Source organism: Thalia democratica, chromosome 4 (genome assembly GCF_965202585.1).
Source record: "Thalia democratica chromosome 4, ktThaDemo2.hap1.1, whole genome shotgun sequence".
Classification (NCBI taxonomy): Eukaryota; Metazoa; Chordata; class Thaliacea; order Salpida; family Salpidae; genus Thalia; species Thalia democratica.
The window spans coordinates 18,134,490-18,206,578 of NC_139168.1; the positions used below are offsets into that span (position 1 = coordinate 18,134,490).

The window sequence follows — 72,089 nt, forward strand, 5'->3', positions numbered from 1 at the left end:
TTTTGTTTTTGAAAAAATGATAAACTTATGTTTGAATAAATAGTAATTTGAAACTTAATCAAGTCATTTAAAAATTCATTATAACATTCAAATATACAACATAAATTACAAAAATTAAACTAAAAAGAAAACTTTTTGATAAAAATCTTTAAGTATTTTAAGACTTTAATTACAATTTATTTTTTATTTCTAGGATATTTTAATTTTTTATGGTAGACAACCATCAGATTTACTTCACCCTCTATTTTGCTTCTTAACATTAAATTGAACACTTTGTAAATTTAAAAATTTGTATTATCAGTGTAATTAAGAATTTGGAAATGTTTCATAGACAACTTACTAAGCTTAATATTTTGCTGAAAGTCTTATTTGTCTTATTTTCGTTAAACAATATAAAAAGTTAATATATGTTTAAATTAACATTTAAATAATTAATTTTCTACCTAAAATAATGAAAAATATATATAACTAACTGAAATTTACTGAATATACTGAATATAGTTTTTAATACTAATGATTTTTTTTATAAAAGTTATGAGCATGAGCATTTTTTAAATATTTCCAAATTTAATTTATTTGAAGAGCAGTGTTCCTTTAAAACCTTTTATAACGTTTTAACTTGTCACAGTTTAAATTTATTATTTTAAGCCTTACAACTTGTAGTTACAAGCATTGTTACTACAGTTTATAAACTTTGATAAATTATTTTTCAAAATGTTTAGTACAACGAGATTCCCCTTTACGTTTACGTGACGCCCCTCAAGGCCGTTCTGCTATAAAAATCAAAATTTAGGTTAAAAGAGGTTTATGCTAAGCTAACAGCTATTGTGGAAAATAGCTCATTTTTTAACTAATTTTCCGCGTTTCAGCTACATTTGGCTTCTATGGCTCTTATCATCTTAAAAGCAAGGAAAAGTATCATTAGCTATTTGTTGTTTCAATTTATTCACAAATTCAAAAAAGTATTTAAAATATCTTGAAAAGTATTTGAAAACTAGTTCTAACAAGTTATTTAAATCTTTATCTAATTCGTGTTGCGGAGATCTTACAATAGAGATTATAGGGGCAAAGGTATATCAACTTTAAGTTAATTTGATTGACCATATTAAAGAGGTCTGATAAAAATTACTGGTGTCTTTAAATTATAATTTTCAAGTGATAATTATTTTTTTTCAACAAGTCTTTGACAGGTTCTAGTTCTTTAAATTTAGTCTCATTAATTATTATTTTTAACATTTTAGAAACATAATTATCCTTGTTCAGATTATTCCATTTAAATAATTGTTTTGTTTTTTGCTTGATTAACTAGTACCTGATTTTTTATGAAGTTGTAAAAGTATTAAATATTCTTTATTTTGTTACATTTGTATCACACTAACGAAAACTAGTTTAATATGTTTGTTTTGAATAAAAAAGACTTTGTTTATTTTTTATTTACAAACTGTAAGTTACATGTTTACTATACTTGTGCAAAGTCAACTATATTATATAAATCTGCTAAGTTTTCGTATTTAAACTTTTATTGTCACATAAAAAGATTAAATGTAATTAGGTCGCTATACTGTTTTGTTATTTTTGTTTCAACATTAATTGTATTTGTGTTAGTTTTAATACTAAACTACATACTAATACTAAAATCTACATATTCATAGTAGAAAAATATTATAAGAAACCTGAGTTAATAGTAGATGTGATTAATATTTTGTTAAATTAGTATCATATTGTTTCTTAAGACACCTTTTATTTTGATTTCTCTCAACAAATGTAATTTTTTAAAGTAATTAATTACTTCTAGTAACAAGTTTCGTTTCACTTTGGTTTTTTATACATCCTTCACCAAATGCTTCGGTTCACTCTGCTATTTATATATGTAGTATTTGTTTTAGCCAAAATTTAAGAAGGTGCAATACTGTTTTTCTGCATATTCAAAAGCTCTTAATATTTTTGAACCAAAGCATTTGGTGAAACAAATGTGATGTCAAAAACTAAAAAGAAACAAATTTTTTTGTAGTAGTAATTGATTACTATAAAAATGTTTAGTGCAATTACGAAAGACGTCAAAAAATAAATGGTGTTCCAAAAAACGATATGATAATATTTTAACAAAGAGTAAATAACATCTACTATCAACGCAGGTTTCTTATAATATTTTTTTACTGTGAATATGCTTGAATCAATATTTTTTATCAATTAAGAGTAAACTAAATAGTAGTTAATATCAACTCAATAGAATTTTACTATGTGTATAATATAGCCCTTAGCAAGGTAAAGGCTTTTATATAGTAGATTTATAGATAAAGATATATACCTTGCTAAGTGCTCAATCTTGTAAACAGCATTTATATAAGAAAATAAAATTATGATAAACTGCTATGAGTTTAGAACTAAAAAAAGATTTGATCCAAATTTTTTAATTTAGAGAATGAAAATACATAAAGCAATAAAAAAATAACTTTTTATTATACTAAATGTATAATACTTTATAAAACTAAACTATAATGTCAAAACAATATCTTACTTAAGGCTAATTAAAAACTTTAATATAAATAATTATTGTTTACTTAAATAAACACGTTTGATATTTTAAGAAAAAATTAAACTAATTTTGATAAATTTACATGCAGTTTTTATAATATATATCAAGATGTTTTACTCTTAGACAGGTGCTCTCAATAATCGTAATTTCTAATATCGGAAAATAGGTTAAAATGCACTTCACATTTATATCAACATGCAATTGAAATGACATTACATCAGTTATATCTTTCTGACTAGCTGACTTCACACATTTAAATTTCAAAATCAAAAAATCTAAAAGTAAAAACAGCAATGAACTTGCTTTCTATCTTAGACAAAATACGTTTTTACAGACAAACTTTGCATATTTTGTCTAATAATGATGTCATAAAGTATCAAAAGCAGTTGAAATATCTTTAATTTATGCCTATATTATAAAATTTCATTTAAGTTATAATTTATCAGTCTAAGGCTAACAAATTTAAATTAATTTAAAATAAGTGATTTTGTTACTGTAAAAGTCGAAAAAAAGAAAAATATATGATTTTTAGGGTTTAAATTAATTTTTTGAAGTGCAATTGTTTTTTATTGCAAATTATTTTCTTTTCAGAATCTAATTTATTTTTTCAAAACCCTAAACACATCCATATTATATCTCCTCATAAGTCTAGCAAACATCACCCAAGTACTACCTACCCCTAAAACGAGTTTTTGTAAGTTTGTAACTTACAAAATTCGTTTTTTTAGTTTGCTTGATTTATTTGTATTTTAAAATACTTTAGATTTTTTTTTTAAGTGTAAGATAACTTAAAACGTTTTAGTCTCGGTTTGTCATAACCTAGTATTAAATAGAAATTTTTTACTTATAGAATACAAAATACACATTTCGCATTTTTGATGCAAAATTAAAACAGAGTCTTTTAGAGTTTTGTTGGTTAGTGCTATGTTGCAGTTATATTTGTTTAATACTTTTGAGTAAATAAATAACATTCAAAAACATAGACTTGTTTGTTTATGTATATATTTTTTTATGTTTTTTTTTTTGCAAATTGGATTTTTCGGATTATACTCGATTTTATATTACTATGTGTTGATATATTTATATTTATTAACCTTTTGTCCTTGTAGGAAAAACTATACCTGATGTCAGTACTTTGATTTCATCTTTTGAAGCAAACAAAATTACGTTTAATGAAGATGTAGATAAAGAGGTCTACAGCAGCATCGAGAAAAAAATTAATTTTCACAATGCCATAGCTGTTAATCAGTTATCTCAGGTGTTTAAGTTCTCAATAATACGAAAAGCTCCAATTTTATTTATCGAACGTTTCTTCCCTATCATTAAAGAGTCTAAAAAGTTTTTAGATTTAGACTATGAACATGTGGCAAAAATATTGTCAAGTAGTTACTTGAACATTGATTCAGAGTTAGAATTTTTTAGCGCAGTAGTTTCCTGGTTAGGTTATAGTAAAGAACGCAACGCATCTTATTTAGGAAAAGCGTCTATTAGGAAAAGTATCTTATTTTATAGAAAATGTTGCTTTCATAAATTAAGTGATTGATGAAAAAAGTAAAGAGTTACAGACGAAAAGTTTAACAACTGTTAGTAGGTTTTGTAATCAGGAAAAATTTAATATAATTGTTTGTGGGGGTAGAAAAAAAGAAAAAGTTGTTCGTGATGTGTATAGTGTTAAAGCAAACAATCAAAATGACGTTATAAGTTTACCACAACTTCAAGAAGGCAGAAAGATGAAATTTTTGTATTTGGTGGCTAAGATGATCATTTTGAAAGCATAATGTCGATTGAAAAATACTCTGTTAATAATAACGCTTCGAAAGTTATAGGGTATATGCCCGATGAATATGATAGTTTTTGTGCCTGTTCTTTTATGGGAAACGCATATGCTTTAGGAGGATACACTCAAGGGAGACCAGTTGACTCTTGTTTTAAATTTAAAGCAGCAGATTGTAGCATGAATGAAATAGCTGAAATGAACGTAGCAAGAGACTGTTCAGCTTGTGCAGTATTTGAAGGAAAGATTGTTGTTTCCGGTGGAGATAACTATGATCGACTTAATACTGTAAAAGCTTATGATCATGTAGCTAATGAATGGAGAAGCATGCCTAACATGATTGAAGCGAGGGTTCAACATAAATCAGTAGCTATAAAAAACAAATTGTATATGTTTGGAGGTTTTACGAAACGTGTGAATTTTATGATTCGATTAGTAAAGTATTTGTTTTACTTAAATCGCCTGACGATTACTCTCACACTACTTATTTTACCCAGCTGCCGTATTTTCTAACGGTAACAAACTTGCTGTATACAAAAGTAGAAAGAATACTCGTTTGATTTATGATGTAGAAAATGACATTTGGTCAGAAGAACCTTGTGAAATAAGTACAAATCTATCAAATTTTAGCTGTGTCAAAGTACCTCAATATTGAAAATAGTAGCAATATAACATTTTGTTGAACTATTGATACTTTAATTTTTTAAATACACCACATAATGGTTTATATCCAATTCAAATTACATACGTGTAAAAGACATGTTTTTGTTTTCGCAATAAAAAAAGTTTTTATTAGTAAAGTTGTTGTGGGTTACTTATTTAATTTATAATTTGAGGAACAAACATAAATTATCAAATTTATTTAATTCTGAATCTGAATACACTACTTAACAATATAATTGTGCTTTAAGATATTTGTAGATCATCAAATACTTAAAAACTTTAAGTAAAGGTGTACTGTCCATGTATCAAATACAAATTAAGAAGAAACTTAACTGACAATTGTCTATTTTCTTAAAGTATATGTAAAGTATATATAGGTATATTAAACAATACAGTGTTAACGTATAATTATTCTAAGATTAGAAAAATTTCGATTTATTAAACGAAACTTAGTTAGTTATTGCAATGGTAATACACGTTTTATATTTTTTGTTTCAGGATCAGATTATTATCTATATTTGATTTTTTAGATGTTTTATTTAAAACTAAATTCAATAACTAAAAGTTATTAAATAATTAATTTGTTAATTTTTAAATTTAGTGTTTTTAATCTTATTAAAGAAGTTAAAACCACTAACAACAAGCGATTAAATACAACTTAACTTAAAAAGGCTGATATTTTATGCTCTTAGAACTTTAAAGTTAAATCTACACATAACTCGAATGTTTAATGATTTCCTTTTTTTTTATAATAACTACTATGTAAAGCATCTTTTAATTTTTTAGTTAAAGTTCTATTTTTATTTTTCTTGTATTTCGCAGAAAAAATGTCATAGTCGATTACTAGTAAAGGTTAGCAGATTTAAAAAATAAAAATTCCAAGTTACGTATAAATATTAATAACAACTTTACTTTAAGTTTTTTAGAATATCCTTGTTACGTTTTATCTTATAAGGTTGGTTGGTAATATTGCTTCTTGGAGGCGGATCAGGGAACAAACGTAAAAAATTGAAAACTTATTAAATAACTAAATATTAAAGCTGCAATTTTTTATAGAAGGGAAGTGATTAATTTTTTTTATTTTTAATTTAAAAGAATGTTACAATCATAAAAACTGTTTTCAGAAACTATTTTCTTTTAGCAGTTTGATTTTCGGAAAACCTTCCAGAAAAGCTTTATTTACTTTAATAACAAACAAGCAATTATTAAGTATTTAGTATTAAAATTATTTATTTTTAACAGTCAAATCCTAATTCATACAAACTGTGAAAATTTATGATTAAGCTTTTTATACAACTCAAGACTTATTGGAATTAAATTTTAAGTAATACAGTTAAACCTTAAAAAAATTATTTATTTATATAACCACGAAGATGTTTAAATTTTTTATTTAATATATCATCAAACATATTTTTTGGTTTTTAACAAATTAATTCAATATTTCCGTTAATAAAAGTTGATTTAAATATCTAAACTAAAATTTTTAAACACACCATACTAAACTTGACTTAAGGTTTTTAATGTACTGAATTATTAATATATACTTTTTTCTTGACGATTCTAGTAATATTAATGAATTTGACTAATTTAGGTAAAAATTAAATTTTCATAAAATCAATTGTTTTATTTTTTTATCTTTAAACATATATGCTTTTAAACTTTAACATCAATTTACAATTAAGTTGTTTTAAATGTTGATTATTTGCTTTATTATCACGGTTGAACAGATAAAAGTTAAAAAAATATATACATTTGTATTCAGTACATCAAGTTGTTGGGTAAAGATAGGTCAAGTCACCATATTTATCTAAACTGAGGACTGCTAACAAATAAATGCTAGGATATTTATAATAATAGGCTTTGTTTAGTTGTAGGAAATTATAGTACATTTAGAACAAAGTTTTTGTTAGGTTTTAAAATATTCAATTAATACATTAGTTAGTAATAAAGCAGATTCCCTTATACTTAGTAACATAATATTATCTTTAGTTTTTTTTCGAGATCAAATCACTATACTTTACTAAAACGTAAATATCTGTTTTCAGTTTTTTGATCAGAATATAACTGAAATTAAAACATTTTATTGTCAAAATACTTAGTAAGGGTTAACTATTTTTTTGGCAACACGCTAATCACCACAGTGAAAATTATGTAACGCTGGAGTTAACGTTTGTAAGAACTATATTGTTACTATGTCAACTAAACTTTAAATACTTTTTAACATGGTTTAAAGCAGAAAAATCTTTATATATTTTTTGTCAGTTTTATTTGCCTTATATCTATGAAAAATGATCAGAGAAACATAATTAAGATTTATCAGTTTAAATTTCATTAAGAATTCAAAACTTTTTATCTTCCGATTTCTCATTAGTCTGCTTACTAAGCTTGTCATTTTCCCTTCTACTCGTGCACTATTGTTTACAAAAATTACTAAAATTTATGGTATAAAACAAAAAATTTTATCAAATTATCTTACACTTTTTAGTTAGCATAAGAATTCTGGCAATAATACTTCCCATTTCACTAACATAGATAACAGCTGTATAATTATTCAGCTAACCTCAACATTGACAGCTATAATGCAGTATAATGTATATAATAGAGTTGTCATATTGCTAATGTTACATAACAATTGAACTCTAAATCCTTCATAAATGTTTTTTAACCCTAAATGTAATGCTTGTGTCATTATATAACAACTTGTTTGCTGAGTTTTGGCAACAGTGGTGTAGAGTAGCAATCAAAAGAAACAATTCGTTAAATTTCTGACAATCATAGCAGATAGACTTTATTAAGAAAGTTTTTCTGCATCATATTTGAAAAATAAGTGCAAAAAAGTAAAAGTTTGTTCAGTTTTCTTTTTGTTTCATTCAAATTTGCCCACCGCATTACCATAGATTAAACCTGAACATAGTTTTACTATTTCAATAGTAAATCATAATTTACCATTTCAAAATTTCAGTATAATTTGTTTTATTTTTTATTTTAATACTCAAAGAATTATATCTACAAAACATAGAAAATATAATAAAAAATGTGCTAAACATAAAAAAATAAATTTTGTTTGAAAATATGTTTTAATATTTTTTTTACATTTTTCTAGTTAGATATTTAACTTTTTTGTAATTCCAAATGTTGTTATTCAGAAAATTCTCAAAATGTTATTTACAAACAACGAAAAATATATTTATAAAAAACTGTTTTTTTGTTCAAGTTTTACTAATTATTAAAATAAATGAAGTTTTTTATTAAATTTTAATTTTACTAAATAAGTTAAAGAAATAAATACAAAATGACCGTAGTCAAAGAAATAAAAGTAAATATCCTGTGAAATATTTTTTTTAAATTTCATGATTTTATGAAAATAGAAAAGTTTAGTTTTTAATAATAATAATAAGAAAAAAATAACTTAAAACTTAAATCAGTTAGGACTACCTAATGTTTTGAAATTATAACAAAAAGTTTGTGTAGATCAGAGGTTTCCCAAAATAGGCCAAGTTGCCCCTTTGGGGGCCATGAGCATTTAAGGAGCCAAAGGAGGGTCATGAGCTTTTAATTTGTAACTTACACTACATATTCTGGAATTTTTAATGAAGAGCAAAAAAACGTCTCAGGTGCTTTTAATGGTAGTTTTATGAGTAATATTTTTGAAGGGTGTAAAATTTTGTAAAAATGTTTAGATAACCCTGGTGAACAGTTAGAAGATGTTATGGTAGTATAACATAATTTTTATTTTAATTAAAAAAAGAGTGTAAATTTATTTGAAGTTTAAAAGCTTTTAATAAAATTGATTCCTTATAACCATTTTTTTTTAAACAATAGTCTTTTAACAAGTAAGTTTGTAATGGATGTCACTCTCTAAAATTTTTTAGTTAAAGTTATAATTATTTCTAGACTGGTTTGCTGGAGCTCATGTAATACCCAAATATTTAGAAAAAAATGAGAAAAAAAAAGAAAATGTTTGATTCATTCAGAATCTAACATTTTGCAAAATAATGCATTTTAAAAAGTTTAACCCACACAGAGATTACAGGATCTAAGTATTAGATTAAAAAAACACAACAGGGTTGTCACATACTTAAAATACCTAGGCTACTCAAAACAACTCAGATTGCTTTGAGCCTTTTAAAAAACCTAGGCTAGATAAGGTCTGATTAAATAAACTCTCATTTGGCAAATTACTGGCTAGCAGTGATATTTTTTATAACCTAAACCTTTGCATAACTTTAAAATCGATCTTAAAAGCTGTTTCAGAAAATAATTATATTTTTTCTTCGTATGTTTCTAAAATTTGAATGAAAATCAATAGCTTTAATTTTATTATTCGTTTAATTTTTTCATTTTGGTCAACATTTTTCTATATTCAACAATATAATATTTTTTTTTTCAATCTTAAAAAAAACTCAGGCTAGCATTGTGTTACCTAAGCTACTTGTTTTTTCTACTCAGTCTGTTTTTTTGTCAGATATAAAAGGCGAAGTTGTCACATATGAGCTAAAGTTAATTGAAAAAGATTTTAAAAACTTAAAAAAAATTTAACTACAGTTTCTTATAACTTATAAACACATAATTGTTGTTTTCACAAGAAAGTAGACTAGTTGTTTTTAAAATTTACTCCTATTTAACTATTGATTTAAACTAAAAATGTTGTTTATTTTAAATTTAATACATTTAGAATTTTTTTTATTTTTATTTAAAAAATTATTTTTTTTTTTAAGCACACTTACTTAATGATATTAACAAAATTTTGGGTTTGTTAACTAAGAAAATTTTCTATAATGCTTTCGTGTTGTAGTATAAATTTATTTAAATATTAATAAAATACATTATGTAATGCAGGGTTTCCCAAACTCATTTACTAAATCGCCCCCTTTTCAGTAATTTGAAAAAAAATCGCCCCCCACAATTTTAAAAAGTAGTTTTTCTTTTGAGTACAAACTTTTGAGCTAAAAAAAGTTGTGTTCGAAATGTAATTTAGCCTAATACTTCTTATGCACGCACTTTTGTGTTCAAAGTAGTTTACAAGGCTTGAGAAAATAATTTACAGTTATTTTCTTAGAAGCCCAGTAAAGTGTATTAAAATACTTAATTATTAAAAAGCCTTGTGTAATCTGTAAACAATCTTGTTTAAATATGAACTGTTGGTGGACAACTTTTGTAGTCAGCAATTCATATTGACTAAAATTTCTTTTCTAGTTTCAACTCGTTAAAAAAAGGTAAATGCGGGCTGCATGATTTAAAATAATAACAAATAAGAAAATTAGAAACTCGAGCAAAATTGTAATAAAATGATTTAGTATTATTGTGATCTAGAAAATACTATTGTGAACTAAAAGCGAAATGAAAGCGTATTTCAAAATGTTAAGTATCAAAAATTTAAATTTTATTTATTTTGCACAAGTAGTTTTCAATTTACTTAGCGGGTCGAAATTCAACTGGATCTGCCACTCGATCTGAGCCGTACGTTACCCATCTGAAATTTTAACTGAAACCTGACATTATAATAATATCACATATAACAAATTTCGGACATTTAGAAGTTAATACTAAGTAACTTATTTAAGCCGCACAAAATACTTAAATTATTTTATAAATAGGCATATTTTAAAATAACTATACCAGAGATTAAAAAACTATAAAATAATGAACTGAACAGTTTATTTTACACATAATAAAATAAAAATTAAAAAATAAGTTCTGATCTAGTTTGAGGAAGTTTGACCGACTGGTTGATTATCTTACATGAAAAGTGGTTTCATCAACAGCTTCAATTAATGCAGTAAATTTATTAATTTCAATGCTAAGATATATTGTAAGCAAGTTAGTTGTAAAATTAAAAATTTAATTTCAAACTTTTTAAACTATTTGTTTTGTAGTACAACACCATGTAATAGTATTTGACTTGGAATAATCTTTAGGGAACTAAACCTTAATTCTAACAATTTTTTTTCTTTACTAAAATTCAAAAATAAAAAATCCAATGTTTTACAGTTAATTCTGAGAACAGAAAGTAATCAATTAAAAAAAACTTTTAACTAGGTTAATTTTTTTTTTTTGTAACTGTAGCAGTCTTTCTGATGGCTTATTTAGTTATGTTTAAATTTTTTTTTCTAGCTATTAGCCTCTAATAATTTAACAGAGAAAAACAGTGAAAAACTAAAAGCTAGTGTTGAAGTATTAAAATAAACTAAGTATGTTCTAATTGCTAATATATGTTGAATTAAGATAATACAAAAACAGTTGTATTAATAGTTTAAACTCCTTATATAATAATAATTTTTTTAACAATAATAAATAAAGTTAGAAAATAAAATTGAGTTTAAGAAACTTTTAAATGAAAACGTAGAAGTCATTTGAAATAGAGACCTCAAATTTATACTCTTTTAAAACCGAAAAATTCTTTATAGACATAAAAACTTTAATGGTTACCAGAATTTTACAATCAGATAATAGTTATATAGTGATATAAGTTATATACAGATTAAACAAGTAATAACAAAAACCTGTCTTTTAAACAAATATTTTAATCACTATGCTATAAAAACTTTTAGTGTAATGTAAAACGACGAATATGAACTACAAAATTAACAAGGACAAAATAAAACTATTAACAACTTTAAAACATAAACCATTTAATAAATATAGTAGACTTCCGCTTGAGTTCGCACTTTGAAAAAAATCAAAAAGTGCAAACTCAGAAAATTATTACAATTTTTTTTTTACAAAATGACAAATTTCAATATGTTATATGCAATAATGTTAAGATTAAACATGAAATCCACTTCAATATAAAACAAACTTTCATTAAAAAATAAGATCTATACAAGCTATTAAATATTATATATATTTTGTTTTATTTAGTTAGTAATAGACTTTACTTAAGTTAAGTTTAAGAAAATATAAATTTGCACTTTTTGTTGGGTAAAAAAGACGAACTCAAGAGGAAGTCTACCATAATTAATATTTATTAGGCATTATGCAAACCTGTTGTAGAATAAAAAGCTTAATAAAGTTATTATTTTAAAAAGACTACTTAAATACAATACAAACCGGGCTAAATAAGAAATATTTCAAAAGATCAAATAAAATTAAAAAACTTTCAAAAAATTATGTCTGCTACTAAAGTCTAATATTATGTGAAGGATAAGGTTCATGACTGCTTGCAAGTTTTTCAATCTGATTCTTAATCAGTAAAATAGAGCCTTAAGTCACCTCTTTTATTAATATCTAGGTTAGATCTTTTGCTCAAGATGCTGATAACTGAACTGTAAGCTTTCTCAACAACATAGCTAGAAGGAAAAGCTATAAACAACAGTCTAAATTCCTCTCAAATGATTGGATACTTTTGCCTTAGATTTTGTTGAGTCCAAAAGCTTTCATATCGTTCTTTGGAAGAACTTACTTTAAGTTCAAGGTCAGTTTGTAAGTCGTTTACTTCAAAAGTATCTGCCTCGAAGGGATCCATATTTTTATCTATATGATAGCTTTTTTGTGTAAAATCTAAATTTTACTACTTAATATGTTAAAATTGTTAAAAATTCCAGATTTTTTCTAAGTTATTTTTTTGCCTAAATTGTCAAATTTCAGAATTTTCTAGGTTTCTAGGTAAATTGGCAACTCTGTATAGTTTTATTTCTTAGTCTAACTTAGTGACTTTTCAAAAAAAAAAAAAACTGGAAATATCATGAGGTGATAGTTAATAATAAATAACATAGATTTTTACAAACCATTTATGATCCCAAATAACATATATGTCAGGTTATAAAATAGTGAGAGGGATTTAAATCGTCTATGATCTATGTAATTGTTAAATAAGGAAATATTTACTTGAAAGTAGGAGTCATAAGCACTTGATTTTTTTTTTATCTGTTACATAAATAAAAGAAACTTTTTTGTTTAAGTTTCACCTCAGGGTCAAATAATTAATAGCAAGCTAAAATTAGTAAAATAGCAAGAAAAAAAGTAAAAATCTTATGACAGCCCAAAATTTTAAAATCGCCCCCTTTTTGCCCCCTTACTAGTTATCGCCCACCCTTTCGCCCCCTTACTAATTATCGCCCCCCAAATTACTAAAATCGCCCCCAGGGGGGCGATATCGCCCACTTTGGGAAACCCTGATGTAATGTATTAAAACTAGTTAAAATGTTAAAGCTTAAATTTATGAAACATATCGTAACTGACATTACAATTTGTTTTTAAATATACTATTCTACTAATTTACTACTTACAGTTACCTCTTGGTTATTTACGCACATTGTGTCCACAGAAAAAATGCATAAAGATACGAAAGGTACCAAATATACTTACTATAGTAGCTGTTTTTTGATTTTGCTTTTAGTTGAAAACAAATTGGGGACTTTCCCACTTAAAACAACTTGTTTACTTTTTTTATAAATATGAAAAAAAAAAAAAAGATGAAAATATACGAATATTAAAATAAAGAATTTAAATTTATAAAAATAACAATACTTGTGAAAAATTTTACTAGTTTTAATAATAAGTAAATTTCAATTTTTCTTTGTTTATATGTTATTTGATACTTAATATTTATGTTCTATTCTATAAAATAATTTGTGCAATATTTAAAAAGTTAAAGTTTTAGTTTTATGAATTTTTTAGAATTCTACAGACTGGTAAAGATGCGAGAGGTTACTGTATTTAATTTTGTGTTTGTTAATATGTATTGTTTTTTAAAACGTTCAAAAATATTAATAAACTTGATTAGTTTTAAGTAGAAAAAATTTGTTTAAAAAAAATAATCTCAGGGTTGACACTTGGTCAGGAAAAGTCAGGAAAAATTTTTTAAAAATGACAAAAGCCAGGAAAAGTCAGGAAAAAATGGGAGGTTTTTAAAAAAAGTCAGGAAAAGTCAGGAAATTTGATAACATTTAAAAAAAAATCAGATTTTGTCAGTTTAAATTTACAAAATTTCTTGTTTTTCAAACCCTTCAAATGGTAAAAATTAATTAAAAGTCCTTTAAAGTCAGAAAAAGATTGCAAAATTTTCCTATAAATTTTCAAAAATATTTAATTCTATTTCCAATGCCTTCATCCGGTATGAATTAGTAAAATATCCTTTACAAAACTGCAAAAATTTTCTATTAACATGTTGAACAAGTACCCTACTTGAACAAGCAGATTTTGTAAGCTTTTTAGTATTGATGATCTGTAGCAAGGACACTTCCATAGTGAAACTGTGATATATACACAAAAGTTTATCTAGCATAACTTTAGAATCAAACTGTTCTTTGTTTAAGTAAATAATTGAGTACTTTATAACTAAGCAGTTAGTTTAGTATTTTATGTAACAAGTTAATGTGTATACTTTACCTCTTTATAATTTTTTCAAAGTTGTTTAAATTTATAAAATAAGTTATAAGAGAGGTATATGCCAAGATTAAATTTACCTATTATTTTATTTTTTGTAGAGTAACTTAAGTTTTAAAGTAAATAACAGTATATTTATTTGATACAAATTTTATACTAAATGATAAGAGGAAATATTTTATAAACGAAAGTAAAAATAAATGAGTGCCAAAAAAAAGTAATTGAAGCCCACAAGTTGTGGCTTGATTTAGAGAAAAAATTTTCTTCAACAAGTGTAGGTGCAGCAGATGAGAGCGATTTAATTAATATGAAGCAAATGATTTTAACTGCAAATAAAATGAAGCTGAATGCAGTTCAGATGAAGGAAACTATTTAATTTTAATAGATAAAGAGGTTGAAGTGCTAATAAAAAAACGGAGAAAATAAGTTTTATTACATCATTTAAAAAAACAATATTTGATTAAGTTCTTTATTGTATTAATGTTTTAACTGTAAAAGTTCGTTTTTGTTTTAAGGTCTGAGTTGTGAAAGTTCCTTATTGATTTAAGGTTTTAATTGTAAAAGTTCCTTATATGTCGTGATGTTTATTTAAATACATTTATGCTAGGAAACTCTAAAAAAATGTGTTCTTTATTGTTTTAAGGTTTCAACTGTAAAAATTTGCTATTGTTTTAAAATTTTAGTTGTAAAAGTTCGTTATTTATTCAAAGTTTTAATTGTAAAAGTTCTTAATATGCTGTTTGTTTATCTAGATACATTTATGCTAGAAAATGCTAAAAAATTGTGTCTTTTTTCAGACAAGCTGTGTTTATAAGGTAATAATACAAGTACTTTGCTGATAGAGCTGTTTAATACAAACATCAATCATACACAGATGGTTTTAGTGATGTACTGTAAGTTTGATGATGGAATTCAGCAAAAAAAAAACTTTAACCTGTAACAAAATTAGATTGAAAGCTTTATTTAGTTTCAAGTGTTAGAATATGTATTTTAGAATAAGTTTAATTTAAGAGTTTGATTTAGAAAAGTCAGGAAAATTTTGATAACAAGTCAGGAAAAGTCAGGAAATTTTTCTCAGCTTGATCAGTGGCAACCACGTAATCTACTTTTTTTTTTTTTCTTTTAGTATATGTTCTTTTGACTATAGAATTAGTTAATATTACAGTTGTTTTAAATGTTGAACATTTGCTTAAATACTACGGTTGAACAATTAAATCTCAATAAATATATCTATTTGTATTCAGTACAGCAAGTTGTTAGATAAAGATAGTCAAGCAACCATGTTTCTTAAAACTAAGAATTGCAATTTAGTAAAAATAAATGCTATGTTTTTATGTTTTTTTATTTACTTATCATATTTATTTTCAGCATTCATTTTAGTTGTAGAAAATAAAAGTTCAATATTAAGATTTTTTTGAAATAATGAACTCAGATATAAGTAAATAATAAGGCATATTCCCACATGCTTAGAAACACAATATTGTTTTTATTAGTTTTAAAGATCTAATAGCTATACTAAATAAGAGTTTAACATCTTTTATCTTTTTTTTTGACTAAATTATAACTGTACTTGAAAGATTTTATGTTTCAAGTATTAAGTATATGTTAACTAAAAATGTATTTTGCTTTACATTTTTAAAATATATTATACCACCAGACTTGTATCTTGTTAAATTTAAATTTCAGTTTTTATATATAATTTTTTCAGTTACATTTTTTTTTTAATAAATATAAGTACTGATAGACAAAATAAAATACAAGAAAAAAAGTTAGTTGTTAAGAATTTAAGTGTTTTTACTATGGGACAAAACATTCTTTAAACATAATTTTTAAGCTCTGAAAAGTGTGCAGTTATCAGAATTTAAATAAATTGAAAATCTGTTGTACATACTTTTATATAGATTTCTGTTACATACATCATAAGTTGTTTTATATAATTTTCTTTAGTTTTGTTGTAATTCATAAATTTAAATAACTATTGAAACAAAAAATCTAAAAACTTACGAGGTTTTACTTACTATGGGTTGTCATAAAAACTTAAAATACTGTAATAACTGTAATTTAAGAAACATTAAAAAACTATTTTAAACAAAAATAATTTAATAAAAATTTTGAAATTTAAGTAAAAATCACTAAAAAACCTGTAAAAACCTGAAAATTTAAACAGTCTAAGTGTTAAAATTTTAATTTGACAGAAAAAATTCATCATATAGATGCAAAAAAAAATTCAATATTAAAAACTTTTATTATCAAAAAAGACATTTAAAGTAGTATAAAAGTATCTTACTAGTAGAACTTAGCACATTTTTTTTTCCTTAAACTTAATTTTAAACTAAAAATAGACTAAAAAATACTGCAACCCCCCTCACTCTATCTACATAGGTATTTTAAGTATTTGGAATAGTCTGACCAACGCAGTCTAGTTTAAACTTAAAAGCCTTTTTTTTATCATCTTTTAGTCTAGTTTAAATACTTTGTTTTTTAAATTTATGATACTTTTTATGATTATATGTATTTTTTTTTAATCTGATTTTAATACGTCTATTTGTATTCATTGTGTATTTAAAAAATTTTAAGCTCTAATAGAAATTTTTATTTTCAGTTTTTCCTAATTCTAAGGTTTTTTAAGCTTTTGCATACTCATGTAAGCTTGATGTACCCTGGTTAGTTTTTAGTCACCAATTCTGGCTTTTTTGCTTCAAAGTGTGGCAACCCTTGAAGTATTCTAATATTTATTTTTACAGTAAAAACAAGTATTAAAGTTTGTATAAAATTTTTGAATGATTCAAGTCTCAGGATATCTAATGTTTAATTTCTTTTTTAGTAAGTTTAGTTTGATAAGTTTTCTTAAGCTTTATATTGGTTATCCTAAAATTAACTTTTTTAATTTTAGTTTTACTTTTCAAATAAGATATTCAAAAATAGTAGGAATTATATTTATAACTTGTTGGTACATAAAATATTTATTTATTGTAAATTATAGAATTAAATTACACTTGTATAACATACTTCTATCTGTAAATGTATAGTAAAATTTTTTCACAAAAGTTAATATTAAGATTAATGAAATAAGTTAATGTTCAACCCAACTTAATTTTTCTAAAAAGAATGAAATGTTTTCAATAACTATTAGTATTTTCAATTATATGTAAATTGTAGATTTAAGTAAAAAATAAAACACAATATTCTAAAAATTAACAAGTTTCCAACTCACTTAAACTATTCTGTTTATTCTATATTTGTTAAAGACTCTGATCAACTCAGGCTAGTTTACATTAAATAAGGCTTGTTATATTTTTTAGCAACTCTCAGGCTAGTTTAAATGTTTTTCTCAATTTAGGATTCTTTTTATGATTTTATATAATTTTTTCAAATGCAATTTCATCTAGTTTTTTTTGTTGTTTTTGTATTTCATCAATTTAAACATTATTTTTTAACCCATGCATATTTATGTTAGCTTGATGTATCTTTGGTCACCAATCCTGCCTTTTTGCTTCAAAAAGTGGCAAACCTTGAAGTATGCTTATTCTTATTTAAGCATATATTAAACACTGTCCTATATTAAACCTTTAATAAATATTTTAAACAACTTTTTTAGTTCAAGCTGATTAAGGTTTCATTAAAGTTTTTTTGTCATTACTAGTCTAGCTTAATAAATTATCGTATATTTTTTACAGACTTTTCTAATTTTTTTTCTGTAAAAGTATGTTTTTTATTCCAAATTTAAGTTATTTAGATTTTACAAACTTTTTTGTTACCTTGATTACATAATGTTTATAACAAATTTTTGAGCTTTTACTTTACTATCACTTTTATTTGCACAAATTCAGGATCACTCAGGTTAGTTTGTAATTAGGGCTAATAGTTATTCACTTAGATATTTTGTTTTATAAAAATGTGGCAACCCTATTAATATTTTTTAATCCATATTTATTCATAATATTTATTTTGAAATAAGTTTACTTGTTTGAAAATATTAAAAAGAGAAAGTAGCAAAACATTTATTTATTAAAGCTTCAGCTCGTAGAAGTTTATGTAAGGATAAGCCAAGTTTCTTTAATTTTATCACAGAAGCTGGTGTAATTATAAAGTGGTTTATTTGTTCCTAGAACTAGCAGAGTACTAAACTAAAAATTCTTTTAAAGAAACAATTAAAAAAATATTTTCAACAGTTTAGTTTCCATAAGTCTTAATTTGTTTGCAAACCACTGGTTTCAAATGGAGAAAACTTGTTTGTATAAAAATGTATCTTATGATGTTTAAATACTTAAATATATAATGATATAATTAGTAAGGTTTTGAAAGACCAAGTAAAATTAAAAAAAAAATCTCAAAGTCGAAACTAGATAATGTTTGAATGCAAAAAAAGAAATTGTAGTCTAATTTTTTACTTCTATGTGTTGTGTTAAGTAATCATAGGTAATGGTCAATGCATAATTTAAAGCGCTTCATAACATACTTATAGTAGTAGAATGCAGGGTTGCCACTCGGTCAGGAAATCAGGAAAAGTCAGGAAAAATTTTAAAAAATCACAAAAGTCAGGAAAAGTCAGGAAAAAATGGGGGGTTTTGAAAAAAAGTCAGGAAAAGTCAGGAAATTTGATAAAATTTAAAAATAAAGTCAGATTTTGTCAGTTTAAATTTACAAAATTCCTTGTTTTCCAAAGCCTTCAAATGGTAAAAATCAATTAAAAGACCTTTAAAGTCAGAAAAAAATTCCAAAATTTTCCTATAAATTTACAAAAATATTTAATTTTATTTCCAATGCCTTCATCTGGTATAAATTAGAAAAATATCCTTTATAAAATTGCAATAATTTTCTATTAATATATTAAACAAGTACCCTACTTGAACAAGCAGATTTTGTAAGATTTTTAGTATTGATGGTCTTTAGCAAGGACACTTCCATAGTAAAACTGTGGTATATACACAAAAATTTATCTAGCATAATTTTAGAATCAAAGTGTTTTTTGTTTAAGTAAATAATTGAGTTCTTTATAACTAAGCAGTTAGTTTAGTATTTTATGTAACAAGTTAATGTGTATACTTTACATCTTTATATTTTTGAAAAATATATAGATGACAAAGTTCCTTATATGTCGTTAGTTTATCTAGATACATTCATGCTAGTAAATGCTAAAAATTTGTGTCTTTGTTCAGACAAGCTGTGTTTTTAAGGTAATAATACAAGTATTTTGCTGATAGAGCTGTTTATTACAGACATCAATCATACACAGATGGTTTAAGTGATGTACTGGAAGTTTGATAATAGAATTCAGCAAAAAACTGTTGTTTTTAACCTGTATTTAAATTAGATTGAAAGCTTTATATAGTTTCAAGTGTTAGATTATGTATTTTAGATTAAGTTTAATTTAAGAGTTTGAATTAGAAAAGTCAGGAAAATTTTGGTAAAAAGTCAGGAAAAAGTCAGGAAAAGTCAGGAAATTTTTCTCAGCTAGATGAGTGGCAACCATGAGAATGTATAAATGACATATAAACATATATTTTATTCTAAGAATTGTTTATCTTTTTAATTTTACTAATTTGAAAATTCTTTTTAGATTTATAATTTTAATTACGATGTTTTATTTATGTGACTCGCTACAGTTATTTGATAAAATTCGTACCTAGTGTAAATCTTAAAAAAAAGCAGTTTAAAAGTTTTAAAGTACTTCAAACAAAAAGGCTTTTTTTAAATCTGTTAAACTGTAAACATTTCATATATACATTTCAGAAGTAATATAATAAGTTATGAATATAGATAAGTTAAACAACACTAAAGTTTTTACGGGTAAAAATTACTCTAATAGCCCTATAGGAAAGAAAAAAAAATATGAAACTACTCATTCGGAACAGAGCAACATTAAATTATTTTGCACAAATAAGCAGCTGTGTGATTTTAGTGAGCTGTGTAAAAACAATTGTGTGAAGTCTAAAGAACAATTGGAAACCTCAAAAGGAGCTGCTCAATCAGGTTAGATTTTAAAATCAACCACTTTTAAAAGTTTTAAAAAATAGTTTGAAATATAGCTGGTATTATGTTATATAAGTTGTGTCTACCCATTAAAAAAAAAATGTTCATGATAAAAAAAACTTTGTTTAAATTTTTTAATACCTGATCTTGTCCGTCAAAAACTTTATTTAATTTGTAAATACAACACTAGCTTGTTTTTTTTTTGTTTTAATTATAAAGTTAATAGCATAGTTATTTGGCCACAGGTTATCGGTTAGACTCAATAAAAATAAGTCGTAAATTTTAAGAGGTTATCGAACGTTTAATCAGTATTTACGCTACCTGTCTAACATATGACCTTAGTTTCTAAATGTCTTATAAAATGATCTTTAGCAATTTTTACTTGAATCTTTATCTATTTAATTTTAATTTTAGTTATAATAAAACTTTTGTGAACAAATTAACGTAATAATATAAATATTATATTTTTTGTTTACAGCTGAGTTAGTAGTATAATACAGAACTATACAAATAATTTTTTAGTTTTATAAATAGTTAAGTCTATTGAAATCGATGTCATAAACATGCTAATTAACTTAATATTAACAAAAAATAGACAAAAGGGAAGTCTTCATTTGTTTTAGCTCAGAATTTAGATAAAAATCAACTCCGAAATGATTATGAAATTTTGTAAAATACTATGAGATTCCTATAAAAAAAGGTTTTGAAATAATCATTATAATATTTTGCTATTCAAGTCTCTAAAAAAAAAAGTTTTTTTTTCTAATTTATGTTACTGAATAAAACTATAATAATAAACAAAAAAAAATATATATATTGTAATTTAACGTTTTTGACCAGTAATATGTTTTGTATTTAAAAGTTCTTTAATTATACCATTATCACATTGTAGGAAATATGACACAAGTTTTAATATCATCTTCAAAAGAATCGAAAATCTTGTTAAACGAAGACTTAGAAAAAGGAATTTGCAAACGCAGCGAAGATAAATTTAATATCGAAAATGTGGTAGTTGTTTATTATTTTTCACGACTCTTTAACTTATCCACTATATCTGAGAATTCCTTTCAATTTATTGAACGGTGTTTTCCAATGATTGTTGATGATACGTCATTTTTAGAGTTAGATTTTAAAAATATGTCAAAGGTATTGTCAAGTAGTGAACTAAATATTGATTCAGAATTGGAAGTTTTTAATGCAGTTGTTTCCTGGCTAGGTCACAAAATAGAACGTAGTAAATATTCAAAAGATCTTTTCTTGAAAATTCGTCTATCATTGTTATCTATTCCTGCTTTGAATTATGTTTCAGAGAAGACTTCTAGTTTTGATGATTTTAATTACATAAACAGTTTAATTTTAGAAATAACTAGAGGACCTCACTTAACAAGCTTAAATACTGTTGTTAGGCATTGTAAACAGGATATATTTAATATATTTGTATGTGGGGGTGAGAAAGAAGATATTGTTGTTCGTGATGTGTATAGTGTTACAGCAAACAATCAAAATAGTGTTACCACTTTACCACAACTTAAAGAAGGCAGAGAATGGTCAGAAGTAGTTTGCATAAAGGGTGAAATGTTTGTATTTGGTGGCCAAGGTAATCATTATGAATGCATAACTTCTATTGAAAAATACTCAAGTACAAATAACACTTGGGAAATTATAGGTAATATGCCTTACGAACGTATTGCTTTTTGTGCGTGTTCTTTTATGGGTAACGGTTATGTTTTAGGGGGACGTTTTCAAGGGAGAATAGTTAACAGTTGTTTAATGTTCAATCCAGCAACTTGTAGATTTAAAGAAGTCTCTGGAATGAAATGTGCAAGAAGCGGTTCACATTGTACCGTGTTTGAAGGGAAAATTGTTGTTACTGGTGGTGGAAATAATAACAGAAGTAAACTAAACACAGTTGAGGCGTATGACCATGTAGCTGATACATGGACAAACATGCCTAACATGTTGAGAGAAAGAATTGTTCACTCAGTCAGTTGCAGTGAAAAACAAACTGTTTGTAGTTGGAGGTTTTAATAAAAACTGTGAAGTTTATGATTCAACTTGTAAAAAGTTTGCTTTACTCAGATCCATTCCAGCCGACTATCTACGCTATTTGTTCTTACCACAGGCCGTAATTTCTATTGGAAACAAAATTATACTATTTAAATTTGGAAGAAGCATTTGTTTGTCTTATAATGTAGAAAAAGACATATGGTTAGAAGAACAATGTGAAGTAACTAAAAATCTTTCAAGATTTTGTTGTGTCAAAGTGCCTCAATACTAATAGACAGCAATAATGCATTAATTTAAACTATTTTAAGAATTTTTCAAAATAAATGTAAAGAAAAGAATTAATTTTCAACTGAATTATTACTTTTTATTAATATTTGTGTGAAACTTTTTTACTTTCACACTTGAATAACAAATTGTTCTAAAACATTAATTTGCATTATAATATTTTACTGCTAAACACCATTTATTGTTTTCTATGATAATTTCATGTTTAATATAAGTATGAATACACTGCTTTAGCTTAAAAGTTTATAAGATGTATTTTGATTACAAATTAAAGTACTTGTAAATGAATGAATCTTTTATATGAACTTACATTGTTTTAATGTTAACTGTTCCAACATTGAATGTTGAGTTTTGCAAAACAAGCTCAACCAATGAAGCGTGTAATTCAATAAAAACATATAGGTTTGTGTTTTTATTAGATAAAAAGTTTGTATTGAGTTATTGCTAAACATTATTTTGAATCTTATTTAGAACAACATGTTGTTTTTTTTTTTCTCTGTTGTTTATTATTAAAATATTAAAAGGTTTTAATTAACATTACTTGATTGTTTTAAATTTCTTTTAACACTTTATAGTTGTCACAAATAGTTTTCACTTAAACTTAAATTGTTCTTAAGTTTTATTTGTTTACATTCGGTTTATAAAAGTTACTTATATTTTTGAAGCAGAGTTTTTATAGTTGTGTTTTGTAATTCTTTTTATAATAAATGCATTATGCAGTTTGTCTAGTCTGATTTATTTTAAGTAGCAAATAGTAGTTATAAGGTAAGTGTTAAATAAAGTAAGTATATAATGATGTGTATACCAACACATAACTAACACAAAACTTAAATGATTTTATATACATTTTTTATTCATTACAATTTTTGTGATGTACTAAGAAAAATGTTTAATCTTTTAATATATAATCAAGTTAGATGTTATTTGTTAACTATTTAACAATTTTTAGTTAGAGAAATAGTAAAAATTTAAAAGTCGTTTTGTTGTGCTTGTAATCTTACCTCATTTAGGCTTTCTAGTAGTTAGATAGGGGTTTTCTAATATTGTTTTCATAATCGCTCAATGTCAAAAAAAATGAATCATGCTTGATAAACATCATATTTTTACTAATTGATTACCAATTAGCGTTTTCGCCCCCTTTCTTTTTATTCATCCTCAGATAGTCCCTAAAAGGATGATATTGCTCACATTCTGAAACAAAAACCTAGATTGAATTTAAAAGTGTAAAAATGAATATTATTTTTAACTACTATAAAACGTCAGTAAGCATATATTTAAATTAGTAATTAGACAAAAAATTAAACATTTTAGAAAAAAAAATTTACTGTTTCTTTGTAAATCAACACAGAATAAGTGAAAAATAATACAAACTAAAAGGTTTCTAGCTTACATAGATTTACTGCTATTTACTTTTTAAAAAAATTAAGGACATAGATTTTTGTATACAAACAAAGAATTTTTTTGTCATTTTTCATGCTGTATTAAAACAGCTGTTTTAAAATTTACAAAGCTTAGTTAAAATATTTTTTTAAAGTAAAAAAGATTTTAAAACAGTCTAAAAATACAAAGTCTTGCAGAGGTTTATATTTATTTATGTAATTAGTTTGTCTGCTATATTTTAAATTCATACATTTTTAAAATTTTATTGAAAAATAAATAAAACATAATTATTACATAATTAAACATAAATAAACAAACATAATATAGATCACAATATACAAAATAAGGGTTGATCATACCAATTCGATCATCAGACCACAAGCTTTTGGTAGACTGAGACCGGTTTCATCCTGATTAGTTAAACTTTGTCTCAAGGCACACAAAAGTACAGGCTGACTCTGCTGACTTTAACCGATGTTTTTGTTGATAATAAACAAAATAATTATTTATTACTAAAACAAAACATTAATAAAATCTAATAACTATGAAATAATGAAATCTAAAGTAGTGAAGGATCAGTACAAACTTGTCTGTAAAAAAGTTCTAACTTAATATGCAAAAAGTCTTTTATGCAAAAAACGTCTATTGTTTTTATCAGTTCCTGATTTGAATCAAATATTAGTAACAATTCTTGCATCACGGACGGTTTTGTTAAGATTGACAAGTTAATTGCGGAAATAACTGTTAAGAACAGAAAAACACAAACAACAAGCAGATCAAAACAACTTCAGCGTCAATGTTTGTGTAGTATATCACAAATTCGAAGTAGTTTTCGTCCGGCACGCACATGTTGTCGCGCTGAAGAACGTCAAAAGTGCTGCTAGCCTGCCGCAAACGACAAAATAGACGGAAAAGTTCCGAAGCGTTCTGCATCAGTGGTTTTCGTGTTCGGCGGCCGAGGCAAGTACGTGAGGCATTTGATGTCCGTCGAAAATACTCGTTTGCCACTGATGCTTGGAAAAATGTGGCACAAATGTGCGATTAGCTTTCAGTATTTTGCGGTGAACGTTTACGTCTTGGGAGGATTCCTCTACTGGGTCGCACAGGACTCGGGCGTGAAATTCAACACTGGGAATTTAGCTTGGGCGGAAATTTAAATGAAGCGAGGTACGATTTGCACGTAGTTTAAAGGAAAAGTTGTGGTGCAGGGAATAAACATGATTTTGGGTTCTGTTGAGTCTATAATTAACTAATTTCTAATTATTAATAGTTATTTTTTGCTTCACATTTTTATTTTCGATAACTGTTACTTTTGTTTTAAAACAAAATTAATATTGTTAGAAATAGTAAATTAACTTTTTTTAATGCTAAATATAAGTTTAAAGTTTTAGATCTTCTTTAGCTAAGCTGGTCAATTCTTTGTAAATATTTCATACGTTTTAATTCTAATAATGAATAAATTAGTTTAAAAAAATTTTTCAACTTTTTTAAAATATTTAACCTTTTCTGTGATATATAACGCATTTTTTGTATATTAGTACAAAGTTACAACTTTATTATAGAAGTTTGAATAGTCTACAATTCTAATATTACATGTTTCATATATAATAACTGTTCTTGCATTTAATAAAAAAAAGTTAATGGTGTATTTTGTCAAATAAGTAAAATAAGCATTTGTTTAACTAAATTACAAATTCTCAAAATAATATAACAACTCTTAAGTAATGATTTACCAGATCCATAGTCTGGATTTGGTTATATCCAGCCTTAATTTCGAAAATAGATCCGGATCTAGTTTTGACCAGATTATGAACTTTTAGACCCGGTTGTCCATTAGTTTCAAAGCTTTAGAAAATGAGTAATACTAAGTTATAAACAATAAAAACTCTACTCACAGTTTCAATAGCTTAATAACCTCTTATACTCTTATTTTACTCTTACAAGGTATACAATACATATTTACATCACACTTTCTTAATATATTTTTAGAAATCACTTCTGTCTACTTATAAAATATTTCTTCTTTTATTGGCTGATTACCAATCCTTTTCATCCCCGTAAGGTCTAAAATTGCTCACAAGATGAAATCGCTCACTTTGAAATACCATATTTTTTTAATATTTATCGTTTAATATCAATCTTATCTTGAATATGCGTTAAGTAAGTTCTAGAAATCATCTTTCTCAGTTGTCAGTTATTTCCTAACTAGTAAATAAACTTGTATTAAAATCTCAACATCAATTAAAAACATCTTGCGTAACCTAAAAAGCTAATTGTAGAATTTAGCATAGCTCGTGAAATAATTGCTCTGTTTGTTAAGTACACGGATGAAAGTAAAAAAACGTATTAATTAATAGACGGTTAAAAAGAAAAATTGTGTATTGTTTTTATTATTTTATGGGGAATTTAATCAATGCTTAATAAAAGTTTAAAAAAAAGCTTCGAACTTTTCTATTCGGTGGGCCAGAACTTTAGAATTAATTAAAACGCGGGTCGGACATGTTAAAAATGTTTTTCAGCAAAACCTAAAAAATTATGCTATAAAAATTTTTTTTCAAATTAAAACTTGAAATGAGTTTAAACCTTGGATTGCAAAGTTATTTACATGGACTTAAATTTACCATCTAAACAATTTTTTATAACTTGTATAATGTTGTTATATTCAGTAAAAATAACTTAATATTTTAAAAATTATTTTGCATCATTAAAAATTTGAAAATAAAACTTCCGAACCAAATCAAATACCCACAAAAAATTGACATTTAAAAAAACGGGTGGCTTGGCGTTTAGCCAACAGATCCTTCGCTCTACTGAGCACAAAAGATAGCTTTTTTTAAGAAAGTGTTCAACGTTTAAAAAAAGCTCACTGTTATCTAATATGAAAGTTCATTATCGTAAATAGTTATTAGCGATGAAACCAATGCAAGTTGGATAAATTAAATTAAAATATTAGTTTTAAACAGGCATATTTCAAATATTTTTTCCTGTATTCTTACACTATACTTTATTTATTTTTCATTATTTGTACAAATTAAAGATGTTGTTTTCAGGTTAAAATATCTAAATAAATATTATTTTATTTAGAAATTACATGTAAAAATCAATCTTAACTATTTAAAAATTATTTTTATATAAATTAGATATTAAGATAAATTAATGTTGTTTAATAAAACTTATAATAGTGATTTATAAGTTTTAAACAAATACTTTTATAATTTCGGTACATTTAACGTAAAATAAAATTACATGATTTTAAAATAGTTTTAATAAAAACATAAATTAACATATTATTATTTTTTTTTACACAAAGGTATATTTTTAACATATATCAATTTATTCATTGTTGCTATTTTAAATATAAACTAATGAAAAGTAGCATTTACTTAGTTATAGTAAAGTAATAAATGGTATATTAAAAAGAATTTAGACTTTAAGATATAAAAATGGTTGAAACTGGTAAACGAATATACTTTTTCTCTTAAAACAAAAAAGAAACTCTTGAAACGTAATAAAACAATTTTATAGATTTAAAGGTTTGAGTTTAATCAATTTTAAATAAAATATAACATTAAAAAAATTGATGTTTAAAATAAAAACTAAAAATCTTTTTCAACGTAATAACTAGAATTTATATTTAGTAGTTATTAGTAATAATTTTAAAAGTTTCAATTAAATGTTTTCAGTAATAAGTCTTTCAGTTAAAATAAACACGAAAAACCGTTTAAACGTCCTTAGTAGAACCCTTTTGTATATATTTAACATTAGTTATTGGAAGAGGCATGGCTTTATAGGCAATTTAAGTAGAGAATAATGTACTTTTAAGGTTTAATAGATACGATAACAAAGTTATAGCATCCAAAATTCTAAAATATAGTTTTACTACATAAATTAGACAGACTATTTAAATATTAAGTTAACAGTTTAAAAAAAATATTTAATATACTTTTTAATAGGAAAAAAACATAAAAACGCTTATAAAACCTCTTATGTAGAGGTTTTTAGCACAAAAATTACAAAAAAATAATAAAAATGTAGTTTAAGCAGTTATAGTATATAAACTTACAATAAATAAACTTTTTAACAGAAACCAAAACACAATTAAAGCGTCTTAAAGTTATCTTAAACAAAGTTTTATGAAAAAAAATCAATTACTCTTCATGTACTTAACAAAAAAAAAACTTTTCATAAACATTTCTACCTACAATCCTTAATGACAACATTTATTACAACTCAGATAGTTTAATAATCCGTTCGGCAGTTAAACTTAACAAAAGTTTGTATAGGTAATACAATTTTCTATGACAATAAACAATTTAAAATGGTTTGGTAAGCAGTTATAAAAAAAATAATCTTACAAAGTACAAACATTTTGGTAAAACAAATACAAAAAAACTTTAAAACGTCCTAAGTAGAGGTTTTTATCACATAAACTAGAAAACTAGTTAAAAATGTAATTTGTGCATGTTTAATAAAAAACATTTACAAAAAAATGAACATTTAGGCTTAAATAACCACAAAAGAACATTTAAAACGATTTAAAGTTGTTGTAAACAAATTTAATAAATTTAAAAATAAATAAGTTTGTATCTTATGTTTGTTTTATGAATTCATTTTTTATTTTTTATTATATTAGCAAATTAGACATATGTTTAATTGTTTTAGCATATATTTCTTGAGCTTACATCTAAGAATATAATTGCAGTGCAGAAATTTGTGAAAAGTTTCTAAAGTTATAAATTTTATAAAGGCTATATATGATACCTCTAGCAACTCCCGACGGTCGAGCGGTTAAGGCGTGAGGCTCGTAATCATCAAATTTCCGCATGTGAGGTTTCGAAACTCAGCGCAAGCATTTTTCTCATCATAATTTGGTGATCTGCCTGGCCCACATCTACTGGTTCACACCTTTTGACTCAAAAAATTTTGATTCTAAATTTTTTGTTTGTTGTTTTTTTTTTATAGTCAGTAGAGGAATCAGATTAGCTCTGCTGATATAAAACAAGGCTAATTGAAGTTACCTTACTGAAATTTAAATTCACTAAAAATAGATATCCTCTATCTTTTAAAGAGCAATATACTTCAAATGATTTCACAAAGGCAGTTTAAATTGTATGAGAAAAGAAACAAACGAACTGTTACTAAGGCTATTATAAGGAGGTCAACCAATTTTGTAAAGAAAATTTAACACTAGATGTTAAATGAAAACCTAAGTGTTTCCTATAAGTCTGTTGGAATATATACAAAAACTTGAAACTTTGGCAGAAGAGAGTTCATATAAAACTATTTAACTAATCACTATCAATAACTAAAGTTTTTCGCAATAAAAAACTTTTATGGTATATACCTTAAGCTTTTAAATGTTATGTATTAACTAAATTTATTAACTAGATATAAACTAAGATATATATTAACTAAATATCTTTTATAAATAATGAGAAATTCAACTATATAAATGGACTTAAAATACTATAATATTCACACTATTATCACATTTTTAGATTAGGCTAACATAAATTAGGTTTATCTATGTACTGTTAACTGTGTCACCATTACTACTGCTTATAACTTCAAATATTATAAGATTTTATTGTTCCACTCAAAATTTTTTTATGTTGTGTTTTACTGTTTAGCTTTTAGCATCAATTTATACGGTTGAATGATTTTACTTCATTAAAAAAAGCTATCTTTTGTGCTCAGTAGAGCGAAGGATCTGTTGGCTAAACGCCAAGCCAACCGAAATCTGAAGCTACCCCAATTACCATAATGATAGTTATAGTGCTTTGTTCAAAGAAAACTTTTGTTTTGTGAAGATTTGGTTTCCACTACATCATTGTTTGCTGCTAAATATTTCTAGGTTATAGAATTTTTTTATTGATTTGTTTAAGTTTTTACTTTCAAAAATTGTAGTGTATAAAAACGAATTAGTCAAATAATTTTAGCCTTTTTGTGTTAGAACTATATTCTTCTTGACTTTTAAGCAATTAGTTTTCAGTTGTCTGTAAGTAGAGTTTTGTGTTCTATTTTAAATATTCTATTCCATTTTTTTCTACCATATACCGTATCTTACATTACAGGGTAGCCACAAAACCTGGAATCCTGTAAAAACTTTGAGCTTGAAAATTTATGCTATAAAATCTGGAAAAGACTGGAAATTAAAGAAATTAAAAAAAAAAAACCTGGAATTTTAAACGATTTTTACATGTTAAATAGTAAACATTTGATTCAAAAAATCTATCATATAATTAAAACTTTTTGTCATCATTAAAATTTTTTTGTTCGAAAACAAATTAAATGTAAACTCAAACTATTTTAACTTCTAAGATGACAACCATATGTTCAAATAGTGTTTTTTTTTAAACTACTTTGTTTCAAATTACAGTTAACATTGACACTGCTCATTTTCAAATAAGTTTAGTACTCTCTCTAAGTGATTTTTAACTTATTTAATCTCTTTTCCAAAATTTTTTATAAGTTTTTAAACTAGTAATTTTTAACATGGTACAAAAAAATTTATTGGGTTCAAAAATGAAAAAAAATTAAAGTTTTCTACAAAATAATCGACGCACATTATTCAACAATATTTACAGGAACTTTTAGTAAATTTTACATTGATATTCTACTTATATTTGCTACAAGGTCCAAATTTCAAGGAGATACTTTTTTAAAAGTCAAGACATCGATAAGGTACGCCTATAAGAAGTACGCAACCGCATAAAGTACGCTCTAAATTTTTATTTACTACCAGGTACAAAACAGTGCACCCAATTTATCTTTGATAACTAATGTGTTTTTAGAAACTTTGTTAGATATTTATAACTATAAATATTTACAGATCACGGAAAGAAAGCAAAGTTTTCAAAGCAAAACAAAATGTTGTAATTTCTGGTGACATTCCAACTTCGATTAACATTTTAAAAATTTATTGTGACATAAATAAAAATTATACGATCATTTGTATTTATTTTAAACTAAACTTTAGATATAAAATATTATTAATATTTATAACTTAAAAAAGTATTAACAATAACTACTTTTTGTAAATAAATATAAGTAAAATAATAAAAAAATAAACTTATGCTCTGTTAAAAGTTAGTCTGTTCTGCTTTTAAAATTCTACCTAGTAGTTTTTATCTCTAAAAGTAGATGCAAGCACAGTACTTGGGTTTATTAAAAACAAGAAAAATATGATTAAGTTGTTTTGTTATTTCTACAAACACACTGACGCACAGTATTTACGCCTTATAGAAGAGTAAAACTATGATTAACTTGTATTTTTATTGCTACAAATACACTGACGCACAGTATTTATGCCTTATAAAACAGTGAAACTATGGTTAAGTTGTTTTTTTATTCTACAAACACACTGACGCACAGTATTTATGACTTATAAAAGAGTAAAACTTTATTAAAGTTGTTTTTTTATTTTACAAACACACTGACGCACAGTATTTATGCCTTATAAAACAGTAAAACTATGTTTAACTTATATTTTTGTTGCTACAAATACACTGACGCACAATATTTACGCCTTATAGAAGAGTAAAACTATGATAAACTTGTATTTTTAATGCTACAAATACACTGACGCACAGTATTTATGTCTTATAAAACAGTGAAACTATAGTTAAGTTGTTTTTTATTCTACAAACACACTGACGCACAGTATTTACGCCTTATAAAACAGTAAAACTATGATTAACTTGTATTTTTATTGCTACAAACACACTGACGCACAGTATTTACGCCTTATAAAACAGTAAAACTATGATTAACTTATATTTTTGTTGCTACAAATACACTGACGCACAGTATTTATGCCTTATAAAACAGTGAAACTATGGTTAAGTTGTTTTTTTATTCTACAAACAGAATGACGCACAGTATTTATGCCTTATAAAACAGTAAAACTATGGTCTAGTTGTTTTTTTTTTACAAATACACTGACGCACAGTATTTATGACTTAAAAAAGAGTAAAACTTTATTAAAGTTGTTTTTTTATTTTACAAACACACTGACGCACAGTATTTATGCCTTATAAAAGAGTAAAACTATGATTAACTTATATTTTTGTTGCTACAAATACACTGACGCACAGTATTTATGCCTTAAAAACAGTGAAAATATGGTTAAATTGTTTTTTATTCTACAAACACACTGACGCACAGTATTTATGACTTATAAAACAGTAAAACTTTATTAAAGTTGTTTTTTTTTTTACAAACACACTGACGCACAGTATTTATAACTTATAAAAGAGTAAAACTATGATTAACTAGTATTTTTATTGCTACAAACACACTGACGCACAGTATTTATGACTTACAAAACAGTAAAACTTTATTTAAGTTTTTTTTTTATTGCTTCAAATACACTGACGCACAGTATTTATACCTTATAAAACAGTAATACTTTATTCAAGTTTTTTTTTATTCTACAAACACACTGACGCACAGTATTTACGCCTTATAAAACAGTGAAACTATGGTTAAGTTATGTTGTATTTTTATAGACGATCGCATATTTTTATACTATTTATAAAAGTGAATCTTTAGTACATATAGAGACAAAAAATACATTAGCCTGTTATTAAACAGTAAATTTTTGATTATTCTGTATATCATACATGTACAGATACGGATGTATATAGTTGCATATACACTATTCGTATCTAATTATTTGTATTAATATGGAAACTTTTGTTGCTTTGTTTTTTATGTTTACCTTAATTAAAAATGCTTGTCGGAAACACTAATACAACACAAATAACATTATTATAAACAAACATTTTCACTTTCTAAACTGTGTAACTTTATTTTATTAATAACCTTTAATAAAAAATGGATAACTGTATTTGTATCCCTGGCCAAAATTTGTATAGAAGACATGTTGTTGACGGAGTAAGTTAAACAATTGATAAGATTTTTTGATTTAGCGTAATTGAGTCTTGCTTCTATTCTCAAAAAAAGTTGTAAAATGTTATGAAATAAAAAAAATATATATATAAAATATTACTGATAAAATAAAATAAAATGTCTGGTGTGAGGCTCGATGACCAAAAGGTCTTTCTCCACACCAATCCATTGACAATAGTTTTGAGTGGTCACATTTTCTTTCTTTCTAATCTCAGTTTAATTACAGTGAAGTTAAATAAACTTTGATCTTGGCTGGCTACATCTCCTCGAAAATTTTGCAAAACTAAACAGTTTTTATAGTATATTAATCAAGTTTAGATTAAATAATTTTACAATGTTAAAAACGTGGAGTAGTGCTATTTATATAAGATTTTCATTTGTTTTCGAACACAATTTTTGTATATATGTAACCTTTTTTTCAAACCAAAACAGTGCGCTTAAAATTAATGGTCCTAGGATCTAATAATATCTATATATAAACACTTTTGTACAAGCTTTAAATATATTTTTACTAAACTTTTTTATCAAAAGTTAAATTATCTTCTTAAAAAGAGACAAGAAGACATGTTCATTAAAAAAAACCTTGTAGAAAATCAAATGGCATGGAAAAAAATTTCCTTTACTAAACTGTCAGCCTTTTTTTAAATAGATCTATCTATATAATAGACTTAAATTTTATATATTGTTATATCAATGTAATCTTTTGATGAAAGTTTGAATTTTTTTTGTCAGATATTAACTTTCAATGCTATAAGTGCAGTAATTATGACGAAGAACATTAAGGGAATAGGAGGGTGCCTAGATTTTTTCAAATTGATCTTATTTTATAGAGTTTTATTTGAGCTTTAGACATTTTTAACCACTTGATATATTCAAAGTAATTTTTGAGATACAAGCAATCAAAGTTGGTGACCTCAATAGAAGGTGCAAACAAAAACGCGAAAAAAGACCATTTCAAAAAAAAAAACCCCTCTTTCATTTAATTAAGCAATCTTCTTCAAAATTTTACAGAAAGTGTATTATTAAATTTTTAAAAGATTGAATGCAGGAATTTTTTTAACTTCGAAAAATAAAATTTTTATTAACAAAAAAGCACTTTTTTTTGTTTTATAGAATTTTTTTATCTTTTATTGTTTTAATAATTCCAACATTTGAAGTTTTCTAAACTATAAAAGAAACATTTCCTGAAAATTTGATGTCTCTAGATCAAAAAATGAGGGAACAGATAGATTTTCAGTATTTTTTTAAATTTCTGCTAATTCACTTCAGCTTTTTTTTTAGGTCCAAGTTTTCTTGACAACCTTTATTATAAAGTTAAATATAAGGAAACAAATAGATGGTATATAAAATTTTAAACTTGTTGAGAATATATTTATAACTTAAAAACTAAGATTTTTATATTTTTATAGTTATTGGAAGATCGAGATTTTTACAGAAAATTCCTGCAAAATCATGGGATAATTCAAAAATCAGTTTTATGTCCTAAGTGTGATCAAGTTTGCAGGTTAGAATAATATTATATATAATAACACTATAAAACTTTGAATACATTCCGTTAAAAATTGTATTATTCATCTACTCAATCTCTTAAGATATGAAAAGAAAAGTGGAGTATTTCGCTGCGATAAAGGTTCTCGCCTAAACCGCTGTAACTTTAAGATTTCTGAAAGAAGAGGCACCTTCGTTGAAAGTAAGCTATAATAATTGTAAACAATTTAAAAGAAGCTCAACTTAAATCTTGAAAATGATATTTTTCTATCTTTTATTTCAAGTCTTGGTTAGAAAGAAAAATAAAAAGATATTTTTCTAAACTACTATATATTTGAAACTAATCTATTTTTATATTGTAGGACTGAGAATGACCTACAGACAAATAGTAAATTTTTGTTATGAATTTACTTTGCGTGAATCAAAAGCATGTAACGTAGCCAAAGAAATCGGAATATCTGAAAATTCAGCGAACACCTGGTTCAAATTCCTCTGCCAGGTTAGTTGTATAAAAATTCTAGCTTATAATTAAAGGAGTCTATGAAGCTTTAATTTGTTAGTTTCCTTTTTTTAACGAAAATACTTACTTAAAATGTTTTTCAATGTAGTACAGAAAATTTTCATATACTAAAACTGATGTACAAATACATCAATAGGTTTGTCAGGATGCAGTAGAACAAGATATTATTGGCGGACCTGGAGTGGTAGTGGAGATAGATGAATCTCACTTCTGTACTGTAAAACAAGGACAGGGGAGAAACAGGAAAAAATCATCCAACTGGATCTTCGGAGGCATAGAGCGGCAAAGCAAAAAGTTTTTTGCTGTCGCTCTAGGCCTCGAAGGAAACAGAAGAATGACTACCCTTGAGCCCCTCATAATTCAGCACATATGACCGGGGAGCATTATAATGTCCGACGAATGGTCGTCTTACAACGACATAGAAAGATTGGTAGACAGCAATGGTGAACTGATGAACTATGAACATCACACAGTAAACCATAAAATAGGGTTTGCTAACTTCGACAACCCGTGGGTACACACCCAAACCATTGAACGGCACTGGGGTAACATGAAGGAAGTAATCAAGAGGAGAGGGGTTAGTAAGAAGGTTGAGCAGCATCTATACAGATATAGATTCTTAAAAAAATATCCAGTTAATACGCTTCACCATTTAACGGTTGAAGCTGGAAAATCATTCCCTTATTCTAGGTATATGAACACCCCATAATACTTTCATAACATTTTCGTTATAAAGTTAGTCTGTAAAATTTGTATTGTTTTGGTGTATTTTGTAAACTAATGTGAAGTATTTAATAGTTTTGAAATTATAGCTAAAATAAGTTGGATCTAGAATTGAAATCTTTTATTCAAAAGTTCAAATGTTCATAATTTCGTTAATTCAAGTTGAAAATGTAAGTAAGAATAATTAAAGTTTTTCATTGCTAACCTTCATTAATGTTGTTACAAATTTTTCGTTTTTTTTTAGTCAAGTGTTTTTAAAAAGTTCTTTAGTCTGTAAAGTTTTGATGGTTTTAAATCTCTTGGTTAACTGTTTTATAAGTCATAAATACTGTGCGTTAGTGTGTTTGTAGAAAAAAAAAACAATTTAACCATAGTTTTACTGTTTTATAGGTATAAATACTGTGCGTCAGTGTATTTATAGCAATAAAAATACAAGTTAATCATAGTTTTACTCTTTTATAAGTCATGAATACTGTGCGTCAGTGTGTTTGTAGAATAAAAAACGACTTAACTATAGTTTTATAAGGGATAAATACTGTGCGTCAGTGTATTTGTAGCAATAAAAATACTAGTTAATCATAGTTTTACTCTTTTATAAGGCGTAAATACTGTGTGTCAGTGTGTTTGTAGAATAAAAGTACAAGTTAATCATAGTTTTACTGTTTTATAAGTCATAAATACTGTGCGTCAGTGTGTTTGTAAAATAAAAAAACAACTTAAATAAAGTTTTACTGCTTTATAAGTAATACTGAAAACTAAATTTATATATGATATAAAGTTCAAAATTAAACTACTAGTATACTAGAAAGAAAGAAAGAAAAAAGTGAAGCTCACAACTATGGTCAATGGATTGGTGTGGAGAAAGACCTTTCGGTCATCGAGCCTCACACCATATATGTATAAATAACTTTGATAAGCTTTATTTAAAACTTTGATAAAATCTAATTTTAAGTTAAATGTATGATTTTTTTTAAACTCAAACTATTTAAAGAAATTAATTCTTAAAGGAAAAAAAATGGTATGCACTCTTTTTTAAACCCATTACTGCCAATATTAACCATGAAAATCATAGTCTACCATGGGCACCACACCGTCTCCTCCCAAAGATTTCAATTTTTAAGATCATGTACGTTCACATTTTTCTTGTTGCCCTCTCTACAAGAGCAACCCTGAAAAATGCAATAAAAAGGTCAATAATAGAACAAAAAGGGAGAAGTTGTGAAAATGCTATAACTAAAATATTTTCTTTTTCTAAAACTAAATGTGTTTAAAAAACAAAACAAAAAATAAGAAAAAAAACTTAACAACTACTTAAGTAAATAAAAAATTAATTAATAAAACTCACTTAGAAATAAAAATAAACTAAGTAAGTTTCAACTACATCTGTTCAAAAACTCTGTTACTCTAAAACAAACTCAACAATTATTTTAAAAATTTTTTAAAATAATAATAAATAAATAAAAATTGTAATCATACTTAATTATAAACTCACATAAAAAAAAGAAAAAAAATCAAGTTAGTAAATAAAAACTGCTTGTTCAAAAACTATACCCAAGACCAAATCAACTCTGCTCACACCCAGCCAACACAGCTGCCATTGATTTTTCTCAAAAAAAATAAATAAAAAATAGAGAGTAAAACCTGATAACTAAGAAATTATTTTATGAGATACTATTTAAAACTGAAAATTAAGATTGACTTTTGTCTGATTGATTTCTGAGCAATACATTTTTCAGTCCAGATTGAAATGCTATAAGATAGTTTTGTTCTTTTAAGCTTTTTGGAATTTCCTCCCATACCTTACATCCAAGATATGACAAGGACTTAGAACCGTAAAGACTATTTACTCGAGGAAAAAAGTAATTTGTCTCTGAAAATCTTGTTGAATGGTTGTGAATCTTGTTTATACTTGTAAAGTAAGGATTGAAATTAACAGGCAACATGCTTTTTTTGAATTTGTACATAAAGACTCCTAACTCATACCGAAACATGTTTTCAACATCTAAAATTTTATTTGATATTTTTATACTACTAATATTTTCATTCCAACTTTTAAAATGTATGCACATTACAGCTCTATTTACAAGTTTATTGATCTCTGAAATTTTGGTTCTGCTTGCTCTACCCTAACAAAGTAATCCATATCTAACATGACTCATTAGAAGTGAGTTAAAAATGTAACACAAAGAGTTTTGATTTATATAGTACCGTGTTTAAATACATTATAAATATATTTACTAAAAAAGTTGGTTTGAAGTAAAACATTTAGAGTTTTTACAGCTTATGTATATAATAAAAAAAAAAAAGAATGAATAAATTTTACTGCAATTTTTTTCTATATAAATCAAAATAAATAGAACTTTAAAATATTTTTTATAGTTTGATTATTTACTTAAGTTCTGTTAAATAAACAAATACTATTTCAAAGTTAGGACACAACCCAAAAGACGTATCTTGCATCATTGGACCAAACTCACCAGATTGGCTTTTTGCAAACATGGGTTCAATACTAGCAGGGTAAACTAAAGCTTATTCTGAAAATAACATTCAAAAAAAGGTTAATTCTTAGAAAATTTATAAAGCCGTAGGTGAAAACATTAAATTCTTATATTTTCATAAATTTAGATAAACGAAATAAAGTTATAGTAAAAAAGTTTTATTTGTTACTGGCCTTCACTTGCTTTTTGACTAAAAAAAATATAAATATATCAATTAAGTTTTTTACATTTTAACCTTTAATATTTTAAACTTATTACTTTATGATGACTTAGTTTTGTTGTATTTAAGACAGAGCTATGTCTAACAAAGTCACCTACCTCGTTAGATAATTATTTAAACTTGCTTTGTGATTTAAATTTATAGTCTTTTTTTTGGGAGACTTTAAAGTTGTTTATAATACAAATCATTTTGTATTTATTTGTTTTTATGACATCACAGTGGAATAGGATAAGGAATTTACACAACTAACAGCGCACAGGCATGCAGTTACGTCATCAGAGTGACGAAATCAAAATTTATCTTTTGCAATGAGAAACAGCTCAAGAAAATTAATCAGGTTTAGCTAACCTTCTTCAACTAAAACTTGAACAAGTATTTCTTGTAAATACGTAGATTTACCAGTCTAACTACTCATAAACGACGTAATTTTGTAATTGTTGTGTTTAAAAAAGTATTTTTTTGACTTATATGCAGTATACAAAAGTAAAAAAAACAATAAGAAAACGACTGCCTTTGTATTAAAAATAAAGCAAATAAAATACAAATTATCGATGTTTTTTTGCTTGTATAATTATGCTTTTTTGTTTCTGAAAGGAAAAGGAACAAACATTTTCAGATTCGGAAAGAGCTACCTCATGACCTTCTGATTGTTTTGATGAATGAAACCTTCAGAGGCTCGAGCAAAACAGAGCAAAACATATACAAAGTATGTTGTAAAACTTAAAAACATTTTTGTTAAACATCATATTTTCTTTTTAATTACTTTGTTCAGTACAAACTACTGATTAAGTTGACACTTTTGTGTTGAGTTTGAGTGCTTTCTTAAACGGAAAACAGTAGTATACATCGGTATACATCGGTATACATCGGTATAACCGCTGGCAGTGTAAATAAACAATGAAAACACCTAACAACTACTTAACAGTGGCAGGAGTTCATAGAGTTAAGAAATGAAGTTGACGACGAGTTAGTTGAAGATCGAATATCGAAGCAACGTCCGAACGAATGCAGCCAACTAGTGTTCACTTCTGGAACCAACGGGAAGCCGAAAGGAGTCATGCTGAGCCACGACAATGTTTGTGAAAAATATGCGCAAAACACTTAATGTTTTAACAAATTAAGTGCTTTTTAAATAGTTGATATCGATTTTGTAAATGTTTTTATGAAAGTACTTGATAAATATATAGAACAAATTTATAATATTTTAAAACATTATAAATAATATAGATCAGTTGTAAAAATTTTAAGAGAGTCTTTGAAACAATTTTTTTAAAGAACTACAGTAGTTTTGTTTAAAACTTATATGTTTGATAACTTCTTTGTTATTTTGTTTTATCATTTTGTTTGTGACGTAACAACAGATCACATGGTCGTCACGCGCGTGTTGCCAATGGAGCGGAGTTTTCATGGAAACCCTGGTCTCCTACCTGCCCCTGTCCCACATAACTGCCCAGATGTGCGACTTATGGGCGCCTCTAGTGGCGAAATGTTGCGTCTACTTTGCCCCTGAAGATGCGCTCAAGGTGGGTAGCATTGTAAGCGAAACAAATCTATTCAAAATTTTTTATAGTTTTAGTGAATACGTATGCTCCTTAGTTTTTTAACTTTAAAAACGCAGTAGAGTAGCTGCTGTAATCTCTTAATATCTCCCACCACAAATTCATGTTCACAACTTTAAACAATTACAAACCTTGACTGTTGATTTAACAATGTAACTTTGAATCCACACTTGGTCAACATGAAAAATATCAGGGCAAATTGGCGGCGACGGTGAAGCTGGTCAAACCGACGGTTTTCCTTTGAGTTCCCCGAGTTTGGGAGAAGATAGTGATGAGAATTGACAGTTGGAAGGAGGGCAGTTGGGGGAGGTTGGTAGAAATGTGGCAGAGATGGTGCGAGAGCGTCAGCCTGAAGTCCGTGCAAGTTAAAAGCAGCGGGTTCGCTTGTTCGATGTTGATATTATTTAAATTACCAATAGACGATTCTCATTACCTTACATTAACAGATCACGCGCGCTACTTTTTTAATTTCGGAATAATTTTTAAAAATAAATCTAAGTTTTAAACAATAAATTTTTAGCAACCGCTCGTCTTGACAGCACATTAATAATTTACACTCCGCCTTCTTAACAACCGATTTTTTTTAAACTAAATCAAAAGACCACCCGTCCACACAAGGGCGAGTCGGCGGGCTGGGTGGGGAGAAGGCTGGCGCAAAAGTCACTGGAGCGTGTCGGGAGGACGCTGGGGCTGGACAGGTGCTGGCTGATGGGGTCGGTCGCCGCGCCGCTGGGCGAACGAACCCAACTGAGCTGCTGGTCGAACGGCATACAGCTCGTTGAAATGTACGGACTGAGCGAGTCTTACGGTCAGTAGCTGTTCAGTGGTTTTTTTGATGTTGTTAAAAGTATTTTTCCTAAAACGTGTCGGTTGTGTTAGATAAATTCGACTCAGTTAGTTAGTGAGAGTTTTGTTTGAGCGAAACTGTATATAATACTCTATGAAATTTAACTTTTGTAATAAAACAATACAAGTTTTACGTAAACTTTATTAAGTTTTAGGTGCTTGACACGTATTTTTGAACAGAAAAGTAGTCAAGAAAGTATATTAATAACAATGCTTCTCACTGTTTTTTAAAAAAACTTAGCTACAAAATATCATTATGAATAAATCAAAGTTTTAGTCACATATACTCATTTGTTGCATCTATTCAACAACAACCTGTAACTGAATAGTCATTTTAGTTTACTTGAAAAAAGTGCTGTAGATTTTTGCAGGTCCGCACGTTTGTTCGGTGTCTCTTCCGGGAAAGTTCAGGTTTCAGTCGGTCGGCAAGTCCCTGCCGGGAACCAAAGTTCGAGTCGATCATCAAAATAACGAGGTAAAACTAAAGTAATGTCCTCATCACAAAAAAAAATTTTAGCTAGATTGCAGACTTGTTTTGATTCTACGAAATGATTTGCTTTTATAAATTTTGATGTCAACTTTTGGTATTGACTAAGGTGACAATAACAGCATAAATTTTTTTTGAACTACATAGTGTATAACAAATACATCTTTTGACGATGCTAATTTAATGTTACTAAATTCTTCTTTTCTATTTCTGCTAACTAGTCATTGAAAAATAACTTGATAAAAACAATTTTCAGATTTGTCTGTGGGGTCGAAACATTTGCATGGGCTACCTGAGCATGGGTGAAGAAATGAAGGGCTGCTATGACAACCAGGGGTGGCTCATGACCGGAGACAAGGGTCATTCCGATGAAGATGGCTTCTTGTTTGTAACGGGAAGACTCAAAGGTTGGAAAGTTTCAAATTAGAATATTACAGTAAAATGTCAGTGTTTGATAAATATCTTCTTCATTAGAAAAAGTTGTTTTGTATAAGATGTGTGACTTCTAAAAAAAGGGAATGGTAATAATTAAGTAATGGTTTAAGTAAATATATAAGTGCTAAAACTAAATGTTTTGAAATTAAATGAACAACAACTTAAAAATTTACTTTTAAATCTTATTAAGTCTTCGTTTTTATCGTACTTTCTTAACTTTAATAACATTGCAAAAAATCATTTTAAAATCTTTTTACAATCCAACGTGTGTGATCATAATATTTACTTATTATATTAAAACTTTTTTAATCTGAAAATAGTTTTACTTATTTATTTTTTTAAACATTATGTGCAAACTCAACACTCACACTTTAGATTTGATAATAACATCCGGTGGCAAAAACGTCCCATCGTTGAGAATTGAAGCTTCAGTGAGAAATCAAATACCTGATGTTATTCAAAATTGTTTTGTTTTGGGCGATTCGAAAATCTTTCTTTCTGTTCTACTAACCTTTCATGTGCGTTTCAAGTAATTTTTTTTGTTAATCAAGTTTAGATATAATAGCACAAATTTACACGTAATTTGCATTTTGTGGACTAAATTACTAACTATTTTACAACAAAAAAAAGCACTTATCACTAATTATACCATTTTTTTTTTAATTTTCTTTCAACAATCTTTTTTAAAACAAAAAGTATTATTAACTTTTTCTACAACTTGTCGGAATAATAACTTACTATTTGTTTACTTGCAACATGTAAAACACTTTATTAACCTAAGTTTATCTATGATAATTTTTTTTATAATACGCGTTTATCGGATTATGTCTGGAGCTTTTTTCACAGGTATGGTAAAAGGCCAAACATGGAGTGGAGTATTGTTTCAAAGATCAAACATGCATCCAACGGAGTAAGTAGAATTTGCCCAACTTGCAATACAGAAAGAGCAGTAATTGCAGCAGAAGATAAAGACCTACTTCTGTTTAAGCGGCAAGATTTATCGAATATTTGTCTCCACAACCGACGATTCTACTTTAAATAACTCTGTCTACTTATGTACTAATTTATTTCACAACACTCACATTACAATTACATACACTTGCAAGCTTAATACTTCATGTTTTTAAGGTGTATAAATTATTGACCAATATGTTAAATTTATTATGACGTAACATTTCTGCACAACTCAATTTAATTTTTATTTTAAAAACTTGCCTATTCTTAGAGCTTTTTGAGGTTAGTGCCTACTTTTATTAAATTTGTATTTTTTGTAGACAATTTTATAATTTTATGTTTTTATCCCAAACTTTGTTTTTAAACCATAAAGTTCATTTATAGTTACTACCTACATAAACACTATACATAATTATACATGCTTATTCTGCTTTTTTTCTAATGTGTGTTAATATTTTACAGACTCCGTAGATCTGTTATTAAATTTATTTGAGAGCAGTGAAACGCCGTTAGTTGAAATAAAGTTTTAGCACAAGAACATCTGTGGTATAATTATAATTGTATTTATTAGATTTAAAGATTGTTATTTAAAGTAAGTTTAGTAATTCTCTTACTGTACATTTTTATAGCTCTTTTGATTTTCAACAAGTGATTTATTAAAAGCATTTTTTACAGTGGTTAAATATAAAGCATTTTTCACATAAGTGACATACTTATATAGTTCTTTTATTTTTCAACAGTTGTTTTTGCATTTAATATTTCTGTTTCTTAAAGTATTATTGAGTTTTTTAAAGTGGTTATTTTACAGTATTTTAGTATACAAATTACATAGTTAATAGTTCTTGTGATTTTTACTATTGGTTTTGTATTCATTGAAGTCCGTTTAATAGAGAAACCCACTCAATTGTTGTGCCTGGTTATTTATATCTAGCAACACTAAGTCTAGACTAAAGTAATAATTATGTCAAATCCCAATAGTAAAGTAAAACTCAGGTTAAGCCCTAAGCGTAAGCTTTCTAGGGTAAATGAACCTTTGGATGTTGGGTCACCAACGCCCATTGGTTTCACTTATACAAAAGTATCAAACAATTATGTTTTTTAATCAATTTAAAGTAGTATATTTTTCAATAAATTATCTCAGATATAAAAAGGGTTATTTTTAAGTTTTTATTTTCTAATTTCATTTGTAAAAATATCTTGCAACTACAAGTCTTCTATTACCAGGCCTATCATTTGTGTTCAGTTGTTAGCAAGAGTTTAAATGAGCCAGTCTTAATGTGTTTGCTAGTCGTTTTGTAGTTGAACTAATAACAATGAACTACCTTTATATATTTTTGTAAGTAAAAATATGTCCCAATTTTATTGATGATATACTTTACTTCGTTTAAATAAAGAAATTTGCAAAATGTTTTTAATAGACTCATTATTTGAGTTACTTTTTAATAACTTTTCAATGTAACAATTTGTATGTATACAAGTAAAATTTTTTAATTTTTGTAATCAATTTGCATCAAAATATTTTGATTAGTTTATAGATTTAAAAGTAAGTCTAAACTACTTTGCTTTAATTAATCAATATTAACTTAGATTGTTTTTATGTTAAACGAATACAATCAAAGCTTGATTAGCTAAAAAAAAAATAAACGATAAAGTTTTTTGAGTTAGTTTAGCTTTTTTCAAAAGTAAGAAAACAATTAAATTATCTCTAATTTTGCTGATAATGCGTAGTTTGTATTATGAGAATAAAAACAAATTGAAAGCATTTTTAGTTTATACTTAAGTTTTTACAACTCATATAAGAATTTCATCAAATTTAAATTGATATGCTAACTTTACTTTCAACTTATTGAATATCCATCTATTTAATTCATCCTTATAATTCTAAGTGACTAAGTACAGTTATTTTGTGTAAATTAAAGTTTCAGAAAAATTGTTAATTTTATTTTTAATCTAGTTGATTTATTAATGCAAATTTTTTTCTTTTATTTACAGCTTGATTTAAAGAATCATTTTGACAACCTTTAATGAAATCTATTATGCTAGGGATACTATCAAAAATAGTCAGAAAGCAGGTTTTAAAAAGTCTCTCAAGTTAATGAGTTTTATTAAACTTTCATCTAAACACATGTGTACGCAAAATTCTGACTGAAAAAGTATGTAGTTAAAAGTAATAGCTTTTTTATAAAAAGAAGAGCCTGTTGAAAATAATTTAACTGAAAAACAATTAAAAGAATAACGAAAAGTAAACAAAAATATATTTAATGCAAACTAAAACAAATAATAAATAAGAACAAGCGTCAAGTTTAATACCATAAAACCTATAAAAAAGTAAAGAGAAATTAAAATTATTGAAAAAACAACAAATGATCAAAGTGCTGGTTATTTTCACAGCTCAGTGCAAGTAACAGGCGGTTGCCAACCGTCATGTTCCGAGCAAGTCGATTCGCCGTCGTTCGCAGCTACAAAGCCAGCACTACATGTGTACTTGACCGTAGTTCCAACAAAGAAATCATTTCGCACTTTTCCACCTGCGTAATTGTTTTCATTCGAAAACTCCCTACTGGAAACATTATCGTAATCAGAAAAATCTCTTGGGCATGCTGTAAAAAACGAAAATTTACTTGTGTGGTTAATATCTTCATATATTAGTTCAATATATGTTATTTATATCTAGCAACACTAAGTCTATACTAATGTTATGTTTTCAAAATATTGTTGAAAAAATAACAATTTGCTTTTATATTTTCTGTGTAAATACAAAACTATGATATTTTTCTAACAATTCTAATAAAAAACAGGAAAATTATTTAACGCTACAAAACTATAAATGTAGCAAAATTGTTTTTTTATAAATTAATTAAAATAAATAAATGTTATTTGTACACAGCTTGTTTGAATGTACTCGTAAGTTTGAAACATAAGACTACTTTTATCAACAAATCGTTACACAAAACTAGTTGTAAACTACAAGTGGCTAAAATAAGCTATAAATTTAGCTGTAATTATACAACCTCTAAGGCATTTTGGCAACGGATAAGGCCACCAAGGTTTTCCAGTTTCGCAAGTGATCCATCTTCTACTAGCATCATTAATATAAAAATTTTTTTGGCAGGACACCCATCTTTTGCGCCTCACCCAGTTTCCTTCGCTGCCATCATCAGCAACGTTTACACCAGTAGCATCCCTGTAAACCTCACTATAAAGAATCACCCCACTTGCAGGATCAGGGCAGGGGAGTCCAGTTTCGCACGCTATAGGGTCCACGTCGCAATCTGTTGCAACACGTCAACAGTTAAAAGTAGCGAAAAAAAAAACAGAACGGTGGTTAGATGATAAAAAATTGAAAAGATCATTAAAAAAGCATTTAAGAAAAATATTCTATTTATACCTACTTTTGTTATAATTGATAACAGCAAAATTTTTGCTATATTTTAGTTAAAAGTAGAACTCACTTAGACCGCAGTTTGGTGCTGTTTTCGGGCTCCACTGGCCAGTCCTGCCACATGTCAAAAGATTTTTTCCGTTTCTGACGTCTGCAGGAAACAGTTCGTAATTTTCGGCCTTGCAAGAAGTGTACCTGACAGTGGTGTCTAAGAAATACCGGTTGTTTTTTAGGCTGTATTCATACTCCGCTTCGTATTCACTAATTTTAGGTGGTTCAGGACATTCTGTTAAGAACATAGCTGTTAAAAGAAGCCTTAAAATATAGCTTTTCTAAAAAGACATAAGTTTGAAAACCCAAAAGTTGTGGTTGTTATGTATTAAGCAGTTTTTAACTATAGAATTTAGAACAAGTAAAAACTCATGAAAAAATCAGATAAAAACAAAAAACTTTGTAACGGTACATCAAAAACAAACTGCCCCGTGGATAAAAAGTATTGCCTAAATAACGTCATATATCAAGCTAAAGTTTCCACATCCGTAAATGACCACAAAATTCATATTGGTTCAACCAAAAGAACATTTAAGTCTAAATATAATGAACACAAAACCTCTTTCCCCAAACCTTTTAAAGGCAAACCCAAAAACAGTACCCAACCTGCAAATCACCTATGGGATCTATACAGTAACCATATAAAATACTCAATTGAATGGAAAATAGTTAAATCAGTAAAATCTAACACAAACCATACTAACATGTTCACTTTATGTAACCTAGAAAGACTCCATATAGCCCTAGCAGACAAAAGAAAAACTTTAAACAAGAGAAACGAGCTGGTAACCCAATGCCCACATTACTTATGAATATTTATAGTTTATATCTCACATAGGTATAAATTTTATTAAGATATTTTATTACTTGTACTTGCATTATAATAGTATTCCCATTCTAAGTCTTAAATTGTTAGAACTTTTTTGTTTTTATTTTTTCGCTTTTTTAAGTCTGTTTATTAGTAAAATATATTTCATTAAGATATAAGATAAATTGTGCATGCTTTATAACATACCCATTTCCAGTTGTGAATTATTATTATTGTTTTTTTAAGTTGAATGAGTATAATTTTTTGAGTTGGATTATTAGTAGATTATACTTTCTTTGTTTATCTCTCAACTAAATATATTTAATTTATATCTTAGTTTTTGAATATAACATCTGAAATCTAACCCTCATTCTATTTTTAGCTTATCAAATATTTTCCACAAAAAGCCATTTTATTTTTTGTTATCATAATATAACTGTGTTAACAACTACAAAAATTCTTTCATAAATTTTCTAATGTTTACTCCCGGGTTTTATTTTAAACATTATTACATTATTTATTTATTATTAGAACTATGTGCTTAATAATATGTACCTACTACTCCATAACTTCTTACTCTGTAAAGGTTTTATCTTTTTAAATCCATTAGATATCAATACCCCACTGTATACCATGGTTGTATTGTATTGTTTATAGACTATAATTTAATAGTTTTTGTATTAAAGGTTCTTTAGCATCAATATAACTTTTAATTTATTTATTGATTATTTTACTACAGATTTACAGTTTGTAAATCTGCTCTGCGGTGAAACTGAGTAATTGTTTATTCTCAAAAAAAATAAATTATTGAGTGGTTTTTGCCATAATACTGATCAAAAGTTTACAAAATAAGATCACGAAAGTCTAGTTCACAAAACAATGTAACACAGTTATTTAGAGTAAACAATTTTTTTTTTCAAAATTGATCTAACCTTTCATGCAAATTGCTTCATTTGTGTTGTTCCAACTACCGTTGTCCAAACACTCGTAGACGTCTTCACTGTCATATAAAACAAAATCGCTGTCGCATTCTATTCGCACAACTTCTCCAGGCAAACGATTACCAGGTCGATGCTTGTGATCTAAAATTTCTATTGACCCGTCTGGCACATCAAGCAAAGGGCATTCTGTGAAGTTATGTTTTGCTTGGAATATATAATTATTTTACAACTAAAACAACTTTTAACAGTTTATAATTATAAAAGCATGGGGAAACTCTAAAACATTATTGTAATTGTGAATCTATATTTTTTTGATGTTTTGTATTATCAATAAAGACTTAAAAGCCCTAAAAGTTAGCTAGATTGCGTTTCATTTTTTTTTAGATACAATATAGCTTTGTGTTACAATAGCAACTTAAAAAGATTAGAAATTACCTTTAACACATTGAGGTATGTTCGAGGTATTCCAACTTCCGTCTTCCTGACAATAATAAACGAAATCGCCCTCATACAGCATCGAGTAGCTTTCCTTGCAAGCGTACTCCAAAATTAAAGCCGAGTTGTAGATTGGATCCCTGCTCAAGACTTTTTTAACCAAATTGTAATGTTCAAGATCGTCTTCACTTATTGGTGAGGTTGGACATCCTGCGGTTAGTTTTCAAAAATTGGTAAAATTAATGTTGCATAAAAAATAGTAGTTATATGTGATATATTGTTTCTTAATTGAAAAATATAAAAGTTATAGAGTTTTTAACCTATTAAATAAAGGTATTTCAAGCAACTTAAGAAAAATTCTAGATCGTATTTAAAAAAACTAGAGAAGTGCAATACTTGACCATTTATTTGATTGTAAACTGTGTCAGACTCAATAAAAATTCTATAAAGCGGTAAGTTTACAGCTTTCTAAACTTAAACTTTCATTTACTTTATTTCAAACATTACACTACATTTAATTTTAAAATGTACCTTTTTCACAAGTACATATTGAGAAGAAAGTGTGTTAGCTAAACAAAATTTCAAGCTCAAAAACGTTTGTTTCACCTATATAAACACACGATGGCGGGTCAGGAGTAAAAGAGTTGGTGTTGTGATCGCAGTTTACATAAGAAACTGATCCCTCTTCAATTTTGTACCTCGGATCGCAAGAGTACTGCACTTGCTGGACAACAGTGATGCTTCCTCTGTATTCATCCCATAATTCAACAGAGCTACTAGGGGTCCAACGACCCTTTTCTATTTCTTTAGGGTCTCCACACGCTACAAAGTAAAAGTTGTTGAAAACAGAAACAGCAATATTTTTTAAAAAAAGCTTAGACAAGTTAGATAATAAATTTGATAAAAAAAGTGCCTACAGCTGTTAATTGGAGGAAAAAATGTTTAAAGAAAAAGTCAAGTAAAGTTTTTTATTGCATAAATTGATGGCATAAGAGGGTTGAGAAACACTTTTTTAAATTTAGTCTTATTTTTTACATAACTAGATAAGCTAGTTGTTACTTTTTATCGCTTATTAAAATTCAAAGTAGTTTTTAGATATAAGCGATCAAAGTTAGAGCGTTCAATAGGTTCTTTCTGAGAGGCGGAAATTAAAAGATGAAAGTAGACTGTCTTACTAAAAACCTATATCCTTCAGCAGTTTTTGAGCAGCTGTTTTAAGACTTTTTCACAATAAAATAAAATTTGTTCTTTTTTTCTAAAAATTTGAATTAAATTATTTTGAAAGTGAAGGAGGAAATAGATTTTTAGTAAATTTTTCAAAATTGCGAAGAAATTATGAAGAATCAGCTAACATAACCTTGAAAATTTTTGCTTCGATACAGTTGTATCGGAAAATTTTTACAAAAATTTTTATGTTTTAATAGTTAACTGAAATTTTTTTTTGTTCAATTTTCTATAAAATGTATCGTATATTCTAAGCTTTAAAACAGGAGCCAACATTAGTTTTTTTAAAAAAAAATGTTTGACCCCCTCCCCTTCTATGCCCTTAATGTGATTGAAAAAACTCTATAAAACTATGAAAAAGTGAAGTAAAGACTTGGTAGAATAGAAAGTTTGTAAAAGATTTTTTACAAAAATATTAAACCGCTTCTCGAAATTATTTAGTTGTTAACCTGTTACAACAGTTGTGTTGTGAACTGCTTCCAAACAAATTATTAGAAATAGAAATGAGAAAATATTTCAAATTAATTAAATATGTTTTTGTTAAAGTTGGACTTTACTACGTAATTTGTATTTTATTTTTAATATAAGTTTTTTTTTTCTTTATTATTTATTATTTGATAACAATATTGATAGCAAACGCATAATTATTACTGGTAAGTATATTTACTACTATTAGTAAATTTTTAAACGTTAAACTCAGCTTACATAAAAAGTAATTAAGTTATGTAGTTAGTAGAAATTAAAGTACACACATTAGGCAAGTGAAAAATAATAATATGCAATTAAAAAAGTAAACTTTCTATTGGCTTAAAGTTTAGATCATGTGTACTGGAGTACGGAGCAATATCTGCTAGGTTTTTACACCTTGTCCATTCGGCGCGGAGACCATTTTCTGGACGTTTGTGACTCACTAGGGCGTATGATTGCCTTTCTGTGGTAAAACATATTAGTTACACACAAAATCAAAAACAATCAGTTCAGGATGCAAAAATTTAGCATTAACTATGAGTTTGTAAAAAAAAAATCATTTTTAATAATAAACGACTTGATTTCACAAAAACCAATACTTGATGTATAAATTGAAAGTAGTTTTATGTTGAAATTATTAAACAAAACCTAAGGAATCATCCAAACTATTTTTGAAAGTCTTTTAACTATTTATTAAAAGTGCAAAAAATAAATAATTAAAAACGCTTGACTAAAAACGAATAAATTAAATCATTTAAACATTAAGCACAAAACTAAAATATGAAAAACCCTTAATTACTTTTTGATATTATTCTTAGTTTGAATCACGATTGACAGCTTTAAACTATTAAATCATTATTTCCAATTAAAAAGTCGATGAAAATAATGTCTGGTGATACTTTTAAGTCTGATTTTTGTCCGTTGTTGTTTTTGAAACTTTTTTTCAACTGTGCATTTTTAAATATCTATGAAAAGTAACTTCAACTAATTTATTTAAATTTTTAGGTTTAGGTTGTATTGATTTAACAGTTGTAACGGTTGTGATATTTGATTTTGAATAAAATGTTTACGGTCAGACAGTGACACGAATTCTAAAAAGCTTAATAGTTTAGTAAAATTTATATTAAGACTGAAATAAACTTGTTATATACAACATATTTCAAGCCTTGTGATGACGTTCTTCGGATTAAAAATAAAAGTTAATTCTATTTACTTACAGTTGATCTTAATAGAAGATTTAGACTAAGTTATAAATAATAAACATAAACTATCAAAACGCTTCTCATTAAACAGTACAACTTTTACCTACAAGTACATTTATTACAATTAAAACTATATACTAATTTAGAAAATAATAATTTAAAGTTTTTTGGAGTCTTAAATGACATAGTGTTAATGGTTTCATCATAGTATGTTTAAGACTCAAAAGCATTTATACGGTTTTTATGTGTTTAATAAAACAAATCAATGACTGTAACTATTTTACTAAAATTACTGTTTAAAAAACTCATTAAAACAACAATCAAAAAGGCAACCCTACAAGGTTGGGTGTCGAACTAAGCCGAGGATCGGCACCTTTTATGAGCAACGGGTGTATTTTATAGATCAATGATCAGATTAAACTAAAATAATTGTTTGCCGGCAGTCATAGTTTCGTTGAGTTTAGTGTAAATAAAAAAAAAAACATAATGTTGCAAAACTAAATAGTTAGCAAGTTAGCTCTTTTTCTTATTTACTATTGTATAAACAACATATTTTAAACTTAAAATACAATATAACACATTGCTGTTCTAAGAAACTATCTTTAACAGATTGCAGTTTGCTAAACTAAATTTAATTTGGGTAGATTGATTTATAAAAGTATACTTCAGTTTAAATGTACACCTGTAAAGTAAAATAAACTACTTTATAAAATTTATACCAATTGTGCTATCAGGTCGTTTATAACAAAAAAAGAAACTATAAACGAAATAAAAATACAAAAAGAAACCTCCATAAAACCTAAAGCCAGTACAACGATCTTGTAATGCGCCTAAATTGTCTATCAGGTAATTTACTTCGTCCATTTGATTCGCTGTAAAGTCTCCCCAGTCTATAGCATCAACCACACCTATAATAACCACTTCAAAATCTTTAGCATTATTTCTTATATAATCAGACATACTTCCAAGCTGTAACAAAAAAGATATGTGTTAAAACTAGCTTTAGAAAAAAATAGAGTATAACATTAATAAGTAAATGTTAATACTGATTCGAAATTGCTATAAATTAAAATAATAATAAATCATTATTAAACTTTGAACATCAACAAATAAAAATTTTGGCTAAAATTAAATTAATATGTGATTATAACTAAATATTTAACCGTTTAATTCTTTTAGTACTTCCAAGTGTAAAAGGTAAAAAAAATATATTTCAACTTTAATTAATTTATAAACAAGTGTTAGAAAAAAAACAAAAAAAATTAAAATGTTTACAACTTATAAAACATAAAAGCACTACAAAACTTAAAAAACGTTGTGATAAGTATCAAAAACAAGGCATAATAGTAAAGTTTTCAATTGATACCTGACCACGGACAAAAGTATTTTCCAAGTCAACAGTATAAGTGTCAAAAATTTCATACTTATACATGAGGTATTTTTCGAACGGATTCAAAATGATAACGTTGAACCCTCTGTTATTTGAATCAGCACAAAAGGATTCGTTTTCGTTCACCGTGACTTCGCAACGAGAAGTCTGTTTGTATTCTCCAGCCACGTCCTCTGTTACACTGAAACTCGAGGCGCGTACGTGAAGATCTAAGTCTGATTAATTTTTAATATATCAATATTTTTATCCAAAAAGTTTATTTTCTTGTTAAAATTTCCAATCAACAAAAACAACTTTGAATTTTAATAGTTTTTTGATAGCACTGTGAAATTAATTCTAACTTCTTATGCACAGATGATCTCCTGAAAATTCAAGTCCAGGTGTCACCCATGATCCAGTTTTGTCGCATACAATCCCATCAAAACCGGGTGGGCTCATCAGAAAACCGTCGCTGCAAGTGTAGTGCACTTTGGTGCCTTGCAAGTACAAGCCTTCATCCGAAATCCATTCTATTCTCGAGCTTGCTCTTGAAATATTCAGAGAGGGAGGTTTTTCGCACTCTGAAAAAAAAATAATTGTGTTTTATAGTTTAACTTTTTTATTATTATGATATACCTCTTAAACACTGAAAGCTGCTGTAGCTTGTCCAAGCCGGGCCTTCTATGCATTTGTAAGTAGTGTTTGATGCTTCTGGAGTTAAAGTGTGATTTTCTTTGCAAGTGTACTCAGCAACGAACTCTAGTGTAATTGTAGACAAAACCACTTGCTCGGGTACATTTTTAATAGTGCCAGGTATGTTCGGCGATTTTCCACAGTCTGAAGGTATACTTTAGCATAAGGAGTATTTTTAGAAAAAGATATGATAAAGATATGTTAAAGCTTTTTTAAGAGATGGTAAAGTTTTAAACGAACAATACTTGTTTAAAATTATTTCTTGACCGAGTCGTTCTTTTCTACACTAACTATAAAACAAAACATGCATGTAAGTATTTTAACACAACCTTAGACTTGTAAAATAAAACAAGAGTAAGGTCTGAGACTGTATTACAAGGCATTTAAAAATAACATATATTAGCTAATTTGTAAAAAAATATGTTGTCAAAAATATAAACTAAAGAAAGAAAAGCAAAAATATTTTTTAATCAAAATGAAAACCTGGATAACACTGAAAAGCTGGGGTCCATTCACCATCTTCACCGCAAGTCAATTTCGTAACTTTTGGCGCGAAATTTTCATCACATTTGTAATCCAGTTCAGTGCCACTAAAATAACTACCACCACTACTTACCGGTTTAGTAATACTGTGAGACTCAGTATTGTCTACGTTCGGTATTTCGCTGCATTCTAAAACGTTTCCAAAATCGGTATCATTTCAAGTTTCATGCTAATTACTTTTTTAAACTTATTTGAAAATATTTTGTTTAAATAAAAAAAAAATTATTCAGCTTTAAACAATTCTATACAAGGTAAAGCAAATAATAAAATTTTAAAGTATATCGTTATAAATTAGTTGTTAAAACAAATACAACACTGCTTTTTAATAAAGTGTATTAAGCTTATCCGCTCCACCTTAAATCAGTTTATGAAATAATAAGAAATTAAAATATCTAAAAAAAACCGAGTTTAAATTATTGACATCCTATTTTAACTAACTTTGTAAACACTGAAAGTCGTTGTAGACCCACGATCCGTTTACACAATTACGAGTGGTATCTACAGCCTCTGGTAGTAAAAAGTACGGATGTATGCAAGTGTAAGATACAATTTGCTCAACTATTGTATCTGAATCGACGTTAGCTACCTTATCCACACTTTTTACTGTGTTTGGTATATCTTGTGATGGACCACAATCTGTAAATAGCATACATAAAATGAAAAGTAAAAGTTTCTTAAAAATCTGAAAAAAGTCTACAATTACTGATCTGTTGTTAACAATAAAAAATAAAACTTTGTTTTTTTATTTGGTAAGATAAATGTTTTGCGTAATTTTGCTTTAGAGATAAGCCAACATTTAAATGAAAAATTGTTTTTGAAGTTTACTGAGAAAAGATTATCACGAAAGCATTTTAAACTTGTGCTGTGTAAAAAAAAATTGTAGATTTGTTATCATAAAAATCTTTTGATTGATTATTTATGTTGTAAACAGTAGAGTTAGTTGAAGTTAACTTTAATTAAACTTACAACCATTAAGCTATTTATTTCTGTTTTTTTCATTATAAAATTTTAAATTTGTAAATTGTAGATTATTGTTCAAAGCATTCATTGTTTACAACTCTAAAAAGACCGATCTTAATCAAATTTAATGATGTAGCCTCTAAACACAGACTATTAAAGCTGGTAAATCTGAAAGTTATGAACGATGAAATTGAAACAAATGTTTATATCAACCCTGACAAAACCATCTTAGAGCAAGAGTATTCAGAACCTTGAGATAAGAAGTTAAAATAAAGCACGTCAGATTAATCTAAACGAGAAATACGTAATCAGGAACAACAAAATTATGGAATCAACAAGACATTCGTTTCGTTTAAGCTCCTAGAAGCTCTTGGATTAGTAACAAAAACTGTAAGTCAATAGTTCTAAATATTTCTAAACATTTAAAACTATCTGATAAATTCAATAGTAAGTTTTCTTTGATAGTTATAATAATTGTAATAGTAAACATTTAAGAATTGTGTACACTAGTATAAGATCTGTTTTAAATAAAGTTGATTTTTTAGAGAGCTATTTGTACACGAATAATACTGATTTGTTTTTTCTTAGTGAAACATGGTTGACTCTTAAAGTCAACGATGCCAAAGTCTGTCCTTCTAACTATAATATAGTCTGTAACGGTAGGAAAAGTAGGGGTGAAGGTGTTGCTATCCTTTACAGAAAATTCCTTAAAGTGTTAAAAGTTTAAAGAGATTCAATGTCTATTAACAGCATAATTTTCAATACATAAATATAGAAGTAATTGAAAAAAGATAAAACTGGGATTTTTTGGTGTCTACCATCCCCAACTGTCTGCAAAATGTGCACTGACTGTTAAAAATATAAATAAAATTAAAGTACTTTTTCCAAATGACTACTCTTTTTTGTTTTTGGGGACTTTAATCTGCCTAACATGGATTGGACAATTCTTACCACAGACTATAATGAATTCCATTAGTGTTTTTAAAATTTTTGCACGGATAGTTTTTTAACCTAGGTAATCGAGAGTCCAACTCATAAAATTGGAAACATACTTGATCTCTTAGTTTGCAACAATTTTAGTCTAGATAGAATTATATGTCATTCAATTACTATTCCATTAACAAGTACTTGTGACCAGGGGCGTAGCGTGGGGAGGGACGCTGGCGCATGCGTGTCACCAAAAAAAAAAAGTAAAGTAAAAAAAAAATGCAGTATTTTTATCCTTTATAGTTTATTTTTCTGCTTAATTTGCCTTTTTTCAACTATGTATTTCTAGTATTTGAAAAGTAAAATGAAATTTCGAATACCAATTAGTGACAAGTTAGGGAAATTACCCAGTATACTGATTCGATGCGTAATTTCAAATGTGCATTAATGTTGATGAAAAACTCCATAAGGAAAAATTTTATAACTTCATTAACTTCATAAGAATTTAGACTCAAACAGTACGCAACTAGTTAGTGCACCGCAGTAGTATAACCTTATGACAGATTTTTTTACAAGGACAAATGCTAATATTTTGTTAACAAACCATAGAGCTAAATCTGTTTTATAGTGATAATGATTCAAGAATAAACAAATTGAAGTAAAAATAGCAATAAACAACTGCTAATATAATAAATATAAGTTGATGATAAGAATAAAAAATATTAACAACATAATTTAAAAGAAAATAACAAAAAACAGAAAAAAATAAAATAATAAATTAAAATAAATAACAAACAAACAGTTCATACTGTGATTACAGTTTTAATCTTACTATACAAAAAGTATTGTTTAAATTATCTAAACTTGAAATTTTTATTAAAACTAGTTTCTTTTTTTATTAAAATAAGAAACAAATCAAACTTTGTTATTCTATCAGCCAGAAAGTTAAAAAAAAAAAAAATTGTAGCAAGTTATTTTAAAATTTCTTTAGTTTCATCATGAATTAATTAATAGCAACTTGTTAAACTTATACCAGTCAGAACGAAACAAAAGAATACATAGGATCCACAGGAAGCCAGTTCAAAAAGAGATGGTATGCGCACATTAGTGATATTAAGAATGAAAACAACAAGGGAACAGAGCTTTCCAAGTACATTTGGAGACTAAAAAACAATAACACCAGCTACGATTTAAGATGGAGCAAAATGCACAAGATCAGGGAAATGAAGAATATAGGTAAAATCTGTAAGACTTGCAATTTGGAAAAGATAGAAATAGCACTTGCTAATAAGAAACGAATTTTAAACAAAAGACAAGAGCTCTTCTACACCTGCCCGCACTTTAGGAAATTTTATTTTAAAACTTAGCGTATAAATTTTTCTATCACTTAGTTCTGTTTTTGTTATTACTTGTACCCTCATTTGTTAAGCGCCATTTTGTTTTGTTATAAGCTAAATCCAAATCTATATAGAACAAATCATCTATTGTAAGTATAAATCATATTTAAAATTTTAAAAAAAAGTCTTTTTCATTGTTATAAAACTTTTAATTTTGTTAACTAATTATCTAGTAATAGCGCTATACATTTTTAATTTTAATTTGAATTCAATAATAATTTTTTGCATTATTGTATTTTCTTAAGTTGTCCATCGTATTATGTTTATCTTATTTTACAGGCCTGAAGATCCCTTAGGGGAGAAACATTGTAGCCTTGTAAATAAATTAAATAAAAAATTAAGCAACTTGTTAAACAAAATTTTTACAATCAATTTTTAGTCTAAAAGACAAAATAGATTAATTTTAAATTTAAATTTATTTAGTTTTAAATCTAATTTAAAAAAATACTATTCTGTAAAGATCTTATAAAAATTGATTTTAAGATAAGTGAAAAGTTATATTTCTGTGAATTTTTAAAAGCATTGAAAAAGTTAACCTTAAAAAATTTATCTTTTAAACATTTTGTTTTGTATCAAAAACATTTAGTATCTTTAGTAATCTTTCCACACACTCAGGATAACTCAAGTGGTATGAAATTTTGATTTTTAATTTTGTTTATATTATAAATTTTCTTCATTTTTTAAGATTTATTTTTACAGTTTTATATTGTAATATAGGTACAAATGTAGAAGTTAAAAAAAAAACTAGCGCTTTAGATTTCTTCTACAAAAATTAAAAATTTAAAACTTTCAATTTTAATACTGAAGATTTAATATTATTATACATAAGATTAAAATAGTATATTAAAAGCGGCAACAAACTAAAAGTATGAATTATTTTGAGTTTAATACAATTCTTTTTTGTTGATTTAAAATAGATATTAAACATTATTTAGAAATTGCACAGAGAAAAATATTTTGAGGTATTAGTTGTTATACTTAGTTGACTATTTATTTGTAGTTTAAGGCCATAGGGGGGGTAAGCCATGTTTTTTAGAAGTTGATCTTATTTTATAGATTTTGTTTTAAGCTTTAAGATGCTTTTTGTTGTTTTAAAAAGTTCGAATTATTTTTTGAGATATGATCAGTTAAAGTCGGGCCGCATAATAGGTTCCCTATGGGAAGGGAAAACTAAAACAGCGAAAAAAGGCTACTTTGTTTAAAATCTATCTCCTTATACATTTTTCAAGCAATTTTCTTCAAACTTTAACAGTTTAATCTTTGTACAATAGCTGAAAACATTACTTATGATTTTATAAATTTGTAGTAAAATTTTTATTTTTTGAAAAAGAAAAGACTTTTTTTTTCATTTTTTTTTATAAAATTTTTGTTTATTTTTATTATTTAAATTCATAAGTTAAATTTTTTTCTTGTAATGTAAGGAAGAGTTTCTAAAATTTGAAGAAGATTGCTTGAAAAATGAAGTGGGAGATAGGTTTTTAGTAATTTTTTAAATTTCCGAGAAAATTGACCCTGAAAAATTTGCGGCCCAAAGGTTTTAATTTAGGGGACTTTTTGAAAAAAAAATTTGCGCACCCCCTGACAAAAATACCACGCTACGCCACTGCTTGTGACCATAACTTGATTTCATTTAAAATTGAAAGTCAAAAAGTATTTTAAGCTAAAAATCATTCATATGATTTAAAAAAAAGTAGATTTTGAAAACATCAATAATTACTTGTCAAAAAATAATTAGACTTCGTTATTTAACAAGTCAAGAAATCTCCAACATTTTTATGACCAATTCATCAGCATAATTTAAACCTCAACTAAAGGTTTTATATCACTTTATTCTAAAAACAACAAAATTAAAAATATACATCTCACATTAAAAAAATATTAAATGAAAAAATTATTCTTAAAAAAAAAAAAAGACAAACATATAATTTTCTAAAGATTATAAAAATAAGTCAAAAGAATATCAATTAGCCGTTGAATAATAAAATTTTGAACATTAAGAGAATTCCGCAAAAACCCAAGTTTAAAAACGTTTTATTTTACGTAAAATCTAAAATTAAATTAAGTACTGCAAAACCCCTTTTCATGTGACAATGATAAAGATAAAACAGTAATTTCGGACTTTGAAGTAGCCTCAATTTCAAGGAGAAGTTTCCAAAAAGTACTAAAAAAAGATGATAACAACCAAAGTTTTAAACTAGCTCAAAAAAATTATAGTAAAATTGAAAACTTTTTTACAACTTATGAAGACACTAACAATTCATTTAACCACCTAAAAAATGAATCATTAGAACCCCAGAAAATATCCCGCCCTATTTTTTATTAAGTATGCAATTTCATGAATAGTTTTTACATTTTCATTAGTTTTAAATTGCTTATATTATTAGCTGAAGTACCAAAAAAAAATGTATTTTGTCATTCTAGTCCATAAGAAGAGTGACAAACACAACACGTTAAACTATAGGCCAATATCTTTAACTAGTGCCTTTTCTAGATTTTCTTAGCACATTATATCTACAAAAATTCATAAGCACCTTATTAACTATAATTTACTATCTAAAATACAATTCGATTTTGTCCCTAACCGCTCGTCAAATATTCGTCTGTTAGCATGCTTACATTCATGGATATTTCCTTATCTCAAAAACTAATATATTAAAGTAGTTTACACTTATATTAAAAAAAGCTTTCGATTCAGTATCACACAAACGATTATTAAGTTTTTTTTTTAGCTAATACGTACGACATGAATCCTTAGTGAATTGGTTCAAAAATATTTTAGTTAGGGGATAACAAAGTGTGGTAATTAATGATACGCTGTCAGACCCTTTAACGATATACAGCGGAGTACCACAAGGTGGTGTAATTAGTAATTGTAACAGTTAGTGACAAGGTTCATTTTTTCACGTAGCAATGACTATGTGGAACAAGTTACCACAGGAAGTGGTGTCGTGTGAGAGGGTGGAACATTTTTGCATACAACTAAAAGAATTAATCTAAATTTAAAAAATACCAGTAAAGTTCAATAATTGTCCAATAAAAAGAAGATATCTTTATAATATCTAACTCATCGAAATTAACTACTGAATCTTTTTTTTTCAATGTATAATATTAATTATTTTCATTTCCCTACGCCTCCCCCCTAACAGACTTTTTTTTTCTTTTATTGAACTTGTAGAAATGTTTTATGTCATATAAACAATCGTCTATTTGGTTGTACTTTCTTTTTTGTATGAACCAAGTTGTCGCCTTTTAAACTAAACATTTAAGTTTAAGCTTTAATTAGTTCTTTATAAATTTAATTTAGTTTAATTTTTTTGTTTATGTTTGTTTTTTATAAAAAAACCGTTGAATAAAAAATACTTTATCTAAATTTTTATTTTTGTGTGTCCTGTTTAAGTGGCCAAGATTCTGATGCCTGAATTCAACATTACATACAAAACTAATAATAATAATAATAATATATTAGAAATCTTTATATTTATCAATGTGACAAAATGTCAAAAACTGTTGAAAATAAAATACTAAAAAAGTGTAATACTTGACCATTTACCACATTGTTTGAATAAAAACTACTTTGATAATTTATTTTTCCAACTTACCACTCAAACACTCAAATTCTTTAAAAACCCAGGTTCCATTGACACAACTATGAGTGGTGTCCTGATCATATGGAACTAAAAAGTACGGTTGTTGGCAAGTGTAAGAAACTTCAAGTTCAACTTCTTCTCCTGAATCAACTGGAGCTGTTACATCCACACTCTTCAACGCGTTTGTAATAGCTCTTGATAAACCACAATCTGTAAATTGAATTTGTTATTTAGAGTATTGTAGAATTAAAGTTTCACAAAAGTGATTTTAACTGACACTACTGACAACGTTTTATAGTTTAACCACACATTGTTTCTATAAGTATTTAAACTTATTTTAAAATTTAATAGAAAAAGAAACTACCTATAATATTTTAAATCAATGAGAAGACAAAAAGTAAGTTTTTTTCAATTTTGCACAAGCTTATAAACTATTTATTTTTGTTAACTTATGTTAACTGCATTTTACATCTGTACTGTAAATCTGACATGAGTGTATACTTTTGCTGTAAATATTAGTAAATAACTAACAATTTACAATTTTTATTTGTAAGTTATTTGCCAAACTAAAATGAAAAGTTTTGTAATCTATTCCTAATACTACCGTCTAATAACTTCATTTATATTGTTATTTTGGGTCATTCTTATATGAATATATATAGTATTTTATTTTAACTGTTCAAAATATAGGTTTAATCGTTTGCTAATAAAAGATCCTAGTGAAATAACTTCACTGGAATATAAATAAAAACAAATTGTACAGTAATCTTCCTTTATTGTACCAATATATAATTCTGTGTGTTAATGAATCAACACACTTCAACTGGGTTCTGTAAAAAAAAATTACTGTAATGAAAGAATAGAAGCATAGAATAAACTGGGTGTATACATGTTTTTCATTAAAATAAAATAATTTCTACAGATAATAGTTAATAATAGGTAAAAACTTAATATTAAATCCGACTGTTATAAAACTATATAATATTTGTAATTATCAAATCTAAAACAAGTAAAGTAAACTAAAATACACAACAAAACAACAAATCATAACATAAATAAAGCACTCACGTTAAATGGAAAGAATAACTAATTCAAATTTACTGTTGTTAATGAATGAACGAAATACATTTATTACATCTAATAATTACGTCGCTATATAAATGAGGTTATTTCAACTGTTTAATTTGTATTGCAAAGTTTTTTAATTTAGTTTTTACGTTTGTAATCTATTTTGAACAAAAATAAAACATGAACCATTAGTTAGTGAATCAATAAAATCTAATAAAACTTAACAACGGCGAAGACAATAAAAGTCACAGAAAAAAACCAGTTTAGTAAAATCGTTTAATGAACTACTTATTTGTTGACTAGTTTTAATTTGATAAAGATAATTTTATTTATTTAAGGTGACACCGTTAAAAAGAAAAAGTTAAGGAAAATAAACAATCTTGTTTTCATTTATAAAAGAAAAAAATTTCACATAAAAAAATTATGTTTCTTAACAAAAAGTTAACTTCTACTATAACAAAACCATAAGAAGTTAGCTAATTAAAAAAAAAACTCTTTATAAAAATTAATAATTATAAATAATAAATAACAAACTGCAATAAATTAAAAAAAAATTAACTAAAATAGTCAACTAAAGTGGTATTTATGCAATAATCTTAACAAGAGCACCGAGCCAAAACCACTCAAAAAGCAAAACTCTAAAGAAGATAGCTCAAAAAAAAACGTAATAGATAAACCAGCAACCTCTTAAGCACGTAGGAGCCTCAGTGTGAGGCCAGCTTCTGTCCTCATTGCAAGTGAATGTATAGGTGGTACCGGGGACAGCCACCAAACCGTTTGTGCAGCGGTAGGTGGCCTCTGGCATCGGCAACCACTTACCTTCCAGCTTTTTGGTGATTGTCACGTCTACGTTTTGTCCCTTTGGTGGGTCAGCGCATTCTGTTGTGGTTATTTAAGTAAACGTAAAAAAGCTGTCTTTATAATTGCTGTAGCATTTAAATAAAGCCATTTCTTTAGCTTTAAGCATGATGTTTTTAATAAGTTGCAAAGAAAAGTATTGAAATTAAAAAGGACCTCTGAGACAGCCGACAGCGTGTTTCCATCCCATCGTGGTGCAGACGACTTGGTTGTTCAACGGATGGGGAGTAGCATCAGTGTTGCAGGCGAAGTTCAGGAGCTCACCGTCAAAGTATTCTTCATCCGGGTTTACGTCACTGTACACTCCGTTGTACAGCACTGGCGGCGGATTTTCGCAAGCTGAAAACAAGTAGTTTAAAAGTCTACTTTATTAAATAATTTTCGAATTGGTCAAAGTTTTAGGTGGAGCTGAGAGCTTGAAATAATTTACTGTCAGTGATGACAATATACGCGAGATGATGTCATAAAAGTGCAGAGCAACAAAAGTACATGGGTCTCTGATACATTCCATGTTAATTTTTATTACAGTTTTAATACAGTATAGTTTTGATATACAAATTTTAACAAAGTTCAAAGTAGTTCAACCTTCCTCGTAGTCGCTATGACGTCATCATATGTTAATCGTGACGTCTGTCATACCAGGCTTTATAAAACTTAAATGAAAATTTTATATTTCTGTTTTACAAATACAAAAACTGCCTGTGCCAGCCGAAAATGTACAGTACGAAGTTCAACAAAAATCTCACCGTCAAAGGAGAACGTTTTGTTGATCTCAAGAGCTTCAAGACTGTTCGTTTTGCATTCTGCCCAGCTGGGAACGGGGGCGTGTTCTGGAAATCTGCCGGTTACCACAACCCAAGAGTGGTGTGTGTCTGTTTGAAATGATACTTGTGTTGAAGCAGGTATTAATAACTGTGGTTTTCAATGAAATGTAAAGTTTTACATAGTCATTTATTATAATATTATCGAAAACGCTCTTTTTGGAAAAACGTTTCAACATCTGTATTAATATAAAATATCTAATTCTTACATTTGCTGTCCTTGTAGATATATATTTTTTATTACCAATAAATTAAGTTTAGTGATGAAATTGAGTTATCTGTTTTCAAGCTTTTAGTTATAGGATTGTGTAGAAAATATTATATTTGAAAGAATAGTTCATCTTTTTGTAATTTTTCTTTAGAAATAAATGTTTTTTTAAAACTCCACAAGTACTAAAGTAAAATGTAATTAAAAAATTTATACTACTATATGTTATAGGAAAGTTATACATAAACTATAGTGTTTGCAAAACTTTTATTGTTAATGAGCAATATTTATAAGCAGTTAAAGTATGAATATAAATTAATAAATAAACTTTTAAAAACATAACTAAAAAAAAATAGCCAAGTAGTTGCATTTTAAGTTTAAATACGAGTTTATTTGACGATTCAAAAATAAACTAAGTTATTAGACTCTTAAAAGTACAGTAAAATGATACAACGAGTAATAACCAAGGGTTTCCAATGAGCATCTATCAATTCTGTCTACTCCGATTTTCGCCATTATATTGTTGGAATTTTGTGAAAACTTTTGACGGAGTTTTTGCGCTCCTCTAACTGCCATGACTATCACGTCACCGTAATTCGAATTGTCTTCGATGAAAGCAGCCATGCGTTCAAGCTGATTAAAAGTCTTCGATGATAAACCGTTTTCAATATTTCGGTATCATAGATAAAATTTGTTAAACCAAGTAAAATCTAATTAAGATTACATTTTAGACTTTAAGTTAAATTATTTCAACAGTCTCATATAATTTCATTCTCTTCTACAAAATAAAAACAAACAATTTATCTAAAACTGACAAAAAACTTCAAAATTGTTATAGCATAATAGTTTATTCTTACTTTAAGTTTTAATCAATGTACTAATAAATTCAAAATGACCCACTATAATTTCATCCAGCATGGTGTCGAACCTGTTGTATTGGACAGTGTCGGTCAAAGGGTTTATGATTGCAACGCCAGTTCCTCTTTCGCTCCCGAACAAATTATCGGATCCTTGCCACTTTATGATTCCGTTCCTTTGCGTTGACGCACCATAGCCCGCTGATAATGCGTAAACGTGGAAAGTCTCTGCCAAAATAAAAACTAATAGATTCAGCGATTTTTTTTTTGAAATACTTTAAATCAGATAAAGGTTTATTTTCACTAAAATCTTGATGTGTTAACTTTTTTAGTTTTGTGTTCTAGTCCTTATAATTAATTGTTTTATTTAGTTTATCATACTGAGAAGGTAGAATACTATGAAAAATGTAAGAATAACAAAAACTAAAAAGTGTACTATAAAGATCAATAAAAACCCTTACTAGTTTTAAAAGTAACTTACTAACAATTGATCTTATAACAAAACTATAAAAAATGTATTTAATTGTGACCGTTTATGTAAGTTGTTTAGTGATATTCACTAACTTTAATTTTAACATTAATTTGGTATTAAGTAAAATTTGTTCTGTTAGATTGACTTGTCCTACAATGTAAGCTAACTGATTTTCAGTAAAAATTATTATTGCATTTTCTTCGTTGCCAAGCAAATCTCTAAAAAGTGCTGTTTTTTTATGGTTTGAAGTCACAGTGGGATGTTGTGTGAGATCTTTCAAAGAAGCTTGTTGAAACGTGCTGCTCTTTGCTCTTATATAACAAGCTTTGTTTGTAGTGTTTGATTTAATATGTTCCTAACTTGTATATTTATAATATTTCCAGAACATATGTAAGTCAGTAGACCACATATGTACTTGTTTTACCTAAAATGTGGTTAACCTATTGTTAGTTTAATCTATTGTATGATATATACGTGCTGTTTGTATAACATATTTTTAGAACTATCCCAAACTGGTGCCTGATTTAAACCTTAGCTCACCGTTTTTAACAGAATTTCTTAAATTTCATCCGAGCGTTTTGGCTTGTCATGCTTTGCTTCCACCTTTAATGCAAATAAAACTGCCGCGCGTACAAATATAAAGCAAATTAGCTTTTTTAAAACCTGCGCACAATGGATAACTAGAAGTTTGACTTTGATTACAACTCGTTAAGTTTTGTTTATATATGTAGTAATAGAGTCCTGTTTTAATAACTACATAACTTTTTTTATTCCTTGAAATAAATTCAAGTTGTATATATTAGGTATCAATTTATACTTTAAACGTATTTTATGAATGCAAATATTTAATAATTAGTATCTAAAAAGAAAATTAAACTTCAAAACAAAAAATGTTTTTTTTGTAAATAGTTGTAATGACTACTATTTTAAGCTTACTCTCAACTAAACTGACTTGGAGAGTAAATTGAAACAAAACATAAAACTAGAAACAAATAGTTTTTCTAACCATACTCTTAAACAAACAGAATAAAACTTCAACTGACTTGGCGTGCAGGCGGGAGGTGTGGAGCGATCCCAATCGCCTGAGTCCTGACAAGTGATCGTGTCGGAACCTTCCAGGGTGTGGTGAGCATCGCATGAGTAGACGGCTTTTGTGCCAGGAATCATCAATTTGTCGTCAGTGCTGTACACTATCTTGTAGTTGGACCGGCCTTCGAGAGGTGGGTATGGGCAAACTGGTATGGAAACAAGCAAGTTTAACAATTACGTTATGATATAGTTTTTCAAAGCATTATCAAGAAAATTTACAAAATATAAACATGGCAAAAAATATAACACTTTAGTAATATTGACCGATTTAAATAGCATCTAGATTATACTTTCTTTTCAGAAACAGAACCTAAAACAAAGACATTAGATAAAATCATTAACCAAATATTACTATCAGTATAGCATTTTTCACAAACTTAAATTGTAACTAAAAGAAATGAGATTAAAACCTGGGTAGCACTGAAAAATTGACGTCCATTGACCGTTTTCATCACAAGTTAATTTGGACACATTTGACACGAAATCAGCATTGCATGTGTACTTAACTTCAGTACCATTCAAATAAACCTCTCCTCTTTTATTAGGATTGAAAATTTCGGGATTTTGAGCGTTTTTAACTGTTGGTATATCATCGCATTCTGAATATTAACATTTGAGGTAGTTTAATTTTGGTTTGTTTGAAACAATTGTCGCATAAACTACAAATTATTAAAAAAAAAGAACAGCATTGAGAATACTGAAAAAACCTTTTTTCAATCGTCTAATCGTTTTAAAAATCTACACACAAGTTTCACACAAACCTTTAATGCAACTTATTATTTCTTCAGGTTCCCACGTTGCTCCCAGTTCACAACGGAATCGAACATTTGCATTTTCGTTTACCAGATAGTAATTAGGATTACAGCTATAATCAACTATACTTTCTACCATGCTTCCATTATCAAGCCTCACAGTTTTATATGGAGTTGTATACGAGTTTTGAGTGTATGGAGGTACTTCGCAGACTAAAAATACGTGTATATGAGTCATATCACTTGCAAATAAAACTAGACTTGATGGTTCAAAGAATATTTTAAGCAACCAGTTTGTATTTTATATAATGACTACTAATCGGTATTTAAAAGATGTAATCGTTATTTATTTTTGAAACTTTTTTTATAAACACACTTTGAATATTAAATATTTGAAAGTATTTTCTAATTTTTAATTTAAATTTGTCAAAATTTAGTATTTAGCACCAAACTATAAAAATCGTATAGTTTTTGTTTATTCTTTGCTTGTTGTTTTGTTTTTACTCACGTGGAGCACACTCAGGGGCATTTTGAAAGTCCCAGCTTCCATTAAAGTCACAAGTCAGCGTTTTATTTTCACCCCACAAAAAACTGTGTGAAGGAGCACACTCGTAGGTAACTTCAGTTTCACTCCAAAACTCGTCTTTTTTATGGCTGAATGTTATATCTGAAGTGACGTAATCTCCTACAGGAGGCGATGGACATCCTAAAGGAATGTTAATTGTTATTCCCTTATAATATTAAAAATAAGGACATCTATTTTCGAAATAAACAAGCTGATTCAAAAAATTTAAAAACAAAGCTTAAAAAAATAAAATAAACTAAATTACTGATTTTGACTGCATTTGAACACGTTTGTAAAACCTCCACAAAACTAAATTAATCTAGCAAATTAGGTCAGTTAAAGTTTATGAAAGAATTAAAAAAAAAAACACAGTTGGTTCATAATTAAAAATAAAACTAAAAAAAAATCAAGATGGTAATTAAAGGTATTATTTTAAATAAAAGAACATAACTGACTTTTTTTTTATATCTAGTAAGACTGTATTTAAGCCAAAAATTAAGGTAACTTAACTTTATAAAATCCAAATCTATCTTGTAAATTACATATAAACTAATAATTCTCTTTTTATGAAGTCGTCTATACAAAATTATGCTGTGACAGCTACAAATTATCAAATTTAGTTTCTATGTTTTTATGTCTTTAAAATTAATTGCGAGTGTTTGACTTAAAACGAGAGATTTAACTTAATTAGTTTTTATACTTAATCGTAAAACTTTTTGTACTTTAAAAAATATGAAATCTTGTAAGTTAAACTAAAGCAAATATTATACTTATAAGTTTTAGTTAAAAAAAATAAGTTTTTACATAACGCGTATTAACTTGTGATACAGAGAGGTTCTCTAGTGTTGTTATAAGATCCATTTTCTAAACACTTGTATACATAATCACTTGATGTCCCATCATGAAATATATAGTTATTATTACAAGTATAACTTAAAATATCACCATCTACGTATACTTTGTTTCTTTTTTGGTGAAGAATATTTAAATTTCCGTTTGGTATGTCATCGAGTTTAGAACAACCTAAATAAAATAAATATTATAACGCTGTGGTCACTAGTTGCCTGATAAGTTCGACAATAAACATTGGTTTACCAAAATCGTAAAAATATATCTAAGTTTATTATGTCTATCTTTTAAAAAAAAAAAATAAAATATTAACTCACAAACCTAAAATTTAAGTTTTTTAGAAAAAGGTAATTTATGTTACTTAAAACAGGAATTTAGTATCAATGATTAAAATATTATATATTTTTAGTTTTGAATTTTGTTGACAAGTAAAAGCAAACATAATATGTTAACAATTAGGTTTTACACTTACAATTTATGAAACTTCAGTTTTATTTTACATTATAACATGTTCAAATTATTTATTTTGATTAATAACAACATTAATGAAAAAATAATGTTTTATATGAAAATAAACAATTTGACCGACTTTTTAAACATTCAAACTCATTCTTCTCCCAGTCTCCACCATTTACACAGTTGTAAGTTGTATTAACAGACTCTGGCACCAAAAAGTACGAATTTTTGCAAGTGTAAGTAACTCTTTGCTCAATTGTTTCTGAATTAACTTGATATTCTAAGTTAATAGTTTTTTCTGCGTTTGGTATTGTTGGTGATGGGCCACAATCTGGAAAAACACTAGGATTTTTAGAAATAATTTGTAAATTATAAAACACGAAGTTAAGCATAACGTAAATAAAGTTACAAAATAGTAACAAAACTTTTGTTAAGTAAAAAAAAATCAAGTTTCTCAATAAGCAATATGGTAAACTTTTAATACGCAGTAGGTAGTGTATAACTTAAAATGAATTGTTTTTTTACGTGTTGATTAGACTAGCATTATAAACAAAAGGGAAGAAAATATTCTATTTAGATTAATAGTTATTTTACAGAGGTTGTTAGACTTAAAATAAACTAAAATTTTTATAATATAACTTTTTACAAAAAGTATAGTTATTTAAAAAAAATATATAAATTTCTATATTAAGACTTTCAACCGTTTTATTAAAGTCGCTTTGAAGGATGATTAAAAGTATGCAACTAATGCGAAGCGTGATACCGTCATATGGCATGTGAAAAAATTTAAAGTTAGCTCTAATTTTTTTTTATGTCAAAATAATCAATATCTTAAAAACGCTAAAAAGGGGAAATTTAGATTTTATAGGTTACTGCATTTAAGTTGGTTTATTTGCTCTGTACCGACAATATGTCACAATGCATCGTAACTATTTCCAATATATTGAAGTGAGAAGTTTTAAAAATGGCAAATACTGCTTTAAAAAACTGCTTTTGATGATCTAATAAATAACTATACATAATTTACCAAATATATTTGAAAAACTAAACTAACTGAAGTAGTAATTTGAGCTTATTTTATAAAAGGGTGAACAAATTATTTCTTTAAATTTATATCGAATGCTTGGTGATTTATTCAATAATGTGTTCTATTTGAATGGATCTTAGTTTTAGAAGTACCAATTATGAATCATTATGGTTAAAATATTTTATTCAAATTGACAGTAACAGCATTATTATTTTTTTAGAAATATTTTAAATTGTCATTTTGAATCCTTGAACCTTATATTCAGTAAAAGTAGTCAGGTTTTTTATTAGAAAACAAAAATAGTTTAAATTACACTACTATATTTGAAGATAGTCATACAAAATATTTAAGCTATAAATTTACTTCTGTTAGAAACTATTTATATTAATTCAAGGACTTTTGTCTTACGATTATGTGAAAATTTGTTATATTTTCATTAATAAAAAAATCACACTTAGAAATTAAGTTATGTTCAGAAACCTGGATAGCACTCAAAAGTTGGGGTCCATTCACCGTTTTTACCGCAAGTCATTCTTGAAACTTTTGGCACGAAATTTTCTCTGCATGAATAATCAAGTTCAGATCCACTTAAATCGTAGCCTCCACTTCTTATTGGATTAGTGATAGTGTGAGATTGAGTGTTTAGTATAGTTGGTACTTCATTGCATTCTAAGTTATGATGTTAAAGCAATTTAAATTCACTTTGAAAGATTTATTTTCTTTTTCACTTAAAAAGTTAATTTTTTTATACTTTTGTACGTAGATTGTTAAAGTAACTTAGTAGCAAATAGTATTTTGTTGCTTAACTTACTATTCAGACATTCAAACTTTTCATTGGTAACCCAAGATCCATTTACACAAGTATGGGTAGTGTCTGCAGACTCTGGTACTTTAAAGTACTGTTCTTTGCAAGTGTAAGATACAACTTGCTCAACTGTTGTATCTGAATTAACGTTAACAACTTCACCCACACTTTTTACAGTGTTTTCTATATTTGGTGATGATCCACAATCTAAAAATAGTTTTAGTTTTATTTTAACCGAAGTTAGATAAACTTTAAATGTAAGCGCAATATACAAAATAACTGTATTAGTTTGTGTTTATAAAAACAAATAATTTTTTTTATGTTATCCTAAAATTTTACTTAACTTTAAAAATATTTTTATGCATAATTAAGTTAACTAACTAAGGTAAATGGTATCTTAAATATTCAAATAAATCTTTTATAGAAGCAAAACTGAAACAACAACAAACTTTTTTTTAAAATGTAAGGTAACTGTAATTAAGCCAATAAATAATTATAACTAATATATATAACATATATATAATAAACTTAACTAACAGAAACAGTAATAAAACTTTTCTAAGAATAAGGTGAAAATATTATTTTATTAAGGGCTCCCTTTGAATTTGAATCAACTTTTTCACAACTTAGTCTTATTTCATTGAGTTTAAACTAAGCTACAATATGCTTTTTACAGATTTTTAAAACTCAAAGCAACTTTAAGATAAAATGTACTTTTATATCGAATGCTGGGTGATATGTTCAATAATGTACTCTATTAAATTGATTATTAATTTTACAAGAACAAATTATGAGTTATGAGTCACTATGGTTAGAATAATAATACAAATTAACAATAACAATTATAATTTTTTTTAGAAAGATATGTTTATCGTCATTTTGAATCATCGATTCTTGTATTCAGTATAAATTTTCAGGTTGTTTTTTTAGAAAATAAAACCAGTTTAAATAACACTATTATATTTGAAGATAGTAATACAAAATATTAAAGATATAAAGTTACTGATGTTAAAAACAATTATTTAAATTAATCCAAGGACTCTTAACTTACGATTATGTAAAAATTCTTATTTTTCTTAGAATTTAAGTTAAATTCAAAAACCTGGATAGCACTCAAAAGTTGGGGTCCAATCACCGTTTTTACCGCAAGTCGTTCTTGAAACTCTTGGCACGAAATTTTCTCTGCATTTGTACTCAACTTCAGTACCAGTTAAATAAACATCTCCTTTTTGAATTGGATTAGTAATAATGTAAAGTTGAGTGTTGGTTATCTTTGGTATTTCTTTGCACTCTGTATAGTTTTCAAACATTTTTATGTTTTACAAATAGTTATACTTTTTTTATAGTTTAACACGTAACATTTTAATCTTCTATGACTTTAATACTATTAAAGAATAAACTACTTCTTTCACAGTAAGGTGCAGTTACGTTCCATTCTCCATTGTAAATACATTCAGCATGTGTTTTATCTGAATCACTAAGAATAAAGTTGTCTTCACAACTAAACTTGATTATCGAACCTTCAAAAAGTGTTCCATCCTCATAGCTTACTTTCTGGGTAATTTCAAACTTTAAAGCTTGAGACAATTCAACTTGCTTACATTCTGTAAATATCAAATAACGTTAACACAAACTAAAATATTTATGAAATGTTTCGTTCAAAAAAAAAATCATTTAATGCATACTT

At 26.7% G+C, this 72,089-nt stretch overlaps 1 protein-coding gene across 1 annotated transcript; it reads left to right on the forward strand.

Moving 5' to 3' along the window:
- Positions 1-35,254: 35,254 nt before the first annotated feature.
- On the forward strand, positions 35,255-42,167 carry LOC145833098 (long-chain-fatty-acid--CoA ligase ACSBG2-like). The gene is given in 9 exon segments (XM_082940298.1): positions 35,255-35,443; positions 38,924-39,013; positions 39,233-39,382; positions 39,669-39,830; positions 40,060-40,230; positions 40,467-40,674; positions 41,084-41,187; positions 41,456-41,606; positions 42,010-42,167. Coding segments are annotated over 9 exon segments (1,383 nt in total).
- The last annotated feature ends 29,922 nt before the right edge of the window (positions 42,168-72,089 follow it).